This window comes from Amborella trichopoda, chromosome 10 (genome assembly GCF_054954075.1).
Source record: "Amborella trichopoda isolate Santa Cruz 75 chromosome 10, AtrichopodaSantaCruz75HAP2 v2.0, whole genome shotgun sequence".
NCBI classification, from domain to species: domain Eukaryota; kingdom Viridiplantae; phylum Streptophyta; class Magnoliopsida; order Amborellales; family Amborellaceae; genus Amborella; species Amborella trichopoda.
Window position 1 is genome coordinate 10,333,754 of NC_142345.1, and position 51,742 is coordinate 10,385,495.

General features: G+C 36.6%; 1 protein-coding gene across 16 annotated transcripts; it reads left to right on the plus strand.

The window, feature by feature from the left end:
• The first annotated feature begins 18,154 nt into the window (after positions 1–18,154).
• On the plus strand, positions 18,155–50,370 carry LOC18446119 (UBQ, helicase-c and DEAD-like helicase domain-containing protein). 16 transcript variants are annotated; one of them, XR_016042655.1, is made up of 28 exons: positions 18,155–18,564; positions 19,379–20,233; positions 22,083–22,167; positions 22,323–22,420; positions 23,218–23,385; positions 28,380–28,448; positions 28,563–28,685; positions 28,763–28,912; positions 32,016–32,147; positions 32,285–32,364; positions 32,557–32,651; positions 32,764–32,831; positions 33,096–33,197; positions 33,304–33,392; positions 34,602–34,709; positions 34,813–34,888; positions 37,062–37,198; positions 37,954–38,113; positions 38,274–38,453; positions 38,772–38,888; positions 40,642–40,797; positions 41,469–41,636; positions 44,116–44,220; positions 44,375–44,487; positions 46,215–46,338; positions 48,752–48,847; positions 49,437–49,499; positions 49,602–50,370. XR_016042655.1 is itself a non-coding variant. In XM_088849605.1 (27 exons), exons 1-27 carry the CDS (start codon positions 18,406–18,408, stop codon positions 49,659–49,661), a joined length of 3,831 nt encoding a protein of 1,276 aa, XP_088705731.1. In that variant the 5' UTR covers positions 18,155–18,405; the 3' UTR covers positions 49,662–50,370. The 16 variants fall into 16 exon arrangements, 5 of the variants coding, with proteins under 5 accessions (XP_088705731.1, XP_088705730.1, XP_088705732.1 ...); XR_016042654.1 differs by having other exon boundaries at positions 18,156–18,564; positions 23,215–23,385; XR_016042663.1 differs by lacking the exon at positions 44,116–44,220 and having other exon boundaries at positions 37,059–37,198.
• The last annotated feature ends 1,372 nt before the right edge of the window (positions 50,371–51,742 follow it).

A 51,742-nucleotide genomic window follows, 5' to 3' on the forward strand; every position in this document is an offset into this window, starting at 1 on the left:
TATTATTATGGAGGATTTGGCTTCCAACAGGTACCACAAGCCACGCCCCATCCTTCACCACTTTTTGCCGACCTATGGACATTGCTGTACATAGCTCATCGCCGAGCGCCGCGAACCATGCACATGACTTACCGACACATGTGAGCGTCAGTCTTTGCATTGTGATAAGCCACACATGCTAATCAGCGTCGATTGAAGCCCATGCCGGTTGTGTCCTCCAGAGGCCAGCACCGGTTGCGTGCCCAACCCCTGGCACCGATTATTTTGCTTGAGGGTCGGCGCCGGTTGTATCAACACTCCAAATCATCAGCGCCGGTTACCTTAGCACCAGTTGGACTTGTGTTAGTGCCGACCTATCGTGACTATTCGCCTCCTGACACTCCTCATTTTCGCACCTCCCTTAATGGTCACACTTTCCAAGGACGATAGTTCACCTCCAACAACTGTACACCTTCCTCACAATGGTTCACCTCCAGCAACCGTTCGCCTTCCCCATGATGTTTCACCTCCTGCAACCATACGGCCCACCTCTTACGACTGTGCGTCTTTCGTCGGAATTGCTCCCACACGGGCGAAAACTCACAGGAAAACATTCCCGCCTATCTTTTTGGCTTGGACTTCACCAGAAGCTCACCAAGAAACCTTTGCGACACCACTAACAATATCAAAAAGTGGAGATGACCTCGGCAAAACTCTTGAAAGTTCCCAAAAGTTTCTGCAACGCCACGGGTGGTGTAGGAAAACTTCCACAATTAAAGATCCTCGGAAAGCCCTCAAGACGTGCGAAAATACTCACTGATGTGTTTCCCACATCGTCCCGAAACAAAAAAGACAGCCGGAGCCTCTTTTGCCTCCCGAAAAGATTCCTAGAAAGCTCTCCTTTCCCTGCTACTTTCTCTGCAAACTCATCGAATTCTTGGCGAAGTTTGTTCAAATGAAGGTCTCCTCTGCAAGACCCTTGATCGGAAGCCTGAGTTATTTCTCAATACCCCAAAAATATTGATAAAATTTATTGGACACAGTTTCTCCGAGCCTTAGGAGTCATATGTAGATATGGCCCCCTTTGCATGATCTATCATTTAGACGAATTTTACACCAGATTTTTTAGAAATATTTAATCTCCCCCTGAATCTGGTTTTTTTAAATTGAATTTTGATGACTGTTCTTTTGAGAATCCTAGCCTAGCAAATATATGGGACGGTCTTACGTAATGATCTAGGAGTGATTTTATTCAGCTATGTGGGTCCTTTGGGCTCAACCACGGCTAATCATGTCGAGCTTGCTTCTTTACTGCAAGGCCTTAAAACCATTTCTTCTAGATCTTTGGAAGTTAGTTGTATTTGTAAAGGTGACTCTTTAAAAGTTATTAGTTGATGAAAGAAGGAATCGCGCATCCCGTGGAAGATCCGAGCCTTGTGATTAGAAATTATGGATCTTTCTACATCTCTCTCTATCTCCTTCTCTCATGTATACCGTGAAGCCAACAATGTTGCTGATTCCTTGGCCAAAGGAGGTGTATCTTTGCCTTTGTTGTTAATTTCTTCTGATGCAATCACTTTTGAGTAACTCGTATTAATAAATTTGGAATCTTTGTCAAAAAAAATATATATATAATCTCTATCACAGATATCATTAATATGTAACACTAAATAAATTTTCAAAGCCAAAAATGATAATTTTGTGGAGAAAATTTTTGGACCATTAGTTTCTTCTTTTTTAGGACGGACTATTGTTTTTTATCCATCTTAAAGATGGATGTGCAAACCATATATAAAATCAACCATCACAACATGATCTACATTTTTTGCAATCTTAGATTGTCCAAACCAATGTCGGAACAGCCAAACCTAGCCCTATGGACAAGAAGAGGCTTTCTGGATGTGGTCCAGAAAGTGTATAGCATCTATTTTAAAGGTGGATGCAAGTAGGTGTTCCATCTAAAAACAATAGAAACTAACCGTCCAAATGTTTTTTTACTAGAATTATTATATCTAATTTTAAAGGTTGTTTATTTTTTCATATTCATGATCTCCATATTGGACACTACATGTCCTTAAAAATTAAATCTTAAAATCCATCTTAAAAATAGACTTATTAAGAGATATGTATTTCTACATATGCAGGCGGCAGTCCTTGTTTAAGTCGAAGTTGTACGTATCCTCCCTCTCTATTTGAGGGACGCTACCGGCCTTTAAAAGAGGTGAGAGTGGTGCCTTGTTTCTTTCACCTTGATGCCTGGGGCACGCCCAAGTGTAAGGAAAGCTACACTATCTACCAATGTTCAAAAAGTCGACTCCAGCTGACTACTTGGCCCATGCCCCAGCCGAGTACTAGCTTAAGTCGGAGCAGATGAAAACTATTAAAAAAAATTTAAAAAATGCAAAAGAATTTCAAAAAATAGGAAAAATATATTTAGTGTAAAAGTTAACAAGATATAACTAATTGTGGTTAAAAAAGTAGCGAAAATTTATATTTTCAAAAGTACGTTTTTGAGGGGGTATTTTTAAAAAAATATATAAAAAAGATGAAAAATGTAAAAATAAGTATTCATTGTCAAAATGCTTTCCAATTTTTCCAAAATGATAGAAAACATAAATAAAAGTGTTACAAATATATTTCTTCTTTTTTTTTTAGATTTTTTATATTTTTTTATAAAAATTTAAGATTCCCAAGTTGACCTTCAACTCAGGATAACTCGGGCTCAACAAGGACCGAGCATGAGTAACTCGGCCGAGTTGAAAAGACTCGACCGACTATTCAAACACTGCTGTACAATCATTGAAAATTTAGCAAAAGTATATCACCTTCACATGAACCTTTCTATAATGTTTATAAGTGTTTGTACATTATCCCGTGGGAGGATAATGTACAAAACTCACGCAGGTAAAATACTAACTTGGGATAATTTTTTTATTCAAAATTTTAGAATCCATTTAAGTATCAGTAGCTTATTATTTTCAAGAAAGAGAATTTGGATTTTTAGATTTTTGGACATCACTATTTTTTGGCACTTAGAGAGTGCGAATTTTCTTCTTCTTCTTCTTTGAGGTTGGTCATTGGATTCTATGGATTATATCTCCAAATTTTGAGATCCAATAAACACTCCAAACTTGAGTTTTGCCTGAGGGACTAAATGGACAATATAATGCCTTATGGGAGCATGAAATCTCTAAACCCTTAATATTATTATTATTTAGAAAAAGAAAATCTATTATGAAAAGTAAAGCAGAAATGATTGATAAATAAAGTAGAAATGATCAATACGTCAAGACAATCAATTTATCCGTAAAATTAATCAATGAAATAAAAAAAAAGTTTATATAAGGTTGAAACCTTATACCATAAAATTAAGGTGCACATTAGTAGGAAAGAGTGTTCTAAAGTTGGAAAACCTTCAAATTTATCATCTCCACCCCAAGATCTATGGATATAAAGAAAAACATAATTTCAATTCCTAAAAATAGTACATCTTGTAACAAATTATTTGAATTGTCTATTTTCAATAATTTTTTGTGTTAATAGATCGACTCAATCTACCAGGTTTTTAGAATTTCAAATTTCATAATTAATGGTTAATATAGATTTGAAAACATCATAAAGTTTATAATACCAAAACTTCATCTTCAGGCAAAATTGAGAGAAACATATAAAAAAAGAACGTTATACAGAACGCAAAAGTAAAATAAAGGCATCAATTACACTTTATAATATATGAGCTCTCTCTCCCTTATATGAGCTTCCCTCTCCCATACACATGTGCGAGCTTATCTCTCCCGGACTTCCATGAGCTCATCAATATATGAGCCCTCCTCGTATACTGGCTTTGGAATAAATCTATTTTTTAGATGGATTTAATTTTTAAGAATATGTAATCTCTAACATGGAGATTGTGAATATAAAAAATATATATAAATTTTAAAAATTAGAAATAATAATTCTATTAAGAAAACATTCGGATCGCTCTCATCGAGCCTTGACCTAGGGAGCACAAGAGAGAGACAGTATCAAGGAGAGAGAGAGAGAGTATAGAGGAGGGAGATCAATGACCTAGGGAACATGAGAGAGAGAGAGTATCGAGTATGAGAGAGAAAATGGCCTGGGAGCCTTGGCGGCAATATCGCCGAAGCTCTTGGTGAGGTCTCTGACTCCATTCTCATCAAAGGGCAGGGGGGCCTAAATCCCCATCGGCATACCTATTTCTTCTTAGAATGGCCTGTGCCCTTGGTGGTAGTATTGTAGAGCCCCATAGTGATGTCTCTGACTCTATTCTCATCAAAAGGTAAGGGCACAAATCCCCACTGACTTACCACTTTTGAGAATGGACTGGAGCCTTGGCAGTAGTACCAATGAGTCCAATGATGAAGTCTCTGACTTCATTCTCACCAAAGGGTAGGGGTCCAAATCCCCACTGACTTACCCTCTTTTTTTAGAATGGTTTGGGGCCTTGGCGGTAGTATTACCGAACCCCATGATGAGATCTTTGACACCATTTTCACCAAAGGGTAGGGGCCCAAATCCCCACTTTTTTCGAGAATGGCCTGGGATCTAGGTGGTAGTATTGTCTAGCCCCATGGTGAGGTCTCTGACTCCATTCTCACCAAAATGGTAGGGGCCCAAATCCCCACTGATGTACCACTTTTATGAGAATGACCTGTGGCCTTGGTGGTAGTATTGCTGAGCCCAATGGTGAGGTCTCTGACTCCATTCTCATCAAAGGGTAAGGGCCCAAATCCGCATTGACTTACCACTTTTTTTTCGAGAATGGCTTGAGGCCTTGGCAATAGTATTGCCGAGTCATATGGTGAGGTCTCTTATTCCATTCTCACAAAATGGTAGGGGCCCAAATCCCCACTGACATTCCACTTTACGAGAATGGCTTGGGGCCTTGGCGGTAGTATCGCCAAGTCCCATGATGAGGTCTCTAACTTCATTCTCACCAAAGGGTAAGGGCCCAAATCCCCACTGACATATCACTTTTTCTTTTTCTTTTGAACTATCCTAATATTTGGAGAGTTTTTTGCTCTGCTAGGGTTTTCGACTATGGAGGTTTCTACGTCTTGCAGCCATGGTGTTGAGATCTGTTGATTTGTCGTTCGAAGGCCCTAGCCATCAGGAAGCACTTCCCGTGATTGGGAAGCCACCGGATTCTCAAAAGACAAACTCATCTCCTCCAAAGATATCTAATGATAAGAAATTGGTGGCTGATTACGGAGGTGAGGCTGGTTTTCACGTCATCACCAAGCTTGCACATGACGGACAACAGCTACTTGGGTTGTCTAAGCTCCTTGGCAGTAATATATCCATGGCTGGCCAAGATGATCAGGGTGCATCTACTACTCTTGTTGATGAAGATCGACTACAACTACTTCATGGTAGTAGTTCGATGGCTATTTCAAGAACCATGTTGTGTGGTGGTGATGATGGTGGGCATCACGAAGACTAACAATCTGTTCTTACTATGGAGGGCAACTGCAAGTTTCTTATCAGCAGCAAAAACAATGCTCTAGCTCTTTAGACGGTGTTGCTATTAATAACGATGTGTGCTTGAATAACAAACCAATGGAGTCTGCTTATGATGCCAAGGCATTGACATCTTTGGTCAAAGGTTCTTATGCACATTCAAAGATGCTTCATAGCCTTATTCTTAATAGATCTCTTGATGTGTGTAAGCCATCTTTGGGCCAGGGGATGGGTGATCATGATGAAAGTCTTGATGCTCATCATGATCTTTCTTTGAGTGTTGATGCTCAGCTTTCTAAGTTTGCTACTGTGAATAAATTTTTCATGATAGTTATACAAACTTGATACATGAGAATGGTGGTAAAAAAAGAATAATAGTCAAAGGATAAATCTCTTAGTCGGGAGGCTCTCTATATTGAGGAATTTGATGTGATTCCATCCAAGATAGCTGCTGCATTTAGAAAGCAAAACTCTGGCTCATATATGGTTAGAAATTGTGATGAACCTCATATTAATGAGGCTATATCATTGGGTGCTCGTGTTCCTATGCATGGGCTTTCTGAAGGAGTTAGTACAAATATGGTTTCCTCTCCCCATGATGGTGACAATGTAGCTGGCCACAGAGGTACTGAGTTTTTGTTGGGTAAATTCTCTAAGAGCTCTATTGGCAAGGAGGTTAGGGAGGACATCGATCTTCTTGATGTTCCTCTATCATAAAGTACATTTGCGAAAGACAAACGTAAGGCTTTAAATATTTTGTCTTTTAGTGATCAAAGCCTTTTCATTGGAGATAAGGGGGAGTCTTCCCCTTTGTCTAGCTCTAAGGCAAAGGAGGGGACTCTCACGACTCCAAATAATGGTGGTTATACTATTATGAATGGTACTTCTTTTGAGGTTATTGCTGCTAAATGTAAGGAGATTGATGTAACTGCTGCTAAGGGAAAAAAGATGACTATATCCTATGGTCATAGGGATTTTAATGGGAATCTAGATCTTAGATCTATTATGGTATTCATCATAATGTAGAAGACATAAGGAGCCATAAGGGTGAGGAATTCACATCGTCGCTATCAAATCCCAAGGTGAATGCGATGAACAATGATGCGAGTAGTAGCTGTTGGAACTCTGGTAAGTCCAAGGACTTATTGTTTGGTGCTAAAGGGATTCAGAACGGGGTTTATTACTTTTCAAATCTCGAGGTTATTCCTACTAAGACAATTAATGGTAGATGCTATGTTCAAATCAAGAAATAGTTGGTAAACTCATGTCTCAGAGATGGGATAATTGTTTACTAGGGTATTTCTTGCGGCGCAGACCTGAGTGGACATACATGAATGGTATGTTACAAAGGATGTGGAGACTGAAGCATGAACTGGAAATCTTCGTGAATGTCATCTTTCAGTTTCATTCACAAGAGGAAATGGAAATAGCATGTATTGGTGGACCTTGGTTTGTCAATAAAATATGCCTTGTATTACAAGAATGGGATCCTTCTGTCCAGTCATATAGGCATACTCACCAAACAATACCAGTCTGCATCAAGCTTTCGAACTTACCTTTGGTTTTTTGGGGGCCCGAAATATTATTCTGAATTACCTGAAGTGTGAGTAAGCCCATTTTTTTAGACAAACCTACAAAACTGAGAACACAAGATGAACCAAGAATATGTGTTGCAATGGATTTGGATAGCTCTTTCTTAAATAAGGTGTGGTTCGACATCAATGGAAAGGAGTATTGCCAAAATATCACTTATGAGTTCATTCCGTCAATTTGTTCCAAATGCCGTCGGGTAGTCAATAAAGCTGAATTATGCCTATCCACCTTTGTTCCAAAAGATTCATCAAATCCTAAAGGTGCAGTCAATAACAATGGTGGTTCGGTGGTTGTGTTGCCTTTTGGTGAGGAAGGCTGGAAAGTCATTAAAGGGCGTAAGCAATTGCTTTACAAGAAAAAAGAGGTGGATAGTAAACCTAATACCTTTCAAGCTTTGACTAAAGTTGATGAAGATATTTACATTGCTACTCAAATGCAGTCGGATGGGCTTAAAACTCAAATTGCCACAGAAGATGCTACTGTTACTACTTAAGAGCAGCCAATTGGGCCTAACTGTCAAATTACAATAGGTGGTTCTAATGCTGCTGGCCACCATGCACATGATGAAGGGTCCATGGAAGTTGTTGTACATGATGCTTATAATCAAGCTCATATTGGGAACATCAACAAAACTTATTTGGAAGTGGCTGATTTACCTAGATCATAACTTAATATAAGTCAAAAGGCAAACTTTCTTCCCATAGATTAACATGGCATAATGGTGGGGTTGGGGTTGATGTGGGTCCTCTACCCATGTTGAATCCTACTGATAGAAAGGATCTTAATCTTAACAACAATGGGCTACTGCTAATGTTCAGATGGGTCGTCTTCCTGTATTGGATTCGGTTGGGTTAGAGAGAGAAAGTTCATCTTTTGACAAATCAAGTTAGACTGCTTCAAGATGATGACATTGTTGTGCTTCAAGACGATGATGTTACTTCAACAGTGGATATGGCACTGCTTCAAGATGATGACATGTGGGTCCTCCACCCTTATCTCCGTATCTTTTCCTACTGGTAATGAATTTCTTGAGTAGACAATTGGATTATGCTATCAAGCAAGGTATAATTACAAGGGCTTTTCCTTCAGGTTGTGATTATGGAATATCACATCTTTTTTATGAGGATGATGATGTGAGTTTTTATAATGCTTCAATTAATATTGTTGTTGCTATGAAGTCAGTTTTCTCTATATTTGAATCAACTACAGGACAAGAACTTAATATTGCAAAAAGCAAAGCCTTCTTTTTCGAGGTTTCGTAGAGCAATAAATCATTGATTATTAAGGAACTTGGTTTTGATGAAGGGTCCCTTCTAGTCCGTTACCTAGAGCTACCTTTGTTTCATGGTCATTGGAAGCACATTCAGTGCCATACTTTGGTTGGAAAAGTTATTGGAAGGATAGGTTCTTGGCAGGCTTTGACTTTATCTTATGCGGGGCGTCTTTAATTGTTGAAATCAATTCTATGCGCTTCTTCTATATTCTGGATTCTATCATTTATTTTACGAAAGAGAACCTGTAATATGATTGAACGGTTGAAGAGAAACTTCTTATGGGCAGGCATGGCTGGAAAGAAGGGGGTTCATCTAGTTAAATGGAACACAATCTGTCTACCTCAAGTAGAAAGGGGTATAGAGATACGTGATATAGTCGATTTCAATATTGCATGGATGATGAAATTGGCATGGAGAATATTGGCAGATCCTTCATCCTTATTTGCTCAATTTTTTAAGCATCGTTACTTCACGAATTCTTCCATATGGGAGACTAAATACAAAAGATATTAATCTTATGCCAGTAAGGGTATTCGACTAAGATTTTCTCATTTGAAGGATAATGTCCGATGGGTTATTGATGATGGTTGGCTTATGGACTTCTGGGCAAACTCGTGGTTATCAGTAAAGTCAATATGGGACTCTTATGGTACGACTGTTCATCAGGACTTGGAGGTTGCTATGCCAAAGGTTTCTGATTATATTGGGGGTGTTCCTCAATCTTGGGTTTTACCCCGTGAGATGCAAAACATAGAGAAAATGGTTACTTTTCTTTAATCCTTTTGGGTGGGTATTCTAGTGAAAGAAATATCATGTTTTAGGGCTTGAGAAAGAGAGCTTGTAATCCTTTGTATTATCTATGTTTGCATAATATTTTTTCTATTAGTGGAACAGATCTTTGCTGCCCCGTGGACATAAAAAACTTGCCGAACCATGTAAATCTTTATGTCTCTATTCTTCTATTTTTCTACGCTATTTTTCTTTTCCTTATTTTTTCCAAACTTTGGTTTTTATCCTCTACAATTGGTATCAAAGCCTTAGGGTTTAAGATCCTTGCTGGGTATAAGGTTTGTGGCATATCGCAAATCTTTGAAGATTGTTGGAGGAACTTCAACCAAATATGAAATTTCAAAATTTGATAGTTTGGATTTTTCAACCTGGAAATTAAAAATGCATACAGTGTTCGTAAAAGATGGTTGTGTAGTGGCTTTTAAAAGGTAGATAAAATAAACCTACAAACATGGAAGATGAGAAATTTGATAAGAATGATGAATTGGTCATTGCAAATATTTTCTTGGTGCTTGATGAGTCTGTTTCATTCAATGTCTCCTCATAAACTACTGTAAAAAATTTATGGGATAGGCTGAAAATACCTATGAAGGTAAGTCTCTTCCTAATAAAATTTTTCTTCGTCAGAAACTTTACAATCTCAAGATTGAGCATCTTTACAAAGGTACTTAATGAGTTTAATGCTCTGATTAGCAAGTTGATGTCACTGGATGTAAGATTGATGAAGAAGACAAAACAACTCTTTTATTTTGTTCTATGCCAAAATCATGAGATGGATTAATCATGAATCTCAGCAGTGTAAAATCTCTTGAATTTGATTTTGTTGTTTCAGCACTTCTGACAGAAGAGTCTAAGAGAAAGTTCGATCAGGATTCCTCTGGAAATGTATCTGTAGCACAAGGAAGATCAATGGAGAGAAATATGGATAGAGGTCAATAAAAATTCAAATAAAAAAGGCATAAGAAAGGGAAGCGTTGGAGCTGTGGAAAGTTAGGCCATATGAAGAAAGATTGTAAGGCACAAAAAGGGAATCGAGAAACCCCTAAATCGGGTTCTAATGAGAAGCCTAGTTCAAGTGGTTCTCAATAAAATCTAGTAGAAGATGTTGGGTTTTCTGAAGATGGGGAAGTTTTGTCTGTAGATTGGGAGGAAGTTTTGCAGTATTGGCTATTTGATTCAGGTACATCCTTTCACATGACTCCACATAGGGATTGGTTCTATAGGGTACCAACCATGTGATGAAGGTATTGTTTACATAGGAAATAATGACTCATGTAAAATATTGGGAGTTGGAGATATGAGAATCAAGATGTTCAATGGAGGCATATGCATCATCATGGGTGTCAGACAAGGTCCAGGTCTCAGAAAGAGTCTCTTGTCCTTGGGAAAATTTGCTTCAAATTTACAGGTAAAAAAGGATGTCTAAATATTTCAAATGAACACTAATAGTTGCAAAATGAGAGTTAGTTGGTAATTTGTACAGACTTATTGGAGAAACAGTTATGGGAGAGGCCGATATTACAGAGGTGGACTCCGTCACGACATGGCATGCACGTTCGGGTCATATGAGTGAACATGAACTCAAGGTATTTCTAGATAAAAATGTTCTCCCTGGTTTAAAACATTTTAATTTAGATTGTTGTGAGTCATGTTTTTTTGGAAAGCAGAACAAATTGTGTGTTGCTTTATCCACTGCTAAAAGTAAGAATTTTTTAGAATTGATTCATTCGGACACGTGGGAATCACCTATTGTTTATATTGGGGGTGCTACATATTTTTTCATTTTTATTGATGATTTTTCAAAAAAAAAAATGTAGGTTTATATACTAAAATAGAAATCATATGCCTTCAATTTTTTCCAAAAATTTAAGGCTTTGGTAGAAAATCAGAAACGTAAGAGCATCAAATATTTAAGAACGGACAATAGGGGAAATTTTTGTTATGGTGAATTTAATAAATTTTGTAGTGGGCATGGTATTGCTAGGCAGTTGACAGTTTCTGAAACACCTCAGCAAAATAGTATTGCTGATAGGATGAATCATACCGTTATGGAACGTGTTAGGTGTATGTTGAGTGTTGTAGGGTTAAAGCAATATTTTTAGGCAGAAGCGGTTCATACAACTTGTTTCATAATCAATAGGTCTCTCAGTTTTGTTATTGACTACAAGGCACTAATAAAAGTTTGGATATGTAAACTTGCTGATTATTCTTTCCTTCGTGTTTTTTGTTGTGATGCATATTATTTAATTCTAAAGGAGAAAAGAACTAAGTTGGATGAAAAATCAATGAAGTGTTTTTTTTTTACTATGTTGATGGTACAAAGGGGTACAGATTGTGGGATCCTGCTAACCACAAGGTTATAGTTAGCCGCGATGTTATTTCCAATGAAAATTCCATGTAGAAAAAGACAAATGAGCCAAATACAAAAACTGTTGAGGTGGAGTGCACCTATAAGAACTAACGAGATAGTGGTCAGTACCAAGAACTTGGAATTGTCCAAGAGCTTGAATAATATTTAGGTGATCCTAAATTAAAAAGATCTGATAGATCTAAAAAGGCTCCTATGAGGCTTAATGACTCTGTCTTATCCTATGCTTTCCTAATAGAAGAGGGTGAATCAGTGTCTATTCGTGAGGCATGTGAGGTCGATGAAGCCGATTAATGGAGAGCATCTAAGGAAGAAGAGATGGAGGCCTTAGGAAAAAATAAAACATGGGACCTCATCGAATTACTCGAGAAGTGAAAGGTAATTCGTTACAGTTGGTCTTCAAGAAGAAGAAAAAGTCATGATGATACTGTGGAAATGTACAGAGCTTGATTGGTTGTGAAAGGCTATGCTCAGAAATCAGGTATCGATCTTGACGGGATTTTTTCTCCTGTTGTGCATGTCCACTATTAGAGTTGTTTGGCTATGGCTAATGTTCTTGATTTAGAGTTTGAACAATTAGATGCGAAAACTATATTTTTACATGGTGACTTAAAGGAATAAATTTATATGACCCAACCTAAGGGTTTTATTGAGGAATTGGCTTGTAGGCTCAAGAAATCATTGTACGGGTTGAAACAAGCACCAAGGTGTTGGAATAAACGATTTGACTCTTTCATGTTGAGTTTAAATTTTTGTAGATGTGAAGTTGACCATTATGCTTATTTTCGTGACTATGGTGATGAAAGCTTTATTATCTTGTTGTTATATGTCGATGACATGATTGTTGCATAACCAAACAAGGAGAATATTGCAACACTTAAAGCTTAGTTGGCTAGGAATTTGAGATGAAAGATTTGGGAGCCATTAATCAAATTATTGGGATGAATGTACTTAGAGACAAGAAAAAGATGAAAATCTTGTTAACTCGGAAGAGTTATGTGGAGAGGGTTCTGCGGAACTTCAATATGCAGAATGCCAAATCAGTTAGTACCAATTTTCTGTACATATGAAGTTGTCTTCGAAATAATGTCTTAGCATCGAAGCAGAGAAGACATATATGTCTTGAGTATCATATTCATCTACAGTAGGGAGCCTCATGTTTGTTATAGTTAACACAATATCTAACATGCACAAGCAGTGGGAGTTGTGAGCAAATATACGACCGATCATGGCTATGACCACTGGACCGCTGTGAAATAGATCCTTCAATATTTGAAGGGAACTTGCAATACTGGTATTTGTTATAGTATAATGGATTTGAATGTCACAAGTTATGTTGATGCAGATTTTGCAGGTGACTTAGATAAAAGAAGGTCTACTACCGGGTATGTTTTTCTTTGGGAGGTGGTGCAGTCGGTTATCAAAGTTGCAGCCTATAATGGCTTTGTCTTCTACAGAGGCATAGTATATGTCACTTACTCCTGCATCTAAAGAAACAATTTAGCTACAGGTTACTTGGTGAATTATGAGTTGTGCAAGAAGGTATACCGCTTCATTGTGATAACTAGAGTGCCTTGTTTCTAGCAAGGAATCCATCCTTCTATGACATGACTAAACATATTGATGTTTAGTATCACTTTATTCATGATGCTATAGAAGATAGAAAATTTTGTTACAAAAAATGTATACTAATGACAATCCAGAGGATATGTTGACTAAGTCTATTGTGAAAGGGAAGTTCATTTGGTGCAGGATTTCCTTGGGGCTTATGGTAACTTGATGATTAATAATTGGTGGGCATCAATCTTGAACCTGACTAGTCTGAAGGGAAACAAGTCTTCAAGTGGGAAAATGTTGAATATGTAAAGTCATATTCCCATGATTGTAAGAAACTTTCCTATTTTAATTGGATGTCACGTGATTTATATCCCTTCCATAATATTTCCTATTTATATGGTGAGCATATTTTGTGGGATGGGAATCTTTTAGGATGGAAAAATCTCTACATGTGCTTATAGAGAGATAAGACTTCTCATTTCTAAAAGAAAGGATTGGGAGTAAAGAGATATGGGCCTCATGTGGGTATCTTTGGGAGACTTATTATAATCCTAGTAGATGTAGGAAATCTATGAGAATTAGGAATAGGGTAAAGATGGGTCACGTGAGTCTCTTGGCCTCTTTATATAAGTTGTATTGCAAAGAAAATAAAATAACATATGGAAAAAGTGAGAAGTAAAATATAGAGAAAACATTTAGTTTTCTTTAATCCTTTTGGGTGGGTATTCTAGTGAGAGAAAGACCATGTTTTAGGGCTTCAGAGAGAGAGAGAGAGAGAGAGCTTGTAATCCCTTGTATTCTCCATGCTTGCATGGTGTTTTTTTTATTATTGGAAAAGATCTTTGTGGCCCTGTGGACGTAGGCAACTTGCCAAACCACATAACTCTTTTTGTTTTTGTTCGTTTATTTTTTTGCATTATTTTTCATTCCCTTATTTTTGCCAAACCTTAGTTTTTTATCATCTGCAATAAAGATATCATGTGCGCTCCCCATTGAAAAATATGAAAGGAAAAATTGATGATTAACTTTAAGGATAAGTATAGAAAGAGGCCATTTACTTATGAGGAGGTCATAATTATTCTTGTATGTCACATTTTTAAATGGGGTAGTTGTAAATATGTTATTAATTAGACTTAAAGTTTATATATATATCAAACTGAGTGATACACCTCAAGCCATTCAATTTGACATCTGATGATTATAAGTGATTATGACATATTTATAATAATAGAAAATGAAAAGTTGTTCATGAGTTGTAAGAGCCACTGACTCAACAACATCCATCTTCATGATGGATGTTGTAAATAACTCATAGAGCTTTTACGATGTAAAAGTATTTAAAAAAATAAAATCACATTTTAAATATCAAAAATATTATTTTATTTTCATGTTCATGATCATCTTAACTTAGATCATAAATCCCTAAAAATTTAGATTAAAAATCCATTTAAAGATGGTTTAATGGGGGCCTGTATACATAGTATGAGTTAGCTGACTCATAGAAACCTCATCCAATAGAAAATGATCTCGTTGTGGGAAAAGTTTCTATACTTACCCTACAACATAGATGATCTTCCAACCCATCCAGCCGTCCAATTTAGATCAAGTGAGTTACTGATCGTTTGATCTAGATCCAATGCCTCAGAGTATTTTATTTTTAGTTTTTTGTACAAATTATTTGAAAATAAAATTTGGTACATACCTTATGAGGCGGACCTAAAAAAAATATTCTATAAGATAGACTTTGAAAAGGCCTATGATAAGGTGGATTGGAAAGTGCTTCAGTGTATCATGGGCAATATGGGTTTAGATAGAGGTGGGGGTTATGGATTGAGGGGTGTCTTTCATCTACTAATTTCTCAATTCTCATAAATGGTAAGGCAGCTGGATTGTTTAGGAGCTCTAGAGGTTTGAGTTAATGTGACCCCCTATCACCTTTTTTATATACTTTGATGGCAAAAAGTTTCAGTGTTATGCTAAGAGGTGTTTCTTCACAGGGTCTCATTTTAGGCATTTAGGTTGGAAACAACGATCTGACTGTATCACACTTACAATATGCAGATGACACCATAATTTTTTGTGATCCAAATGTTATGGAGATGAGTAGATTATAGATATTTCTTAAGAGTATCGAACTTGCAAATGAGTTGAAAGTAAACCTCTCTGAAACCAAGCTGATTGGTATTGGATGCTCTCAACCCATAGTATCAAGAATGGATGGATTGCTAGGATGTGGTGTTGAGAAGATGCCTTGCAAATATTTAGGTATCCCTTTGGTGGAATCGAGGCCCTCAAAGTCTCTATGGGATCCAATAGTAGAGAGATTTAATTAAAAAATTGGTTTTGTGGAAAGCAAAGACTTTATCTTTACGAGGTAGATATATACTTATTAAATCATGTCTATCCAATCTACTAATCTGCTACATGTCCTTATTCAAAATGCCTAAGCAAATTGTAAGGGTTCTAGAGAGATTAATGAGGAATTTCTTGTGGCGAGATGATGAAAAGAAGAAAAAACTTTATTTGGTTAGTCAGGTAAAGGTGTGCACACCTATGAAATAAGGAGGTTTGGGGATTCGCATTTTGAAAAATATGAACTCTGCATTACTTATAACATGTTGGTAGAGAGTCCATACCCAACAAGATCCCTTGTAGATAGGCATTTTGAGAGAAAAATATGGTATGGATCGGAATTATAGTGTTATAAAGAGCTCAAGAAACAAGGCCAGTCTCTCCCATATTTGGAATTGAATTGATTTTGAGAGACTAATCTATCCATGCCATTTTCAGAAAGTGGTGGGTAATGGGGAATCCACACTTTTCTGGTTTGATAAATGGTGTGGTGACTGCCCTCTCAAATACCCATTCCATGAAGTGTTCTCTAAAGTCTCAAACCCACTAGCTACAGTGAAGGAGGCTAGTGGGAATGCTCATACTAACTTGCAGGGGATGCGATCTAGGATCTCACTACCTCAGGGGACTTTTCGGTAAAGTCAGTGTATGCTCTTATCTTTTGTGATCACCATAGACAATTGGACTCATGACTTTTCCAGATAAATAAACTTTATGTTCCACTTAAGGTTCAATTGTTTTTATGGATCCCGTGTCAAGATAAGCTAGCCACAATAGATAAGTTAAAGAAGTGAGGATTCAATATAACCATTGTTTCCATTTTGTGTAAAGCTAGCGACGAGACGGGCCAACACTTATTCCTTTCGTGTCCCTTCATCTTTGATCTTTGGAGCCGCGCCAATGTTTTAACTTATCCATACAAATTCCAAAACACTGCAGATTGCTCATCGCTCAGTGGTTATCCCCTAGTATTCCAAAGGTGGGTAATATCTTATGGCGATCTTTATGGGTAAGTGTCCTTTGGGGTGTGTGGAAGGAAAGAAACCGAAGAGTTTTCGAGGGAATCAACACATAATTTGCTATGCTTAAATATAATATTATAGCCTTAGCAATATATTGGTTTTCCTCTTACAAAGATAGTGGCTCTACCTCAAAGAGTCTTGTCATTAACAATCCCTTAGCAGTAGCGACCTTAGGCAATACTAGCTTTAGCCGAATAGCTGCTATTTGGTCACCGACTCCTTTATGTTCTATCAAGTTGAACTTTGATGGCAACAACTTTGGCAATCCAGGTGCAACAAGCTATGGCGGGTTGATTATAAACTACTTGGGCCACATTTTGTGTTCATGTTTAGGCCCATGTGGAATTGCTACTGCAAATGAAGAGGAGGCTCAAGGTCTCTTGGAGGGATTGAAACTTCTTTCACAATGGGAATGCGACAAGATTATTGAAGGAGATTCGGCAAATATCATAGGTTGGAGCCAAGAAGAATTCAATGTTCCATGGAATATTAGATATTAGAATATTCTCTCATCATTCCATGTTGATTTGCAACATTCCTTTCGTGAGGCGAATGAGGAGGCAGATTGTTTGGCTAAAGGAGGTGTTAATTCCCCTTCTTTGGTTACCAATTTCTTATGATGTTCCTTTTGTTTTCTTCTGGTAATTTTTGTATCTTATAACCCTCTTTTGATTTAATGGAAATGTTGCGTTAAAGTTAAAAAAGAGAGGGAAAAAAATTATATAAGGTTGCAACTTTATAATATAAAATTAAGGTGTATATCAAAAATCTATCATAAAAGGTTATTTTGATGTTGGAAATCCCTCATCTCAACATCGAAATATATGAATATGAAAATAAAAAAAAATTCGAGCCAAAAATTAGTGTATCTCACAACACATTATTTAAACTGTCAATTTTTTAGATTTTTTTGTATTTTATAGATCTAGTGTATGGGATTGTGACCATTTACTTTTTGTATAAGGAGGTCACAACTATTCCCACTTATTAGATGTCAAATTGGGTGGCTTGGGGTGAGTCACGAAGTTTGAAATTTTTTTTTTTTTGAACTTTGTGTCTAATCAATTACACTCTTACAATCACCCATTTTGAAATCTAAAGGACAATAATGATTGTGATCTCCTTGTACAAAAGGTCTCTTTGTAGACAATCCCCTATTTTATTTGAGCCATTTTTTAAAATCAAACTTTCTAAGGATTCTTTAAAAGAAACCATTTATCTTTTGTATATAGAGGTTACAATCATTCATATTCATTAGATCTCAAATTGGATAGCTTGAAATGAGTAACAAAGTCTGAAATTGTCGTTTTGTTGAACTTTGTGTCTATTCAACAACACTCTTACAATCACCCATTTTAAAATTTAATGAACAAAAATAATTGTAAGCTCCATATATAAAAGATAAGAGTAATGATACTGTGAGACCCTTCCACACCCATGAGAGTAGGACTTCAAAGGATCACCATTCAATTTTGACACAGTTCTCTAGAAAACCTATTTACCCAAGTCCCATACCCGCGTTGTAACTTTTATAAAAATCTGTGAAAAAATTTAATAATGATCCTTTGGGGTCCTACTCGCATGGGTGTGGGAAACTCTCATAGTGTCGTTACTCAAAAGGATAAATGATATTTTTATGGACAATTTTTTCTTAATTAGATATCAAACTAGATTATGAAGTGATGCTAAGAATTTTTTACACCAAAATTATATTTATAATAAAATTTGGACCCTCGCCTTGTTTAAGGTTCAACCATTCCCGCCACAGCCCTTCACTAAGGCCATTTAGTTGCCGAATTTTCGCTCCAAAAAAAGCGACTCAAAGGAGGCACGGGAAAAACCAGAAATCCGGCCACGTAATGACCGGAAACCGGAGGAACCTCTCCGGAAAAACGAGAAACCCTGGAAAATAAGAGGAAACCCTAGGAAGGAATTTGAGAAGTCATTTATTCAGGCAGCCAAAAGTGGCCGAAAGCTTCAACAGGTGGCCATGGCTGATAGCTTGAGAAATGTCAATGTACGGAGCCTCGATGGCCACACTGTAAATGTGTCTATCTCCCACTCTTCAACAGTCGAGGACCTCAAAACGCTATTGAAGGAGTGCTTCTCACCTGCAAAAAACTCGCATGATTTCCATCTCTTTTGCAGAGTAATCTGTTCTCGTCGCCTATAAGTGTTTTTATTTGCGATTAATTGGAGTGTGATAAAGAGATCATGTTCTGAAATTTATAGCTGGAATATTTTTATTTTTTTCAAATAAGGCGAAATACTGAAAATTTACTCAAAAAATCCAGATGTTTGGACTGAACTTTGATGAGAAAATGATGGTGAAGGAAATGGAGAATTTAGGTTGACCCTGATTCTGATAAAATGTTATAAAATTAGGTGCAATGAACCAGAGTATTTGGGGAAGATTTTAACTACTTTTTGTCCGGCTTCCCCTTCCAAATTCCACCAAAATTTGCCTTGAATTTTTTTTTCCATCCTAAAATGTAATCGCTTCCTTATAAACTGAGCAATTTTGTTTGGAATTGCAGTTAGAATTTCTGTTAAAAAAAAGCACCTTGGAAATTACAGGATCATATTTTGCTATGGTTTTGCCATTACTGCTCATATTTCATTTTGGCTTCCCCTTGAGTTTTTCCTGCTATCAAAGCGACTATAAAATTTGGAATTTGTTTTTTCCCATCCTAAGATGTAATTGCTTCCTCATGATTTGTTTTTGTTCTCATCATGTCGAAATTATATCTAGTTAGATAACATATGCCATTTTGAAATTCATATATAATTGGCTATTCTGTTTCTTAGTTTACTTTTTATATATTTGGTGTCGTCTTATGGCCAAAATGGTTTCATTTGTTGATAACATACAGATGGTCTATATATCCAAAACCTTGTTTCGATCCTCTTCTTTTGATACATTAAATTCATAATGAATCCTAATATGCACATTCTTGTTGCAGGGTACAAAATTGAACCCTAGAAGTCAAATAACTGATCATGATATTGAATCTGATAACTTTTTAGTTCTTGTTCCTTTTGTGAAGAAGAAACGATGTGTGGATGAAGTCAGCCCACGCATCATACATGGTGACTATGTCAAAGTCCCCAAAAGCCATCGAAACCAAGTCCATAATGCATCTTCTAGTGGGCCCAATATCTCCTCAAATTCTTCTTCTAATGCCATTGATTTAGACCTACTTGGGGTTTCTCCATCTCAACAAATTCCCCATGTTGACAAGTCAATCAAAGCCACCTTTACTTCTTTTGCAGAGGCTGCATGGTCAGATATAATGCAGGATCTTTCCTCCCTGCCCAAAACCTTGGATGATGAAAATAGTAGATCAACTATAGATGAAATGAATAATCTAAAAAGAGAATCAGATTTGTTGTTCAATCTGTTTTCTCACATGGAAAAGAACTCTTGTACCACTACATGTTCATATGTGATTGAAGTTTTTGACAATGTTGGATTGGAGTCACTTTGTCACATTCTTTACTCAGTGAATTGTTTGTCTGGTGAGCGGTCAAAGAAATGTCTGGTGCTCCAAGAATTGTGTGGATGGACATCAGTAGAAGTGCCAAATGGGGACTTAATGCCATGTGCTAAGAAAAGAAAACAATGCTGGTGCCCTTCATGGTTGAGGAAACTGCTGAAATGCTTTACTTTCTTGAACATTATTTGTAGTTCTTTGCGACTAAACTATGAAGTGGTTACTTGGAGTATGGTCAAAGGTGTGCTGCAGCAAGTTCAAGGTTTTGGGTTTGAGGAGGTCGGTCTTGATGATTTTGAGCATCTTTCCATTCTTTCCTCAAAGGTAATTAAACGATAAAAAATTCAAACATTTTTGCCAGTTTTTATGTGTTTATTTGTCATATCCATGCGCGTAAAATATGTAGTCAAATGACAAACTCCTACTTAAATCCTTGATATTTTGAATAGTAAGTTGCTGTATGTGTTTCCAATCCTGTCTATTTCCTGTGGTTGATATGCCTTTGGCTTGAGTTGCAGTTGATTATGCATTTGTTACTTATAATGTCTGTTCTCCTTGCAAGTTTTTTTTTTAAATAATAAACTGCCTTAATAGTTTAGGTTCTAAGAAATAACTAGGCCCCCTGATTTTGTAAACAATCAATATGGATGTGTTTGAAAGGGACCAGTTCAGATTGGCAATGGGTTACTGCCATTTTGATAGTTTATGGATATTTTCGAGGACCTAGCGAGTGTATGCTATTCTTATGTTGGAAGTACAGAGAGAGGGGTTTGGACGTTGATACTTAATGGTGGTACTTGGTGAGATCTGTATTTATCGTCTGAAAAAAGTGGTGGGATTTGTACATGCCCTGTCCATCTTTTGATGTGGATACCACTAGAATTCCTTATTTTGGAAGTTGAAGTAACAAGATGAACAGGTATATTGGATTTGTGTTGGCTTGATCAACATTTTTACCCTGTATATCTGAAAACCTCACCCAATTGTGATTTAAAAAGTATATGCAAAAACTTATGTAGAAGCAGCTTTCATGATTTGATAGCCCTCGACTTCCCAAATGTGGAGGCTTCTTTGTTTATTGGTTGATATCAGTGATTCAAAAAACAGATCGGTGACATGGATCGGGCACCCTAAAAACTGGTCTGGATCGATGAATCGGCGGTCCAGATTGCCGTTTTATTGTGCGGAAAAAAGAGTGAACCAGTGAAAAAACTCGTGAAAAAGCAATGAATCGGCCAAAAACCGGTATGGATCGTCGTTTTACTGTGTGGAACTGCTAGCTCACTTCTAGACTCGGTCATTTTTCTATATATATGCAAAAATCGGAATAGGGTGACCGATTCTCTAGTTCGACCCGGTGATTCCGTGCCAACCCAATTTTTTTTAAATCAATGGTTGATACAAAGGTTTTGAAAAGATCCTGAAGGCTTGTAGATTTGATCAACCTAATGAGGGAAAGATGTACGAGTCTAAGGCCCAATACATTTTAATTAGGGAAATATCACATAGACTATATTTGACTTCCTCAAAGAATAAAGGATATTATGTAGAACAGAGTTCTAAGTTGATTTCACTCATGTAAAACCTTAGTTACTCTGTCATGTGATCTACCATGTTCACCATCATAAGTGAAAACTCAACATGATTTTGGACAGGATGACAACTTCCGTAAATTTAATCACATGACGTCAACTTGGACAATTTGAAAGTTTCTCTCTTCACATTCGTGGCTAATCTTTGATATGGAATTTTAAAGACAGTTATGAGTGGTGTACTTAGTAATCCTAGATGCCACTTTTTAAACGAATAGTAATTTGGTGGTAAATTATTTTTTCTATGGGAAATTTATCAAAATACACATTAGAGATGAAGTATTTAACATTTTGCTCATTTGCAACTATTCCAAGTCAACAAGGTGTTTTTCTATGGGTATTTTGAAATTAAATTAAAAGGTATGAGTAAAGTGTTATACTGTTCATCTCTCATGGATAATTTGATAAATTTTTGTTTTTTAATAATTACTTTAATCCCCTATTATGTCTTTTGACAATCTTCTTTGACCCTATTTGAAGTGTTCCGACTTTCGCAAAGGAGCATAATGAGACAAACCAATATTTCGATAGTGTGTTGCTAGTTCCTGTTAAGGAAATAATTAGTATGGTTCCTTTTTCAGGTAGTAGTATTTGGTGGTCGAGGAAATAGACTAAATGAGCTTGATATTACAATTGATGTCATTGATTCTTCAAGAAGAGCCAAAGGTAACAGCAAAGCTATCAATAATGTGAGCGCTGGTGCGCATTTGGCTTTGTGTCAAGCATGAGTAATTCTTCTTCTTTAGTGATGTTTGAAGCTAAAAGTATTTTTATCTGTGTGGTGCTGATATGTTTCTTGTCTTTGAATGAATCACTTGAAGCTGGAAAGCAATTGTCCATTCAGGATCTTGTGAACAGCATAAAGAAGCGACAAAAAACATTTGAAAGAGATCTGTCAATTGCCATCAATTATTTCAAGGTATTTTCTCATTGTCGTCTTGATGCTTTTGTGAAGGTTATTTATTTCACTAGAAATGGCTCAATATTTTACTATGACCTTCTAAGCTAGATCAGTTGATGATGGGCCTTTATGCACTTTCAATCTTTTGTAAAAAAGAGACAATGGGGAATGGGGCATGTTGAATTTTGAATATTTCAATTTGCAGCTATTGTCTTGAATTCAGAAAGTAATGTAATACGAACATTTTCATTTCGTTCTGTTTCTGAATTATGGAACTAATGTGTTTATCTAAACCTGATTAGTAAAATAAATAAATTTCCTGAATCAAAAACTAACAATAAGGATTGAATGAGGTATGCATGTTCCACTGAAGCTGCTGAAATATCAATGATCGAATTTGTATATCATGCAATAGTCAGTCATATCATTAGCTCTTCTGGTGATTTGACTTGGAATTATAAACTTTACCTCGTCATTCACAGTGAAACCACATGCAGGACCATGTTGTTTCAGGAGTTCTTCTTGCACCAATATGGCATGGTTTATGCTTGTAACTCTGCAACAAATAATACAGAAAATACTTGATGTGGCATTTTATGATGTTTGTGCCCTTGAGCTTATGGATTTAGTTGTAAAAGTTGGTACCCACACAGACACCTGCATGTATGTATGCATCATGAAAGGGATGCCTTGATTAATTATAGCTTGTGTATATTTTATTTGCTTCTTTGTTTAAGAAAGTTTTACAGCAGGTAGGTTTGGGATACTCATTTTCTTAATGCTACAAACTGCCTTGAGTTCCCTCTGATCAGCAGCAAAAAGAAATTCGTGGAGATGGGACGCGCCTTTTGTTTTCTCTGGAAAACCTACTCAAATCTGTGAAGGAGATGAGTTATGATCCTCAAAACACTATCAAGGGCAATCTATCAACAAGAGCTAGATCAATGGCATCAGGCTTAATGAAAGTGCAATCAAGGTGCCTGGTATGTTTCTCTACAGCCATATTTTTCTGCCAGTGGTTAATATGCCCGCACTATGCTTTAGTGACTTGGCTAAAGTAAAAATCACCATCTATTTTGAAATCTGGGAATAACAGACTGCTCAGCTGAAATAGCCATTTGTGAAGTCATTTCTTTGTTTTAGCTTATTTGCTTTTGTTTTGTTTTTTGTTTTTTTTGTTTTGAAATTGTTAACTGTTGTATTAAGAGTGGAAAGGGGTACACATTGTATCTACGAGATCGCCCACAGGCCGAGCTTCTCGTCAAAAAATGGGCTAGACCAAAAGGGCCCTATACAAAAAATGGGCTTATAAAAGTGCCCAATACAAACGATGTACATGAGGAGCTAGTGGTTCCAAAAAGTCGTGACCACAAAAAACCAAAAGTGTGGGACCCAAAGGAATATCCAATCCTTAGACGTTTATGGGTCCTCGACTTGAGCCGCCATGCCTTCCTTAGCCAGACGGTCTGCCAGGGCGTTTGATTCCCTCCAAATATGCCTCCATAAGACGGCTGTACCCCTACAAATGTGCAAATCTCATCATAAATCGAAGCAAGGTACCAAGGGGGAATTGATTTCCCAGAAGCCCAGGTCATGACATTTTGGGCATCTCCTTCCACTATTAGAGGTAGGCCCCAAGCTGGGTTAAATAATTTGAGGCCCTTCAAGGGAGCCAAAGATTCTGCCGTCTGGGAGTCAAAGTGACCTATAGACTCTGAGAAAGTGGCCAGAATGTTGCCTCTGTGGTCACGGAAGGTTTCTCCAACACCTGCTGCACCGGGGTTTCCCAGCGAACACCCATCAAAATTCAGTTTAATGAGACCAATCTGGGGTGGAGACCAGTTGTTGGCTTGCCCAACCCTCAGTGTTTGGAGGTTAAGGACATTTTCCCATTATTGTAGGAAGGTTGCTGCTGAGATGCCTTTAAAGGCCTTATGATTTGAAGCCCATAAAATGACCTGGGCGGTGATCTTGTGGAAGAGGGTCGTGGGTTCACATTTGACTCCGTGATGGTAGCTGCCATGGAAGCTTTCCAGAGTATCCTGCCTGCCTTTGTCCAATGTGAATCTAAATACATAGAAAGGAATGCCTGAAGGGACTCCGGTATGACCCAAGAGAGTCCGAAGAGGGATTCGACTCCAAAGGTTGAGTGCCAAGCTACATGTATGAAGAGGTGCTGCTCTCTTCTTCACAAAAACATATTACACATCGATTCGAGATGGGGATACTTCTGTGTTTTAATTGATCGACAGTTAGTGCCTTCTCGGAGCATGCTAACCAATTGAATGCTCGTACTTTAGGTGTGGCTATGGTAAACCGCACCTTGTTTACCACCGAAGTACGAGTGTGAGGGAAGGTGGGTGGTTGCAACAGTTTTTTGCAGAAAGATGCAACTGAGAAGACACCGGAGGGTGAGGGGGTCCACACTATCGTATCCGAGCCAGTAGGCAAAAAGGTTGAGTGTAGCAAGGAAGACAGAGAGAAAACCAGACACCTCGCTATCAGAAAAGGCCCTTCTGAAGGACGGGTTCCAAACCCTACTGCTGCGGCGAGATGGGCATCTATTCCTCAATGGAAGCGGAGGATTGGTTGCTAAGGAAAAGAGGGCTGGGTATGAATCCCTGAGTGGAGTGTGGCCCACCCATAAATCTGACCAAAATCGTATTCTGTCTCCTCTTCGTGGGTGAAAACGAATATTTTGTTTGAATAGGGAGGAGGACATTATAGATTACGAAGCCTCGGATGTCCTAGAAGGAGCAGTCCCTTCCGAGCTCCACATGTTAGGGTCGATTCTGTGTTTACTGCGAATTACTTGGGTCCACAGCAGGTTGTTGTGATTTGCTAGTCTCCACCACCATTTTTCGAGGAGGGCAGTGTTCTGTTTCCTCAAAATTCGGATCCCAAGCCCCCCCAGATGCTTTGGTTGATAGACTTTATCCCAAGAGATCTGATGGAACGTTTTGGATTCAGTGTCCCCCAACCAGAGAAAGTTCCTCATGAACTGCTCGAGCCGGTTAGACACTGCTGCCGGCATGTGGAACACGGACATAAGATAGACAAGGGTGTTTGCCAAGGTCGCCTCAATGAGGGTGGACCTACCAGCAAAACAGAGATATCTCTCTTTCCATCCTGCTAGCCAGCGGTCAACCTTATCTATAATATGTGACCACTGCCTTATTTTAGGTTTGCCCAAACCTAAGGGCATTCCAAGATAATTGGTTGGGAGGTCTTCCACTTTACATCCCAATCTGGAATTAGAGCTCTGGTTTCATTAGCGGTCAAAGCCACCCCAATCATAGTGGATTTCTCCATGTTAATTTTAAACCAGTGGCATACTTGAAACATCTAAAAAGAGGCGTAGGGTTGCCATCTCCTCAGGGACAGCGTCGATGAAGATGAATGTATCGTCTGCATATTGAAGGTGGGAGATATGGTCGGACCTCTAGGACTACTTTTAAAGCCTGAGAGTAGGCCAGCTTGGTAAAGTCGTGAAATCAATTGGCTAAAGACTTCGACTAAGATAGCAAACAGGAAAGGAGACAGGGGTACTCCTTGTCAAAGGCCCCTTGTTGACGGGAAGAACCCTTTCGGTGAACCGTTAATGAGCACAGAGAAGAAAGGATGAGAATAACAGGCCCACATCCATTTTCGCCATCTCTCCCCAAAGGCCATTCTAGTCATTGTTTCTTCCAAGATGGACCAGTCAACATGGTCATACGCTTTCTCCCAATCGATTTTGAAGATAAGGCTTGGTTTGTTTATAAGATGCCTTGAATGTAGGCATTCGTGTGCAAGCAGGATACCATCTAGTATTTGCTTGTCTTTTATGAAGGCACTTTGCGAGGAGGAAATCACAAAAGGAAGCACTTCTTTAAGCCTAGAGGCTAGAACTTTGGAGAGTATCTTGTAGGAAGAATTGACCAGACTAATAGGCTGACAATCTTTCAGTTCCTCTGCGCCCTCAATCTTAGGGACTAAAGCAATGAAGGTAGCGTTCATTGCTTTATGCAAGATGCCCTGGTGGAAGAATTCTTCAAAGAAGTTCAAGAAATCAACCTTGAAAGTGTCCCAAAAGGTGTTCAACGAAGCAACTGGGAACCCATCGGGGCCTGGGGCTTTGTCTATGCCCAGGGTTGAGACTGCTACTAGGATCTCAGTTTCTGAGAAAGGACATTCTAACCACTAGACCCAATTGGGAGGAATGTGGTGAAACTGAAGATCACCCATCCTAGGTCTTGGGTCCATTGGTGCCGAATAAAGGTTCTGGAAGTAGGAGAGGATGGCTGCTTCAATCTCGGGTGGTAGGTCCATGATTGTACTACCATCTTTGATTGTGGCAATGGAATTGCCCCTCCTCTTGCAGTTTGCTATACGGTGGAAGAAGTCAGTGTTGTTGTCCCCGTGGTTTAACCATTTTACCCTGGATCTCTGATGCCAATGAATCTCCTCTTTCTTGAGGGTGGAGAAATACTCTTGTTTGTGGTGAGATTTGAGGTAGGCTTCCGAGGTCGAGAGGGGACGTGATTTCTCCAAGAGGTCAAGATCCTGAATGGAGGCTCGGAGGGTTGATTTGTGGTGGGAGAAGTTACAGGGGATGGTTCTACTTCAGGTTTTTAGGGAAGCGTTAAGGAGTCAAATTTTAGTTTGCAAGATGTAACCAGCCCTACCCGAGACCAAGGGTGAGAAGGAGTCCCACCACTGGGGAATAAGAGAGGATAGAGGGGACTCTTCCAGCCGAGATAACTCGAAGCAAAAAGGTTTAGGTCCTCTCAGGATGGAAAGGTTATCCAGGAGGATAGGGCAATGGTCGGAGTAGGTTTAGGTACAGCCAAGTCATGGGAGCCGGGGAAGTCGTCGTCCCACTTCAGAGATTGGAGGAACCTATCTAGTTTAGAGAGGGTGGGGTTTGAGGCATGGTCCAACCAAGTAAAGAGATTTCCTTGAAGGGGGACGTCCACAAGCTCGTTACAAGATATAAAATCTGAGAAATCCAACGTCCCTTGCGAGATGTTGGAGTTCGAATTCCTTTCAAAAGACCATCTCGTTATGTTGAAGTCCCCCCAAGGCACTAGGAGGGGTGGGGGAGAGTGGCCACTCGGTCTAGTTCGTTCCAAAGCAGGGAACGTTGAGCCACAGAGTTCGGGCCATAAATGGCCGTAAACTTCCAAAGATACCCTTCCGTGATCCTGGACAGGAGGACAGTTACGGAGAAATCCCCCAAGGAGGAGACTAGAGGGTGTTTTCCAGATGCCCCCTGATGTCCCTACATCGGGCAAGGAGACGCATTGGCTGGGGATGCTAGTGGGATTGTGCTTTGCGCACAAGTCCCTTGCTGCATTTCGTTTGAGGTCTTGTCCACCCCCTCACATTCCATGACAGAAATTTTATGAGGATGTGAGAGGGTTGTGTGACGGTGCCAGCCTTGGGGACCTTCTTAGGGAAGGATCTGAGGAGCTAGGCTGTGCTACAAGCACAATGGGTTGCCCCATGGAGGGCTTTTTTATCGTAGTTGATGCTGGAACAGAGGTTGAGGACCTCTCTTTGTCCTTTAATTCTCACCTTCAGCCTGCTTTGGGCATCAGCCTCGAAGAAGAGATGAAGTGGGCCTTTAGGTCCATTATGGGGGAAGCCCATTACTTTAAGAAATTCCTTGAAATCTGCCTGTCCGCAATCAATGCGGTCCATGAAAGCAGAATCCACCGAAGAAGCCATCAGAGGGGACTGGGACGAACTTCCCGACAAGTATAGAGAGGGGTCGGGCCAGCAGGTGTATTTGGAGAAGCAGTGGGCTCCTCGAAAGGGTTACCAGGGTATTTTGATAGGATATTAGGAAGCTGATAGCTTGTTTTCTTCTGAAATAACCAACACGCATTCATATAATTACCAAAATTGAACTTTGTTTTATTTCACATTTTATAATATTACTGTTGAACTAACTGGAAAGATTATAAATATTAATGAAGTATTGAATTGTCAGGAGACTAATCCCTTGATACCTGTGGACATGGTTGGGCATCTAACAAGAGGACTTGGATCTCAGGGGCAGGTAAGAATCACTATAACTTTGAAATCCTCTTGGATTCTCTCTCTAACGGTTATCCAAAACTCTCTCACCTTTCTTTTTATTTATTTATTTATCTGTTTAGCAATGCTTGCATAGGTGGTTCATCTGGAAGAAATTCATCCTAGAACAGCAGTTCATGTGGAAATACCCGATAATCTTTTACCTTCTACAAAGGCAGCACTTGAAAGGATGGGAATCTCCAGACTATACATTCACCAGGTATGTTAGGTCCACTCTTTTGCTTTATGGTTCAACTCTTGACTACATTTTATGTAGTTATTTGGTTTTCTTTGCAGGAAGAGTCCATAAGGTTTTCTCTTGCTGGAGAGAATGTTGTTGTGGCAACCTCAACTGCAAGTGGAAAATCTCTCTGTTACAATGTTCCAGTTTTAGAAGAATTATCTCGAAATCTGCAACTGTGTGCACTATATATATTCCCAACAAAGGTGCTTGCCCAGATGTCTCTCCTTGTATTGCATATCTTCCACAGGAATACATTTCATACACAGGCTGTATTCTATATCATATACAGCCGGGCCATCTATTATTTGTCCTTATCACTATTTGCTGGACTATAAACCAAAGTCCTTTGATAGGCCAGTGCAGATATTTAATGGAACTGCAGTTCATATATGCCATCCATTGATGAGGATGGATGGTGCATGTACCTTCATTTTTGAGAACTCGGAAGTTCGGACATAATTTTCTGAACCTTGTGAGGAAGGTAGCTCTGCTGGAAACATTATTCTGCATGCTGAGTTGGCGGCTTCCAACAATGTAATTGATACATGCAAATTATATTTCAATGAAAGATGCATTTCCATTAAAACTGAAGTTTGACTTATGGCACTAAATTGGATATGCATTAATGAGAAAAATTATTCTGCATGCTGAGATTGAGGCTTCCAAGAATGTGATTAATAAATGCAAATTCTGTTTTAACCAGTGTTTGCAAAATCGAACTGGAATAGTTAACCGGACATGGGGCCGGAAGCGATTTAACTGGCCTAACTAGTAAACCTGCCAATTCAACTGTTCTAACCGAGCAAGTCCCAGGGCGGTCAAAAAATTGTTGCAAAAATAAAAAAGATACTAAAAAAATCTACTAAAATATGAAATGCATATAAAAAATGATTAAAACAAAACACATTCAAATGAAGTTGAAAATTAATGAAAAAACTGGATTTTAAAGGTCCCTAAGGGTATTTTTTAAAATTTTTGAAAACGATGGGAAAATATAAAAGTGAGTATTAATGACCAAAACAATTTCTAATCTTTACCATAATGTAAAGAATATTAAAAAAATTATTACAAATCAAATTGTTTATTTTTGAGATTTTATATACATTTCTTTGAATTTTTTTTTTCAAATACCAGTCGATCACCAAAACCGCCTAAACCGGAACCTGCCACTGGCAGGTTCCGATCTAAACGGGCGGTTACCAGTTAGATTGCTTGGTTTTTCCAACATGATTTTCAACGAAAGATGCATTTCCATTAAAACTGAAGTTTTGACTTATGGTACTAGAAAATAATTGGATATGCATTAATAAAAAAAATTAACTTATTTCCTATAATACACTAAGCATATGGACTTTGATAAGAATAACACTTTGATTTGGAGTAAGATAGTACGAGAACCATATTATGAGAGATATGACTGTGATGAGAAAGAGTGGGACCTATCACTTGGGGTTGTATCATGTTCTTATGGTTCCTATACTCTATTTATCCATCTTTGTTCATCGTTTGATTGAATGGCAATAAAAACTTGTATCGATGGATGAATAAAATGTCATCATCATCATCATCATCATCATCCGAGCTTTATCCCAACTATTTGGGGTCAGCAACACAAATTTTGTCTTGCCATTCTGCTTTATAAAGGGCATACCTTCAGTCAGACCATAGGTCACCATATCTCTTCTAATTACTTCTATCCATGTCCTTTTGGGCCTTCCCCTTGCTCATTTGGAGCCTTTCACTTGAACCAAATCGCTCTTCCTAACTGGTGTTGTTTTAGGTCAACGTTTTACATGCACCCAAGTTTGTGTTCCTCATTTTATCGCTTATTGGAACCACCCCTAAGTTCCTCTGATGTATTCATTTTGAATTGTATCCTTTCTTTTCTTGTCACTCATCCTTCTCAACATCCCAATCTCAACTGTATTCATTCTATGAAGATGTTTCTTGATCGCCAAACATTTTGTCCCGTAAAGCATGATTGGTCTTACAACTGTCATATAGAACTTTCCCTTTAATTTCATGGGTATGCGAAGATGACATAAGTCTCCTGAAGCACATCTCCACTTTGTCCACCCAGCTCTAGTTCTATGTGTGACATTCTCCTCAATCTCGCCATTCTCATGGATTATCAACCCAATTTATTGAAAATAATTTTTTAGTTACTTCTTGGCCATCAATGTAATTAATTTCTCATTTCTACTTATGTTATTATTAAACTTGCATTCCATAGATGTTATCTAAGTCCAGTAGATTTTAACATCTTTTGATTCTAGAGCATCCCTCCAAAGTTCTAACTTTGTATTAACACCATCTTTAGTCTCATCAATCAAAACTATATCATCCACATACGGTACCTCATATTATAGATGCCTAGTTAACTCGTCCATAACCAAACGAAGATATATGGGCTCAACGCTAACTCTTGATATAGGCCTACTGTCACTAGAAACTCTATCTAAATAACCATATACTTGAACATAAGCAATAAGCAATACTTGAACATGAATAGCATATAAAGAACCAAATAAGCAATGCTTGACAAGGAATGATCCAAAAAGTGATCAATATATGACAGTATTGGATAATGGAAGCTCTGATAACAATAAAGGAAGCAAAGACATTTATAGTCATATAATTGATAGAGTATATAGTGTTTGATAGCAGGACTATGGTCATCACTCATTTGGGTGCTCAGCTGGAGTGATTAGGCTCAATTCTGCTGAGTTTTATCAAGAAAGTAGCTCTTCACCAAAAGGTTTCTGAAGGATTTCAAAGCTCTAACTAACAAAGACGAACTGCACATGTCAAATGCACAGAGAAGTCAAAAGGAGACACCAAAGGGTGGATAGGGAAGGAAGAACAAAAGCTATTCTCACTAATCTGTACAACTTGACTGAGTCTGTAAAAAAATAACTAAAGGGGGCCAGAATATGGTAAGACTCAGGTAGAGTCCCTAAGTTTTGGTTTGGGATTTGCCAGGTTTCTGAGCTGAGCTGACTCAGGTGAGTCAAGCCTCTGTATGGGTTCCTTTGCATATTTTCAGTGTTCTACAAAACTGCCATGCTACTCCTCAGGTACTCTACCCCTGATTTGGGAAATGGGAAACAGCTTCCTAAATGCTGCGACTGAGCTTACACAAGTAATTGTGTCATGATAGTCTAATTGGGTTCAAGAAAGTGTTCTCATCGATATCTAGTTTTCCATCTTCTGGTTTGTTTGTTGATTTTCTTATTCTCTATTTTTCTCCAATCAGTATAATCTACTGAATGTGCTAAAATTTATTGACCCAGTTCATGCTTGCAGGCCTTGGCTCAAGATCAGTTGAGAGCTTTGTTAGAGATGACTGGTGGATTGGATGTTGGGTTTCATATTGGTGTCTATGATGGTGACACTTCTCCTGGGCATAGAAAATGGCTTCGTGATAATGCCAGATTGGTATGTTTGTAAAGTTCAGGTGGCTGCGGCAGTGAGTAGATTTAGTTTTACCCACTATAGGTCTACCTTTTTTCCCTTTAATGTGTCTATTTACTGGTCTATGTTTAGTTACATGATGAGCCAGTCTACACGTGCAGCTGATTACAAATCCAGATATGCTTCATATTTCAATCTTGCCATTTCATGGACAGTTCCAGAGAATCCTGTCAAATCTCAGGTACTGGTGTCTACACTCTCAGCTTTCTTCTAATAATTGATGATAAGTAAGTATAGAACCAAGCATCCATGCCCATTTTATGCTTATGGTATAGGGTTGTGAAAACGGTTTCTATTGCTGTTATTTTACTGATGAATTTCTTGATCCATTTTTTCAGCAAAAGAAGCTTCTAATATTTTGAGTATTGTTTAGGTTTGTCATCATAGATGAAGCTCATGCATACAAAGGAACATTTGGCAACCATACTTCTCTCATATTGAGGAGATTGTGTAGAATTTGTTCTCATGGTAAATCATGTCTTTAGTCATTTCGGTTTTAAGCTTGATATCTCTTACATATTTCTCTTTACTTACTCCATGTATTATCAGAAATTTAATGGAAAGTCTTGTCCGCTTGCAGTTTATGGAAGTGCGCCCTCCTTCATCTTGTGTACAGCAACTGCTGCAAACCCCCGCGAGCATGCCATGGTATGATTCTCCAGTGGTTTGGCTTTGATGATATGAAGTGATAATTTGATCTCTTAAAACTATGTGCATGTGAAAATTTGTGTGATCTTGTTCTTGTATAATGCTGGTGGATTTGTTGCAACCAATGTGGGACTGGTGTATTAATGTCTCAAATGTTAATTACAATGATTGAATTTTCTTTATCCTATGTTGAATTTCTGTAGTTGGGTTATGAATTCTTTCGATTCAAATTTATGCTTCCTTTTCTTTCTCTATTTGTTTTAGGAACTTGCAAACTTACAGACACTGAAGTTGGTTCAGAATGATGGAAGCCCATGTGGTCCGAAGCTCTTCCTTTTATGGAATCCACCTTTCAACTATAAAAATGTTGGGGGCCTTTGGCTTACTTTTCGAGTTTGATGAGCTTCTCTTTTTAGAAACGTTAGTGTGACTTTTTCTTTTTAATTTCTTTTATTCTTTAATTGACTTCCAGCTATCACTAAAATCAGAGGCAATGATATGCCCAAGCAGCCCAATTGATGGCAAATCTGAAGATATTAATGTCTTCATCAAACGGTCAAGGTAGATTATTTCATCCTTATTCTCCTGTAGACTGATCAATAACTGCAATCCGCACTGTTGTATAGACCTTGTCATTGCTTAGTGGTTCTGATAGGCATATGAAACAAAGGGCTAATTGTAATCATGCAAATCAGTTTGTTATAAATCATGCAACTCATGCCATTAATTGCTCCAGTTATTGGTTTGGTTTCAGTAATTGAATTGAATTCAATCCTGGGATTTAAATTAAAGGTGGCTTCTAATTATGTGTCACATCTGAGGTAACAAATGGCCTAGAAAGCCTCTGTATGCAATTAATTGGGGATTCTATGTTGAATCTCCCCAGTTACCCTCAGTTGGGTTTAACTATCTGCTTGAAACTAAAAGACTAACTTTCAATTTCTAGTGACTTCTTTGGATCTTTCAGATCTTGGACTTTGCTTAGTCTTTAAAACTTGGTAGAGACTAGACTAGGTAGGGCACAGGGGCACCACAAAATATAAAAGGGCTTGGCAACTCAAACCCTGATTCTCAGCCAAACCTTGTTTTATAATTTAACTTCAAAACCTTGGGGTGGGAAAAGCTGAGTTGACTTGGGCAAGGTCCAACTCTTAGTAAACACGAGTTATTGGGGTTCTCTTTTACATTTACATGTTAAAGCAACTAAAGTCTCATTTGGACAATTTAATATTAATAGTACCATTTCTCTCAAAAAAATATTAATAGCACCATCCTTTCCTACGCCCTCCATTTAATAACAATAGCTACACCCATTTAGCATTGAAGCCCCTTAATCCTGCTTATCAACAAAATGCAGCCGAGACATCCGTACATATGAAAAAGGAAAAATCTGGTTTTCACATATTTATAAATAGCTCCCTTCTTAGAGGGGTTGTTGGTACATCCAAACAGGGCCTAAGTCTTCCACTTCATGACCTGATGAATGGCCTTGCTGGCATATGCCAACTAAGTTGATGGTGGGGTCAGGTCCAACTAGACGTGGTTGGTACCCATGTTAGATTAAAATTGGTTTGTGCTCTAAATTTTTTCGAAGGCATAATTTATCTGATGTTATGCAACTAAAACATATATTGGACTTTATACCCTAATTATTTTGTTTTTTATTTTATTTGATTTTATTTATTCTTTATCATATATGCTATGAGTTTATGAACAACTCAGCTAGATTTATTTGTTCTCATATGAATTAGTGTGCTTACTGTTTTGCAGTCCTATTTTGGAGACTTCTTATCTCTTTGCAGAGATGGTTCAGCATGGACTTAGGTGCATTGCATTTTGCAAAACACGTAAACTTAGTGAGCTTGTCCTGAGCTACACGTATGCATCTTATATGGCATATTTCAGTTCATTGTAAGGCTTAAGGGTGGCATTTTTATTTGAGTTGCAGAAATGATACCTTCAATTTTTTTTATCATTTCAGGCGTGAGATTCTTCAGGAGACTGCCCCTCATCTAGTTGACTTAGTTTGTGTCTACCGTGCGGGGTACACTGCTCAGGTAATTTTTCTATTGGTTTGTATAACTGTTAACAGAAAAATTATGAGAACCTATTTGATAGGTAATTCAATTGAACATGACCTACATGAATCGGCATTGTTATTTGTGTTTGATATTTAGATTTAATCTCTTGCACATACAAATGCCCAAGCAACATTTTCTTTCAAATGTACATGGAAAGAAGATTATTTCTTAATAGGGTAATGTGAAAAAAATTATCACTAAAAAACTATGTTGTATGGATTCTTCACCATGCTACACCTCGTGTCGTACATGGCTGGACACCGGTGGCATGAACATGGCCAGATTCTCCATTTCCAAAATAATCATGAAATATAATATTATGTTTGAACTTCTCTTTTTTTTACTATCATGCTTTCTTTATTTTAAACCTACACATAGAGAAGGGGTACACATCTCAAGCCTCAAGTTCATAAATCTTAGTATCCCCTACTTGTACCACAGTCAAATGCTTATGAGTTACTCACTATAACTTTGTTGGTTTCTTGGATTCTCCGTTGGTTCTTGTCTGAATATCATGCCCATAAGATTTTCGCAATTTTTGCGCAGCAGTACACCCATGTTGCAATCAGTATCATTTTGATTTTCAATCAATCATCCGCCCCATATTGTTGCATATAGCTGTGTCACCGAATCATACTTTTGAAGGCTCAAAGAATCTGACACTCAATAATCCATGTTGAACACTGATACCTGTACCTGCATCCTTGCGACATAGCTAATAAACCTCTGTTAAAAGCACCCCTTGCTGACAAATGTGCAGTGATTCAATTCATTCTTAATGCAAGTTATATGAGGTTGTCTACTTTGTAATCTCCAATTCAGATACTTTTCGCATTAGTTGCCCTCTGAAGATTACAAGGGTGAAATTTTGAGTCAATTAGCTATCATAGACATTTACTGGTTTGAGTCACATGCTACTTTCATTATGCTACGAGCTTACTATAGGGGGGTATTTTATGTTAATAAGGCTGTTTCTGAATTATTGCTGCCACTATTTATATAATCAGAACAATATTTTCAAGGTTTACCAAAATCAGGTCATGATTGTCATGGTTTAAAATATTGGATTTTCAGTGAACATAATGCTTGTTATGATACTAATGCTTCCCACTCGTCATTTTACTAAACAGGCAGGGATTATAGATCACCCATTATATGAATATTGCACTTTATCCCTCTATGAGCTGTTACATGACTGTGTGACTGTATGACATCTATCATGGAATGGTGTTATATTACATTAAAAAGCTGTGAAAATGAAAGAATGTCATTACTTTTCAAATAACAGCTATTATCTTGAAAAGAAGACAACAATTACTTTCTTTTTAAATAAATAAAGCAAACTTCTAGAAATATTTTTCCTTTTTCTATTTTTTTTCCCCTCTTTTCTTCTTTGCAGTGTTTTCAGTTGTTCTAATGGGCTGCTACCTTTATATAACGGTAAAGCACCCTGTCCATTTGCCATTACTTTGAAACTCTGGCTGTTGATCTTGGAAGGAAACAAGGTTTTTGTTTTTTAATAAAATTGAATTTTACAAATTTATTAGTTTCCTTTTTCCAGTTTTCTATTATTTTCCATTTTTCTCTTCCTCTTTTTTTTTTTTTTGATTTAGTGGATTGCTATCATTACATAATCATAAAGGACCCTGTCCATTATGGCTACAATTCCTGCCTTTGAACCTTAAAAGAAAGAAACTATCTGCCCGTTTCTTCCAACAGGGCCAGCCACTATTTTTGTGTTGGGAAATACAGCATGGCTCTCGTCCTTTCATGCAAAAGCAATCAGAATTTAAAACACCAACGTTTTCACCACTCACCATTTGCTTTGAGGAAAGTATGCTATAATTTGAATGCACCATGGAAAAATCATAGTCCAATGGGTCATCACGTGACTTTCAAATAATGGATCACAGTGGAGGGAATCTACCTGAGCAAGACATGTGAGTTCCACTCTCTTCTTCACCATCTATAGAAATGGATGGTGATGAGTGATGACCCAATGGACCATATGGTGTAGGTTTCTGTGATTTTATAGAAGAAGCATTTATTGTTCTGCTCAATTGTGTGTTGCTTGTTGGTTTAGACTGAACTCTGTAGCTCTTTGCATTAGAATTCTTGACTAGTGTTATTGCCTTCAATGATCAAGTAGGACAGGAGGAGCATAGAGAGTGACTTTTTTGGGGGGAAGCTCCAAGGTGTTGCTGCGACAAATGCACTTGAACTTGGAATTGATGTGGGGCATATCGATGCAACACTGCATCTTGGTTTTCCTGGTAGTGTTGCAAGGTGCTGTTCTATGTTTCTGTATTCTCCGGCACTATCTCTGGCTTAATTTACTGATTTTATGTCTTTGGTTAAGTTGGCCATGGTTTTGGTCCCACAAATGTATAAATCAAAGAAAATATTGGTGCAGTAAGATATAGGACAAAAGTCCATCTTTAGAAGGGAAAAGACCACTTCCACCACCTTTCCCATTAATTATAATAAAGAAGAAGAAAAAATAGGGAAATGATGGCATAGACCCACTAGCCTACAGCTACATATGAGCCCAACATCTAACGGTCATGACCTCATTTAGTATTTTAATTTTAATTTTAATTTTTTTCTATGTATTCAAATCACATGAAATTTTAGACATCCATTCTTCTCAGCCAGATGCAGCTAATAAAAATATTAAAAAAATAATTCGTAAAATATAAATTGACCAAAATACCCTCAAAAAATTTCTGGGGTATTTTGGTCTGTTCATTTTTCATGAAATATTTTTCTGATATTTTTATTGGATTATCCTATTTTTAAAGAATACATGCCCAAAATTTCAAATGATTTGGATTTATATAAAATAAAATAAAATTCAAATATGACATACAATCGTGATCGTTGGATCGGCCCAGATTCAATCTGGGCCGTTGGGCTCATATGTAGTTGTAGGCTAGTGGGCCTACACCATTATTTCCCAAAAAAAAATATCTCATTCCAAATCCCTATCAGTACTTGTGAAAATCTGAAATGGAAGTTTGTCTATTAATTTTCAAATGCAGCCTGTGGCAGCAAGCTGGAAGGTCCGGGAGAAGAGAAAGAGCATCTCTGTCCATCTATATTGCATTCGAAGGACCACTTGATCAATATTTCATGAAATTTCCTCAGAAGCTTTTTGGTAGACCAATTGAACATATCCAAGTTGATGTTCACAACAAACAGGTTTTCCTGGGCTAAAGTTCAGTTATTTAATTATGGTTGTTTTAGTTAGCTTGATTTCACACATCTAATTTTTTGGCCTTCACATAGGTCTTGGAGCAATTAATTATGGTTGTTTTAGCTAGCTTGATTTCACACATCTAATTTTTTGGTCCTAACGTAGGTTTTGGAGCAGCAAGTTGTCTGTGCTGCTGCTGAACACCCTGTGTCTCTGGAATATGATGAACAATTTTTTGGTTCTGGACTGCATAATGCAATTGTAACTATCCAGAATAAAGGATACTTGGCTTGTGATCCATCCAGTAATTTTGCTGATAAATTATGGAGCTACATTGGGCATGAGGTATGAAGTTCCTATATTAGTACAGAGAGTGTACTATAATTCAGTTGTGTATTCATAGACCATTGGGGCCATCACCGTCCAACACAATGATGGGGAACCCATGGGATCCACCAAAGAAAGATCTTACCGCCAATGGTGGATCCGCCTCCATCTTGTCCATCATTTTGTTGGATGGTGATCGACTACAATTTCCCATAGTCCACTAGATAATATTGTAATTGTAACTCCCTATTTAGATCTGCTTCCTGGTTCTTGTTGACTCATTATGGCTTGTCATTAGATTCTTCTGTTTGCATGTGTTATTGTCGATAATGTCAGAAAAATCCCCCACAAGGGGTTAGTATACGGGCAGTGGAGACTGAGAAGTACAGGGTGATAAACCAGAAAACTAATGAAACAATTGAAGAGATAGAAGAAAGCAGGGCCTTTTTTCAGGTAGAAATCTATACTACTTACTTAGAATGCTTTTAATAACACTTCAGATGACACTCAAAAAGAAAACATTATGAATAGAACAGGCAACATTTCACCCCAAAAAAAATTTCAATAAAATTATGAAATATTTAATATAATTTTGTTATTGGCCTTAATATAAGTTTGTAATTGGCAATACTTGAAAGTATCAACAGCTCAAGGAACTGTGGTGTGTGGAGGCTATGTGGGATCTTGATATGGCTACATTTGACAGCTCATCTCCGACTGCATCTTTTTGCTAATTTGTCTGGTAGAAGATTTAGATTGCTATTAGTTTATGATTTATTTGTGCTTCAGATTCTACTAATTTTCTGAATTTGTTTGTGATTTGATTTCCTGCTAATTTTCTGAATTGTTTGCACATTTATGATTTTGTACAACAAAGTTCAATTAATAACATGGAAGATTTCTTCCCTTGGTAGACAATTCTGTTGGTGGATCACAGACACCTGTGACTATAGGAATCATAGTGGGATAGGTAGTTGGTATTATATGTTCAAAGTTGACACTAACACTTGGGAGATATTTGACCTTAAGTTATGATAGTACTTATGAATAGGCTTGCTTTATAAGTCACACCTTATATGAAGTATCATACAATAGATTTGGTGCAGAGCTTTTGTCATGGTTCCAAAGGACTAATGGTTGCCTTTTGTCTTTTGATATTGGTTCCCTAGGGCCATCAATTGCACTTCAACTGTTTCGTTTCAACAAACGATCACTACTGATTTGTTTCATTATTCCCCATAAGTCGAGCAGGAATATGTAATATTAAACATATTCAGATTTCTCCTGTCATGAGAACTCTAAGACTCGGTATTCCTTCAAAAAGTTAAATTCTACCTGCCCATCTATAGAAATCTCAGCAATCTCGCAATTTCACTTTCTTTCTTAGAGCTCACACAATTCTGTTGGTGGATCACAGACGCCTGTGACTGTAGGAATCATAGTGGGATAGGTTGTTGGTATTATATGTTCAAAGTTGACACCGATACTTGGGAGAAATTTGACCTCAAGTTTTGATGGTATTTATGAATAGGCTTGCTTTATAAGTCGCACCTTACATGAAGTGTCATATGATAGATTTGGTGTAGAGCTTTTGTCATGGTTCCGAAGGACTAATGGTTGCCTTTTGTCTTTTGATATTGGTTCCCTAGGGCCATCAATTGCACTTCAACTGTTTCGTTTCAACAAACAGTCACTACAGATTTGTTTCATTACTCCCCATAAGTCGAGCAAGAATATATAATATTAAAAATATTCAGATTTCCCCTGTCATGAGAACTCTAAGACTCACTATTCCTTCAAAAGGTTAATTCTACCTGCCCATCTATAGAAGTCTCGGCCATCTTGCAATTTCTCTTTCTTCCTAAGAGCTCACAGAAGTCTTGTGCTTGGAAAATAGAAATAATTTTTTTATAAATCTAGATAGTTTGACGCTAGACTAGGAACTTAATTTCTTTTCCAAGCAACAGTATTCTGATGATAGCACTGTTTACCTGTACCTTCTTTGCATATAGCTTTCTTTACATAGGAGATGCAAGTTAGCGATAGATTGTCAAGAACTTCTTTTCTCTCTGAAAATAAGTAATAAATCACATATACGCAGCCAGTATGTGCCACTTATTTGTCTATGCTTATGCTGTCTTGAACAATTTTATTTTTCTAAAACAGAACAAAAGGGAGAAGATTAATGTTGTCTTTGATATCTTAGGTTTATGAGGGCGCTGTTTATTTGCTCCAAGGAAAAACTTACCTGGTCAAGGATTTGGATTTAGCAACAAAGACTGCTTTGTGCCAAGAAGCTGACTTGAAGTATTATACGAAGACCCGGGACTATACAGAAATTCATGTCGTGGGTGGCGATCTTGTGTGTATTTCACTTGGCCAAACCTTATTGCATTAACCTGAATATCCATGATCATCTTATTATTTCATGATAAGATCTACTTGAGTTCAGTTTCTTATAGAAAGCTCTTCTGATTGGCAGTTCATTTTATCTGCCAATGCTGATTGTTTTCAGACAAGTAGCCATATTAGTTCCTAACCCAATTGTTACACTTACTACTAATCGTGCACATATATTCTATATATGAGCATAGGCAGCATTTGTTTATGTAATGTAATAATGTATGTATCTATTGCCCACAACTATTTGGAATCATTGTTTATATATTTCAACTGTAGTTCATATCTATCAGGTGTCAGAATTTTTTCATTTGTGAGTTATTAATATAAATTGCATACATGTACTGGGATTCATGTATCAATGCATTTTTGTTTGTAGCTATTAGACCATTTGATTTCTAATTCCATTGTGTACATTTTATCTTTCATTGTACTTTAGAATTTCACATCTTGGGCATGAGAGCATAAACCAGCTAGATTCTTAGGATTTTCTTGTGCTTGAAAAAAGTGGTCAAGATTGTCTTCTTTATGGAAATGAATAAAGTATCAGAAAATGAATAATCTATCATAAACATTTCTTACATTTGTCTTTAATTGATGCATATTAATTGTTGCTTTTTCCTTATTGCTTAGGCTTACCCAGCAAAGGCATCAGCAGTCCAGTTCCATAATACAACAGCGCAGGTCAATATTTGCAAAGTAACTACTAGATGGTTTGGCTTTTATAAAATCTGGCGAGGAAGCAACCGAGTCTTTGATGCTGTTGATCTCTCGCTTCCTGACTTTTCATATGAATCACAGGTTTGTAAACAATACAATGTGTTCAAATCATGTATTTTTATATAATATTGCACCCTATTAAACATGGAAAGTATATTAGAATCCAACCAATTATGGAAAACTTCACCTGCTTTCATGGGATGTTGAAAAACTATGGTTTTGATATGCTTTCATGGGATGTGGAAAAACTATGGTTTTGATATGCTTTCATGGGATGTTGAAAAACTATGGTTTTGATATACACACACACACACACATGGGATGTTGAAAAACTATGGTTTTGATATATAGAGGATAATCTACAATTCACAACCCTTCAAAATATAGAGGTTAATGTTATAATGAGTTGTGAATAGTGAATTTTCTAACTATGAGTTTCTTTTTAAAAAAAAGTTACTTTTTGTACATTCAGGGTATGGGATAATCTAAAATTCACAACCCTTCAAAATATAGAGGTTAATGTTATAATGAGTTGTGAATAGTGAATTTTCTAACTATGTAGTTTCTTTTTAAAAAAAAATTACTTTTTGTGGTGTCTTGCTCATCAAGTAAGAGTGTATATATAAAATATCACTAACAAATAAATGCTACTTTTATCATCTTCATAAGGGATAAAGTTTAAATATGTACTAAAGCACATGAGTATTCTACAAATAAAGTTTCGGGATACGAATTTTATTCTTAATAATTAAGTTACCTATTAAAATAATTTCAAATTTATTCTTAATAATTAAGTTACCTATTAAAATAATTTGTAAAAATTTCAAATTTATTCTTAATAATTAAGTTACCTATTAAAATAATTTTTTAAATTTATTCTTAATAATTAAATAAAAAGTAATGGTTTTTTTATAAATAAAAAGTAATGGTTTTTTTATAAAAAGTAAAGGTTTTCTTATAAATACATCCATCACAACCCATTTTTCCATTAAACTTTGTATTTTGAGGGGTTGTTAACTCTAGGCAAACCTTATATATATATATATATATATATATATATATATATATATATATATATATATATACCAGATTGAATCTGGGCCAATCTGATGATCACGGATGTCCGGTAGTGTTTGAATTTTAGTTTTTTTTTTAAAAATCTAAGTCACTTGAAATTTTAGTCGTGTGTTCATAAAAAATAGGTGAATCTTCGAAAAATATCAAAAAAATATTTTACATGAAAACAATTGACCAAAATACCCCCGAAATATTTTGGGGGGTATTTTGGTCATTTTGTTTTCACGGATAATGTTTTTTATATTTTTATTAGGTGCGCCTTGATGAGAAGAACGAACTCCTAAAATTTTAAGTGATTTGGATCTGTAGAAAAATAACTAAAATTTAACTACTATCAGACATCCATGATCAGCCCAGATTCAATCTGGGCCGTTGGGCTCATATGTTCATATAAGCTAGTGGTCTAATCTCATCTTTTCCCTATATATATATATATATATATATATATATACATATATATATATATATAGGCAATGATTTCATGCAACCGTTGTATAGTAATATGATGCAACAACCTTAAAAAACCATCTTATGGCCATTTGTTTGATCTAAATTTTGAAATATACACTCTTTTCATTCTAATGAACAATCACAAAAAAAGAAAAAATTGAAAACACAACCTAGAAATATTTTTTTAGCCCAATTAACATAGGCCGTTCATTTTTGTGATTTGCTTAGATCTAGGCCTTGGAAGGATTTTTTCATTTTCAATTTTTTTGGATGACTTTATTATCATTAGATGAACAATATTAAAAAAGAAAAACATGATTTTGAGTTTATAAAGGCTAAGATCTTGAAATTCACAAAATGAATGGTCTAGATTATTTTTTGGAGGGGACTCATTTTGACCATATCTAGGGTTCAAATTGAACTTTTTTTTTTGTGGGGGATTGATTATTGAGATGAAGAGGTGTGTTTGCAAAATTTGAGGGGTCATACAAATACCACAAACATGGTTTTCTAGAAGTGTCGTTGCATTATACTATGATACAACCGTTGCATTGGATCATTGTCATATATATATATATATATATATATATATATATATATATATGGGAAAAGTTTATATAAGGTTGCAACCTTAAAATGTAGAATCACAGATGCACCTCAAAAATCTATCGAAAATGTTGTTTTAATGTTGAAAAAGCCCTCTAATCAATCATCTCGACATGAAGATCTATGAATATGAAAAAAAAAGGTTTTTGAATCTCATAAATAGTGCATCCTGCAACACATTATCTGGACCGTCCATTTTCAAGATTTTCATATATTTATAGATCTACTTGATGTTAACCATTTTTGGAATTTAAAATTTTCTAATTAGGTATGAAAAAAGATTTTAAGATAATACTAAGAATTTTTTACAACAAAATTATATGTTATGATAAAATTTTAAGGTGCGCCTTAATTGGATTGTTTAAGGTTGCAACCTTATAGAAACCGCACTCTATATATATATATATATATATATATATATATATAGGGTTTGAAATGCTGGACAGAGATTAAAGAAGAAAATGAGACCCACCAGAAGAGGAGATGATCTAAATGGTGCTTTCTCTTTCAACAACGACCATGTCAATGAGCTGTGAGGAGCCTACCATTTATGGTTTTTTTTGCTGTTCACTGACTTGCATGTCCCATTAAGTCTTCCTTCTTTCATACTTATCAAAAATGGGTATTTCTTCTTTTCACATCTTTTCATTTACTTCACTTATTTCCCTTTCATACAAAAATTTCAGGCAGTTTGGATTCAAGTTCCTCAGTCAGTAAGAGCAGAAGTTGAGATTCAAACCCTTCCTTTCCGAGCAGGCCTGCATGCTGCTTCTCATGCCCTACTTAATATTGTGCCTTTGTAAGTCTAATTGTATGAATTTTACTACAATCTATGGGAAAAATCATAGTCAATCTGGTCATCACCATCTATTGAAATGATGGATGCTGTTGAGGAAAGAGTGGGACTCACCAGAGTAGGACGTGCCCCCAATGCTGGTCTCTCTCTCTCTCTCTCTCTCTCTCTCTCTCTCTCTCATTGTCCATCATTTCAATGGATGGTGATAACCCAACAGGCTATGGATTTTCATGAGTTGTTTCTAGTCTGTGTTAGAAAATGGGGCTCATGCATGCAACTTTCCCCTAGCTTGTGTGAGTCGCCTTGCCCAAGTCTACGTCAAGTTGCGCGATGAGCCAAAAAAAACCGACAAAATAAGAAAATCTCAAAAACAAATCCCAAAATGCAGAAAAATCCAACAATATACAAAACAAAATATATATATATAACATGCAATATGAAAAAAAAAAAAAATTTATTGGCTTGGAAAAAATGACAGAATCCAAAAAAAGGAAATTTTAAAATAGAAAAACTAAAAAATATTAAAAATAAAAAAATTAAAATTATATAGAAAACTAATTATAAATGAATTATAATCGATTTAGTAATAAATATATAAATTTCATGAACTTAGAATTGAGTAAAAATGAAGCTTATTTGAAAAGGCAAAAGCAATCCCCCAATCTTCGTGTTAGGTGTGAAGCGATGCATCCAATCCTAGTCAAAGCTTCATTAGACAACCCCAATTGAAATTACCAACCCCCTACCCAATAACCATTTGGGTTTTGAGTTCGGGTCTAGGTGATTCGAGCCTATTGAAAACTTCAAGTGAATCATAAATCCAAAATTAATATCTCATAAATCCCCGTTGTTTTTTTGGAGAAACAAGCGTATGGTTGGATGAAGAACACAAATATAGGCTTGGTGAACAAATTTAATGGAAGATTGACCAACTGTAGAAATCACAACTTGAAATCTGGCAATACCTAGGTTGAAATCTTCACTCTCAAATCTGTCAAATTTGATTGTTATTGCTCAAATCTGATCTATCTAGTGGATAAATATTGAAAAAACAAATCTATGGGCCTAATTAGGGCTCAAACGGGTGAGTTATGGGCTAAAAGACGAACAAATTTGTATTTTTATTTTTTAGGTGGTGTTGAGGGGGATTTTCCCCCCTTCATATTTCAGTCAAAATCAGAAAGGGTGGAACTCAGGTGAGTTTCTTACGACTTGCCGAGTTTCTCAAATCCCATGGTACTCACCAGAGTATTTTATGTTTTCTATATGGCACAGGAGAGGTGCTCTTTTTCCTTCTTTTTTTTTTTGGGGGTGGGGGGCGAGGTGTTGGGGGATGTTATCGAGTCAAACATCCTGCTGATCCAGAATGACTTGGGTGCGTCCAAGTTGACTAGCCCTGGTCAGTAAATGCTGTTTGTAATAGTTTTAGATGTTACAGCATGCTTGCCATAATATATACTTGCCATGTGTACCGATTTCTTTTCTTGTGCCACTTCCTCAAATAATCTTTTGCTCGAAGATGTATTCTACCTGCATCAATTTACTGTGAAAGCCCTTGGTTCACTAATTTTGAGATAAGCTGTAACCTTGGCTTCCCTATATTTTGTGCATACTGCAGGAATTTATTTCCTTTAAACTACAATTGAGGCATGCTGTCTGCATTATCTCATTATACATTCACGTCTGACCTCTATTAAGTACTTAAGGACTCTTTCAACTTTGTTGTGCAGATACATAGTGTGTAATTTCTCAGACTTGGCTACAGAGTGTGCAAATCCCCATGACACCCGTTGCTTTCCCGAGAGACTTTTGTTTTATGATCAACATCCCGGAGGCACGGGCCTTTCAGCTCAGGTACATGCAATGCAATCTCAATTATTTACTGTTGATTTCCTTTATTTGGTTGTAAACTTTACTCATTAAAACTTGATTTACGGGCTTGTATAAATTAATACTACCTTCTAATTGTATTAAACTGTGTTTATCTGTTACACAAGACAATCAATGCCCTTAATTTTATTCAAAGTAATCACGACTCTCCATTATCTATCCAATTGGTAACCTTTATCTTTCTTTGTAAAGTATTGCGAGAAAAGGATTCATCATAAAAAACCAAATCCAGGTTTATCAAATTTATCCATCTACAATAACACTCACTCTACCATACGCAAGTATTAATGATCTCTCTCTCTCTCTCTCTCTCTCTCTCTCTCTCGTGCCCGTCCAACGCACAGGCTCTCTCTCTCGTGCCCGTCCAACACACAGGCTGTACACTAGTGTCTTATAAGGTGCTAGCTATCTTGGCATTTCCTTGGGGATATAAAGAACTTAAATGTTCTTTGTTACATAGATGTAGAGTACTTGTTTGCTTGGCATTGTTGCATATTAAGAGAAACTTCTGCTGCATGAACTCAAAAGAGCTTGTTTTTTTTTTGAGAAAGGCATGAACTGAAAAGAGTTCTTTATTCTTTTTTATCAGTGCTTAAGTGCGACCAGTTCTCAACCATGTCGCCTACCAATTTCAAAAGGTTGCTGGCAAAAGTTCACCTATGAACAAATCATTGTCTTAAAAACGTGATTCCAACTCACAGTTTCATCTTCAGCAAAATCAAGTCAACATATGTGTAGTGAATTGATGCAATGACTAATTTCTTTTTCAAAGTTTTCTAAAAGGGACAAATATAGAATTTTACATAATCATTCTTACATATTCAACGCATTATTCTGATTTCTACATAATTCAGTTCTGGCTAGCAGGTATTTGTTATGAAGTTTAATAAATCAAAAATTCAAGGTTCAAAATTACTGACTTTAGTAACTTAGTAGTTTACTGTTAATGATTTAATATAAATTATACTGTTCTATATTAGCATTATAATTTATTAGTCAGTAATATATAATTTTTTGGTCCTTGGCTATAAAGAAAAATTTTAGCTATCTTTTTATTCATTCATGAATGTGTTAAAAATTTTGAAGTATTTTGAAGTTTTTACCTTTTACAAGGTTTATATATAACTGTCAAAGGGAACCCTCCCTCACCCCTCACCCCCACCCCCACCCCCCAACCACCCAAAAAAAAAGAAACAAATTTGTACTTTTTCATATAGCTAACGATTTAATATAAATTCAGTTAACTTTATCAAAAAAAATGTTTTAATTTAAATTATACTCTGCTATATTGGCATTATAATTTGATTAGTCAGTAATATATTTTTTTATTCATTCATGAATGTGTTAAAAAAATTTAAGTACGCCTAAATTTTTTCGAAGTTTGTACCTTTTACAAACTTATATATAACTGTAAAAGGGAACCCTCCCTCACCACCACCCCACACCATTCAAAAAAAGAAAAACATTTTGCACTCTTTCATACATTTGTGTATCCACCTATATATATGTGCAAGCTCCGTTGCCAATGTATGTAGGAGTTCTTTCATGCATGCGTACTCATTTGTATGTTCAGAGAGAGAGAGAGTTGAAGAAAATGTGTTTCTAAAATATTTGCAAAATAAAAAGGTCCAATTTGAAACTGTTTTCTTTTTCTATTGCACTAAAAATGTTTTAAAAGGGATACAAATAAAATGAGAAACTAGGAAGGGCCATCTGAATGGACAGCCATGTAGCCATCGAGATGTAACACTCAGCTGTTCTCTTTTATAAGTGTCTTCTTTCTCTTTCCTTTAAGTGGGCTATATATTGGAAGGGTTTTTTAGGGGAAAAGACATTTTACACAAGCTCCTTCTCTCTCTAGAACTTTTTGCTCTCTTATGCTTCCTCATGAGCTGAGTATAGGGATGTGCCTCTCAACTCTACGAGAGTGCTACAGTGTCACTTTCTATGCATCATTTTTTGGAGTGTTATGAAATTTACAGCAAGCTATGGGGATTGTTTTTTTGATACCTAGAGAAAGCTTGCATGCAACTTTTTGTTGAATTTCCTACTTGAGCTGAAATACAGTTTATATGCTAATATCGTTCTATTTTTTTTTCGAAAACAAAAAGATCCATTGCAACTGGGCCGAGAGAGAGAGAGAGAGAATCCATCTTGCACAGTATCTATGAGAAAACTTGATTATTTGGCCATGATGACCCATGATTTTTATTCTCATGACACAAAAAAAAAGAGTTCTCTCAAGTAATGCTATTCAAAGCCAGTGCAATTATTTTGTTTTAAAGAATCGCAAATGATAAATCTCTCTCTTATTATTGAAATAACATATATAGCTAAAGAACCACAAGGACCTTAATCCTCCAACTTCCGGTGACAGGTACAACCACTATTCAGAGAACTTTTGACAGCTGCATTGGAACTACTCACTAACTGTTCTTGCTCAGCATCCACTGGTTGCCCTCAGTGTGTTCAGGTCACCCTTTACTTGCACAATCATCTATCTATCTCTCTCTCTATCTATCTATCTATATATATATATATATATATATATATATATATATATATATATATATATACATATATATATATATATATACATATATATATATATATATATGGAAAAATCTTATATAAGGGTGAGGCCCTAAACATCAAATTAAGGTGCACCGCAAAAATTCGGTAGGAAAGGTTGCTTCGATGGCTGATAAACCGTCAATTCGATCATCTCGACCTCAAGGTGTATGGATATGACAAAAAAATAGATTTCAAGTCTTGAAAATAGTGCATCTTGTAATGTATTATCTAGACCATCAATTTTTAAGATTTTCAAGTACTCATGGATCTGCTTGATTTATATTATTTTTCTTTTTTTAAATTTTATAGTTAGAGATGAAAATAAATTTTCAAGCCATCACAATGATTTCTGAGAGTGAAATAACATATTTCGGCACTATTTTAAGGTGCACCTCTCTTTGATTGTTTAGGGCCTCAGCCTTATTACAAACCACACCCTCTATATATATATATATATATATCAACTTTCTAAGGCTTCTTTTTCTCAGAGCTTGTCTTGCCGCGAGTACAATGATGTCATCGACAAGAGTGCTGCCATTTTGATAATCAAGGTACTCTACAATCACACATTGTGGTTCCTAGCACGAAAGCTTAAAAACCTATGAACAACCATACATTGAAGTATCTCACTGTTTGGATTGGTCCATGCACAGGGTGTGATTGAAGAGGAGGACTTCCATCTCCAATTTAAACGAGATGGCTCTCAACTGTAGCTGGTGGTCTAGCTCTCTCCTTTTTGATGCCGCATATGCTATTTCATGTTGCCATCCAAAACAGAGGTAAGGACTACCCTTCATGATCATAAAGGGGCGTGTCAACGGGCATATACATATTGGTTACGAGTAGCAAGAACTAAACAAATGTGTCTAGCTTGCTTAAGGGGTGTGCCCATGATGTGGGTTTGATCCCAAGCTTGTACCGGTGAGAGAGAGAGAGGGGTGCTAACTAACTGTCCATGGATTGGAGAGAGAGAGAGGTGCTAACTGCTAACTATGTCCATGGATTGGTGGCCATATACACACAAAATGATCGACATTGGCCACTGCCCCAAACGTAATTGTTGAGTATAACACGAAGAAACCGTTAGAAAGGTACCCTACAGCATTTTTCAGTAAATGGAGAGGCTTTTTGAGACCGGGCCATATTTGACGTTCGTTCTGATCATGAAAGCTCTCTTAGATCATCTACAGAAATTAGGAAGGTGGGGATGTGTTAGCAGTTGTTTGTTTCGCATATTTATGTATACATAAAACCTGAGTGGTTCTCAAGCATGAGAAAATGGTCGTTGTCCCCCCCCCCCCGCCAGACATGAGAAGAAGTGAGCATGTATATAAAATGTTATTGAAGTCTATTTATTATTATTTTCTTGATAAGAAAGAACTTTTAGTTTTATGTTGAAACATACAGATTTTTGGATAGAAACTGTCGCTGTCCTCTTATTGCACAAAGTAATTTCTTTTCTTGATAAGAAAGAATTTTTAGTTTTATGTTGAAACATACAGATTTTTGGATAGAAACTGTCCTCTTTTTTTTTTGATAGAAACTGTCCTCTTATTGCACAAAGTAAGAAGTAAATAGAAAGCTATTTGTGGATAGAAACTGTCCTCTTATTGCACAAAGTAAGAAGTAAATAGAGAGCTATTTGTGGATAGAAACTGTCCTCTTATTGCACAAAGTAAGAAGTAAATAGAAAGCTATTTGTGGATAGAAACTGTCCTCTTATTGCACAAAGTAAGAAGTAAATAGAAAGCTATATCATGGGCTGTGTATTAAACCTTACAAACAATGTTATTGAAACCAGATTGAACTCGCTTGTTTGATCGCACAAAGTAAGAAGTAAATAGAAAGCTATATCATGGGCTGTGTATTAAACCTTACAAACAATGTTATTGAAACCAGATTGAACTCGCTTGTTTGATCTTGTGTGTATATCATGGGCTGTGTATTAAACCTAACTTTCCTTCTTTTTTTTCCCTGGGTAAGTATGAGCGGCGTGGAACTACAAACAAATCGTGAGACAGATTAAAATTGGTTGGCTTTCTTATTTGGGAAAGTTAATCAGTCTAAACTAATGGACTATACTAATATAAGAAATGTGCATAAGACCATTTGCTTTTGGTTTAAGAAAGACACATTATTAGTTAGATGTAAAATTGGGTGGGATCAAAATTTGAAATAAAATTTCTGGAATCTTATGACAGATTTTAATCCAATGGTTGAGAGAGATTGTGACCTTGTACTAAAGTGTGATATTATAATACATGACTTCATATATATTATATATAAGTGGGGAGTGATCTCATGCCACCATGTCATTGAAACGTACACACATTTTCATCCCAATAATCAATCCCAAAAAAATAAAACTCAATTTGCACCATAGACATGGTCAAAATGAGTCATCTTCAACAATGAATTTAGACCATCGATGAATTTTAATATCTAGGTTTTTATGTATTCAAAATCATTTTTTTCTTTTTAAACATCGTTAATCTAATGATAGTAAAGCTATCTAAAAAAAATTAGAATCATTTTTTCTTGTTAAACATTGTTAATCTAACGATAGTAAAGCTATCTAAAAAAATTAGAAATGAAAAGATTTTCTTCAAAGGCCTAAATCTAAGCATCTCACTAAAATAGATGGTTTATACAAATTCAAATTAAAAATAAAATAAAAATTGAAACATTACCGGACAATTGTAACCGTACGATGAAGTTTGGATAGTGATGACAGTAGGTAAAATCACTGTTTATTTTCGCCTATAGGCATTGAGAGAAGTTTTCCATATATATA

What these genes read in the sequence shown, in the direction of transcription:
- LOC18446119 (XM_088849604.1), top strand. Translation starts at nt 18,406, where the DNA reads ATGGCTGATAGCTTGAGAAATGTCAATGTACGGAGCCTCGATGGCCAC. An exon ending in AGAATCCTGTCAAATCTCAG is followed by an intron (nt 32,365 to 32,556) that starts GTACTGGTGTCT and finishes AGTATTGTTTAG; the next exon opens with GTTTGTCATCATAGATGAAG. An exon ending in ATGTCGTGGGTGGCGATCTT is followed by an intron (nt 40,798 to 41,468) that starts GTGTGTATTTCA and finishes CTTATTGCTTAG; the next exon opens with GCTTACCCAGCAAAGGCATC.